Genomic DNA, 72,089 nt, shown 5'->3' with positions numbered 1-72,089 from the left:
ATTAAACTTTGTAAAACTTTATATAGTTCAAGTCCATCCTAGCTTAATACATAGATTAAAGTAAGTACACTTAAGATTTTCTCTGGAATCCCAGTTGTGTTGGGAAGTTTAGTTGGAACTCGGGTTAACTTAACTACGATTACTTAGTACTTAGTTATCGACTCGGTCACGAGTTGTGTTCAGTAATTGAGTAGGTTCTAGTGTCAGCTGTCAAACTTGATCATGTCAGCTTCTCTGTCGATTACATCTGAAACTAATCTTACCATCGTACATCACTTGTTAAAGTAGTAAGTTACATTTACAGGAAAACCACATACTATGCAATAGACTGATGGTAGTATGGTAGGCAACCCATACACTTTCCCATATACTGTTGTATTAAACCATATTAAAAGTTAATTAAAATTAAAAGAGAATTAAAAGTTTTAATTCTCCTTAGTCAAAGATTAAACAATCTAAATGAATATTTTAGGGCAAAGTAATGGGTATAGGTTGTGAATGTGTGGTAAGAAATAAAACTTTGTAATGCTATATTTAGAGTTACACCTCAAAAAATGTTGATCCTTTGCGGTTTGTTACCTTTAGTGGGCAGTACAATATATTATAACAGTAATTAAGACTTGGTTTGAAAAAAATGAAAATGTGAAATTTTTTATGATCAAAACTTTACAATCTCGAAAATGTTTTGGTATTTTTTAAATACAAGGAATGTTATGTTTTACAAATATTATGTTAACAATTAATTCATACTACAATTTTACTACAAGAGTGTGCTGTATTGAATATTATTACAATATTATTTGAAGTATTATATTTTGTTTTTCAGGAGTTAAATCTTCGTGGGAATTCAAGGCAATCAATTTTATTGAACTATTACAAAAACTTAAGAGAGTCATGTTCTTAAGTGGTGTAACTAACGAATAATAAAACTATTCGTTATCAAATTTTGGGTAATATATGAAATCATTCAATAGCCTGGTATGACGATTCGTTTCCATTTAAATATTTATAATGAAACTTAGACTTTTCGGACCATTCTCTTACAAAAAAAAAAAAAAATACCACCGCCGCAGCAAACCTGCCGACTAAGCGAATTTCCATTTGTCTGAATTGATTTTCAGTTAAATATATTTTGATAACATTAGGTTTAACGAGTACCTAGGTTTGCTGCTACAAGGAAACTAATAAAATGTGTTTTTGAGTAAAATATTGATAGCTTAGTACAAAATAAATAAATTTGCCAAGTTTTATCAAAATATATCCATAAACAAGCAAACTACAACATTTGACAATATTCTCCCTAAGAAAAACATGGGAATTTTAAATTTAATTTTTTTTTAATTTTCTCCGTTACTAATAACCGAACAAAAATACTTTTATATACTAAATTATTTGTTTTTTTAAGCTCTTTAAAATTGTCTAAAGAGAAATTGGGAAATTTTGTGTTTTGATGGTCAAAAGTGAGAAAAACCAATTTTTACCCCATAAAACCCCCCGTAAAGCCCCGTTCCCATGGTCCGATCATGCTGATTCGCGAACTCAGTCAAGTTTATCCCGCTTTACACCTTTAAACCAAATTTCATCAAAATCGGACAAAAAGTACTCAAGTTATCGCGTTCACGGACGTATATATATATATATATATATATATAAGTCTATATATATATATATACATATATAAAAATTTGAACGAATGGTGTTTTTGGCCTCTGGGGACATCAAAATGAAAAAGTAAATCGGTCCCGGGTCTAGGTCTTACCGTGCCACCTACGGTAATAGCTACTTCCCTATAGGGAAATTCGCTAAAAAACTTAAGGCGTTGAAAAACATTAACAAGTAAAAGGTAGCAAACTATTATCTTCTCTTAAATACCATCCCAAATCAAAATGTTAAAGATATTAAAAGAAAAGAAAATTGTCAAATATAACATTACCAATTCGCAATGTGAATGTAAAGTTTAGGTATTTTAATGGTGTACAAAATGTTTTTAGTGTCACGTGATTTTTTTCCAAGTAAACAGCGTGGTTGTGTAAATGCAAATCACAAAATGTCACATCCAACATTGCTGTACGCCTAGGGAGCCTTGTATAGCATTGATTGTTCACTTCTGCACCTGTATTTCCAACAATGTAACATCATGGTACACTCATCAACGGTGGCCATGTTTACCCAATAAGCAAATAGCATAACCACAGACAATATAATACTTTAATGGCATAACCATCACTATAAATAACAAATTCTGTAATTTCTTTTACTTACTGAAATCCAAAATCACTACGTACATTTTACTTTGGTTAATCGTAAAGATCACTGTGTAGAGTTTAATAATCATTTTATGGTAGGATTCAAATTAACACACAAATTCGAATCATTGATGTTTTTACTGTACACCAAAGCTATGATCCTCTTAAACTAAACTAAAACCACATTGTATTCAGAATACACGTTTTTCGATCCTACGGTTTTAAAGAACAACGCCATTATCACCTAATATGACCGTTACACATCACATGCTATTATTTCGTTATATTCAACAACATGTGTTGCATGTACGTAATTGTTCATTTACTCCTTTTATAGCTAAGCACAAAGAGCCTAATGGATTTTGAATGTAGGGTCAGAAATTGCATTAACATTCACTTTTTTATGGTTGTTGCGGAAGTACAACTGACTAACGTTGAGGTTTACATTTATTTTAGTGGAATTTAATGGTCTTGTACCATATTTTAAGTAACTTACATGTAAAAAATAACAAGTTTATATTACCTTTCTTTCAAAGATTTTTGTTAAAAGGTGATCATATATTTTTTTAAGAAGGCTGAGAGAAGTAAATATGGATTACGCCTGCTACATATAATTGGATTATCAATATTCAATGTAATTGTTTAAACCCGTCTCCATAAATGGTTAACCTTAGTGCGTTCAATATCTATGTGAGATTTATTGGTATTCTTCAACGATTGAAGTTTGGATTTAAGTAGAGGCTATGTTAAAAATAAAATAAGTTTTTTTGTGCTAAATTGAGCTTAGGCTATTAATTTTAGTGTCTCCCGACTACAAGGTAATACAAGGTAACTACAACATCGCCTAGCATGTATATCAGCTGCACATGTTCCGTATTGCAGTATAACTCTACTAATTACAGTTACTCACTGTGCAATATATGTAGGATCTATATACAACAATACATTACTACAATGTCTCTAGCCATGACTACTGTGAACTAGATTGTTACTGTTGTAAACTCAGCACACATCTGTGACATTGTCTGGTAGAATACCGTTTTGGTTTCATAAACCCATTTTTAATTTTTAATGCGAACAAACTAATGGTCATACAAGATTGTACAGTATTGCGCTGCACTACCAATAAATGTAAAGGATGATAATGATTGATGATTATTGCAACAAAAAGCTATCAACATTGGTATTGTGTAATTAATTAATAAATTATAAATAATAAAAAATAAATAGAAAATTAATTTCTTTTGAAATGTTGTTAGTCTATTGCTTCAATGGTACTTTGAGATAAAAAAAATTTAATACCTAGGCTTTAAACTGAAATACAGTCTTATAAGGAAATTTATATACTTCTTGTTTTCATGGAAAACAGTTAGCTTACGAATATGTGGTTGGTATTATAATCGACGAAGTTTTCAATAGGTTACATAACAAATGCTGAACTAGTGCATGATTTTTGTTCAATCTTGAGGAAAACGAGAAAGAGTATTCAATATATCAGGGACTGACAGTTTGACAAGTCGGTTTTTTCTCCTAAACTTGATACAAACACATATTTTAGCTTCTACCACACATATCAAGAAAGGACGTAAGCCACGTAGGTATTCCCCTCTCGTATCTGGTACAGAACTTTTTTAACGAATACTTCGGTCTTTATTTTCATGATTTAGGCCTACTAAAATATATATACAAAAATATGTTTTATCAGTGAAACCCTTTTATACTCATAATTAACATTGTCTACCAACATCAGACTAAATCACCTTAGCTTTTCCACCAATGAAACAATAGTTTCTATTTTATAAAGCTTACATCTGCTTTCTACGTCAACAACCCATGTTAGTTTTCTCTCTAGACACGGATAAATTTAAATACCGTATTATTTAGGTATTATGCTGCAATGGTGGATGTGTCTGAGTTAGACCGTGTAACATGTAATGGTTCCACTAAACTCTGCTATTACCACTATACCCGAGGGTATAACATCCCTTGAGTAATCTAAGTTTCACCATTACATTAACAGGGTGGCCTATAGTATTGGACACTATACCAACCCGAACCTTAGTTAACTTTCCATTTAACCATGTTGGGTTGACACTGTTTGTGTTACTCAGTGTTAACGCATTAGTATTACTGTTTCATATTTTTAGATCATACTACCCAGAAACCGGTACTTTTCCATCCGCATTGTTAAGCTGGAAAGTTGCCCTTTGCCGTGCCTACACAGGGGAAAGAAACGTATTGTAATTTTATAGTTCACTGCACGGCAAAAGCTTTTCATACCGTGCACTTAGTCAGCTGATGAAATAAACATCTAATTGCAACTGCCTATTTTATTATTATATCTGAAACATAAAAATATTATAATTTAAGTTACGTCATTGTGAGTTTAAAATGTACTTATGTTTCTGTGTAGTATGATGTAAAGTATCGTACGTTACTCGCACGGTAAAACATCACTTATCGGGCTAGTAACGTAATATACTATTTCTCAATATTCTATGCTCCTTGAATATAGAATTATGACGTTTGTTAGATGAACCCTTAGTTGTTGTACACTGGTCAAAGTCATTGAGCTTTTACGTAGATGAGATGTGAAAGAAGTTTGAAGGGGTTGCTGTCAAACCAGCTTTTTTCAATAATAACTTAATGACCTATACATAATGTATATGTTAGTAATTTGATGTATAGAGGAAGCAAAAGAAGGTGTTTTCTGCCACCCATAGCCTTATTAATTAGACAAATTCGTTGCTACCAAGAAAAAATGTGGTTCGGATCCCACTATAAAACTGTAGGTCCCTTAGTTGCCATTAGCTGTGTGGGCTATTAAACAGCTGTGTCTAAGGAACATGTTGGCCTTAGTCACTAACAAGACTACAAGATCGCACCACTCATTCTACACTCATCTCCATTCACATTTGGCTTAGAATACCTACTTTGTATGGTCACAATTTCAATGAAAAGTATTAAAAGTAAAGTATAGTAGTATTTATTTTTGTTATTGTATATTTATTAATATTTGATTATGTTTAGTCGAAATACGTACTGGATGAGAAATATTATGACAGGTGTAACCTAAATCCTTGCAAGCTTTCTCAACCTTATCAATTACTTTAACAAGCGGTTTAAGATTTACCTTCGGTATAGGCTTGAAAAATGCTCAAAAATGTTTATTTATACCTTTTAATGTTGTGAGCTGGAATCCGGAATTGTGCACAGCAATTTATGTTGCTTGAACTTCTGTTTGCCTCCAATATCATTTCAAATACCTGAAAATGCTTTAGATAAACTACCAATTATTGATACCTCCGATCTTATTCCTAATTAATAAAATGATAAAAAACTTGTAGGCCTATCTAAAAAATGGCAATGGTGTCTTATACCAAAGTTTTAAAACCCAAAACTAGTTTGGTAAACAAACTTAAATAAGTCAAATAAATGAAGCAATTTACATAATTGGAAGCTAGAAAGTTTATCTATGATAAAAAAATATCACGATATTTATAATTCTAGTAAAACCCTGCTATAGCATTTTGATAAAATATACTTCATTAAATGAAGAAAGAACCCGGTTTACCACGGTCTCACCTTTTACTTAGCGTATGCCATATAGAGTGGCGTACATATTGCATTAGAAACTGAAAGCTTCTCAATTCAGGTTAATATTTATATAATATAATTTATATATATCAGTTTAAATAAATACAATATGCTTACATTATAAATCAAAAGTAATCTTGTAAACATTCTAATGAAACATTGACTCATCTCGTTGTATTTTATTAAAGAATATAGATTAGAGTGTAGGCATATTTATTTTCTATCAAAAATAGGTTCACAAAAAATGGAGATTTATACTTAAACCACCCCTCTGCTTTGCATAATTTCCTGTCAATATAAAAATTCTTGCGTTTTACCATATTGTGCTGAATTTTAAAAACTGCTTTTTTACCGAGTAAAACTTTGTTTGGAAAACAAATCAAATTGAATGTAGATTGACTGATTGGAAAACAAATCAAATTGAATGTAGATTGACTGATATTTTGTGTGACCGTGCAAGGAATTTTGAATCTTTGCCAAACTTGGTTATGGTCATGTAATACATTAACTGAATAGCCTAATTGAGTTTGACGATCCATCTTAACTTGAATAGTTAAAGAACTGCTTAATAACTTCATCCCTTTAGTAGTGAATGGTTCAAGTTGCAGTTTATTCGTATTCCACTTACATAGTTTTGTTACATACATAACTAAATGTATTACTTAAAAAATCATCTACTTTATTTTTTTTTAGACGGCTTAAATGAATTTCTCATAAACGTATTTTATTGTGTAATAAATAATTTTCCTATATACAGGTGTCACCAATGATTAGTATTTTGTTTCGAACCAACGAACGAATGAACAGTTAACAATAATGTTACACAACAATATACAAGGCTTCCCAGGTGTACAGTCATGTTCTACATTGATTGTTGCTGTAACATTTTATATTCTATATAGGGTGTCCCGGAACTCTCTACCAATATTTTAGGGCACTGTTCCTGGGTAGTTAACACACCTAAATATCATATTTAAATTGTCCGGAAGTCTTTAGTTACTCACACAGCCGCCATTTTGTTTTTTTAAGTTATTAATTTTTTTCTAAGGGATGGTTAAACATACGAAATTGAAACTTTGAACAAACATTTATGACAACTAGACAAAGCTACCAAAAAATTATGACGATTTTTAAAATTCAAAAAAACAAAATGGCGGCCATTTTAAATTTTGTTTCTTAAATAACTTGAAAACCGTTAATTTTACAAGAATAACTTTTTTAAGGCAATTTTATTACAAATCGATTGACACCTTAATGTTGAAGGTTAACTAAAGTATTAACTGAGATATGGTAGTTTTAGTGATACGTGGTACGCTTTCAGCATGCGCTGCAATTAACCTCCAGCGGTTACGTATCACTAAAACTACCATATCTCAGTTAATACTTGTCCAATCTTCAACATTAAGGTGTCAATCGATGTGTAATAAAATTGTAGGAACAATGCCCTAAAATATTGGTAGAGGGTTCCGGGACACCCTGTATACATGAACACCCTTGCCATTGTGTAATTAGCTATATTTGTGTGTAAAATCTCTAGGATTAAGATGTTTATTATTAAAATAATTTGAGTCCTAAAACGTTGTTATTTTCCAGCACAAATTGTTATTCTACTTAGTATTCGAATGCAAAACACATAATTTAATTGATATAAAGTATTAGGACTTACTAATTTCCATCAACAGTAGAGTTATTTTATCGTATGAATCAAAGTCACGTTTTTTCAACATCCATGAATTATTTAATTTTGAAGTCAATTCAAAAATTAGTAATATTTTAGAAAAAAAATCGTTTTCGTAATTTCACAACCTGATCACAGGTTTGTCAGTGTTGTTTTCAAACTGAATTGAACTGGATTACTGTGAGAGTAAGCAAATCAACACCTAATGCATCTGAATAGTTTGTAAAAATTTTCGTCTTTAATCATTTTATAAACACAATTTTATTTGCTATTAAATCTATTCATCGATAATTTTCGTCTTAAATTTTTCGTAAATGTTGAGGAGTAGGTCAAATTGATCAGCCACGAGGGAGTGGTGTTTAACCAATTGGATTACTTGGGCAGTTTATCCCAGAGACAGTGTTGATTGAATCTTTCTGCAGATTAAACCTTACTGTAGAAATTCAAATAAAAAAATTTGACCCCTAAAAGTAAAGCTAATTTTTAGTTTGGTTTATTAATAATGTATTGGTCAATAATAAAATCACATTAATCTTGAACGTTTAGGAGAATGAATACTTTCAGCTTGGAGGTATACTGATGAGTCAGATTAATTAATCCTTCCATTGTTAAGACAGCTAGGTAACTGAGTGGACATTGTGCTCCTACAACAGTCAAAAGATCACTAGTCCAATCCTGGTAGAATACGTTTTAATAATGCAAAAGTTTACCCAGCTGTGTCCTGAATCAGTGCCATTTTAGGGCCCTGAAAGGATAAATAACTGATCTTAGTAGCAAAGGTACAAAAGGCATTTTAACTATCCTACACTATTTTAACACACTTTTGTTTTTGGTAAAACTTATTTAGTTGAATCTCCATCCCAAATAAGTAATATGAGAGAAGATTTAAAAAAACTTGTAAAATCCTTAATACAAATGTTGTGTGTTGCATTAGAAGAATCAAGTATGGTGAAGTGAACACACAAAATTCAAGATTTCGTTCATGGTTACATATTTGCAATTCAGTACCCTAGAAAACATAAGTGATTACAAGTGCTTCTACAAGTAATTGATCAAGATCAGATCAGCTATTGACATGTTTAGTCAATAGTTGATGTACCTGTTGAGTAGCATTGGCTCCTGTCAGGATGTCTCTTTGATTTTGTGACAAGGTCTAAATGACAAACTTTTAAATCCTTGTAAAATCAGAATAAATTATCAAACAGTATAAACTCTCTTTAAATTAACTTTTTTTTAACTGTTACACTTTTCGATAAGATTACAAAAATACATAAAGAAGACTTTTTTTATTTAAAATATAAAACATGTCTGTGTCTGACATGCAATTTTTCTGCTAGTTTCCATTTGTGTGATGTAATCTATTTTGCATAAACGACTGACTATATATATATATATTTATATATATATAAATATATATATATGTATATATATATATACTGTATATCAAAAATATATTTTAAAAATATAAAAATATATTATATAATTATAGTTGACAAAAATTATCTTACCAGTTTGGCTTGGTTAAAGCTGTCGAATTTTTACATAAACCAGCAGTTGACAGCTGAACTCTGTTAATGGATTTAGTTAAACTACTTTTGTTTGTTCTTTTCTGATACTGGCTAATCTTAAAAAAAAGGAATAGAATGACATAGTCTTATTTTTCTAAATTTCAATGCAAAGTTTATAGCCAGTGATTTATATAAAAAAGGTTAATTACAATAATCATAGCCATAGTGGTATCTTTGATCAATTAAAATATCAGGATAGTCTAAACAAATTATGTCAAACATTTATACTAATAAAATTTCCAGTTTCAGTTTTGTTACTCGCAAAACACGAGCTCAAATTTATTCCGTAAGCTCCCGGATAACAATAGATAGGGAGTTATCCTGTGGATTTGTATCTTCTGACGCATCGTTTGTTTGATGTTTGGAAAATCAATTGTTCAGAGCCAATGTTCCTCTACACTGGTGTCTAGTAAACCGAACATTTTATTAAAAGATCATACAGCCAGCCAACTGTTTTCTTTCTAAACCACCTTATTTTTTTCCATTTATATCCATATATTTGGCTTAAATAAGTATATATTGTCGTTAGCAATGCAGGAGACACTCATTGTAAACAAACTAATGTATCGTCTTAGGACATCTGTCTAGGATTATTCTCCATCATGCTATGAAAAACTGGACCAAGAGAAAATTTGTATTTGCGTTTAAGAACAAATATGCGTCGCTATAATTTTCTTTTGGTGTCATTCTATTTAGAATATAAATAATTAAACAGTTTTAATTCAATCATAAACTAAAACTAGGTTTTCCTTTGCCCACAGCTCATTCAGTTGAAGCTGGACGTTTCGGCATTACAATGCCATCATCAGACACAGAAGATAACTGAGGCACACGTTATTGTACAGAAAGCCTTACTTTGGCGCACACCAGTATTCCAACCAAACAACACAAAACAGCGTGCTTTTATTATGCACGTAATCCGCGTACGCTTGAAAATAAATAGGTTGGCAACACTTAAAGATATTACGACAACGATCAGCTGATGCAGCGTTTCCCATTTCGTTATTTCGTTCAATGTTTGAAATTTAACCTAACCTAAAAACGTGTTGTACAGTGTTTGAAAGACTAATTAATTATTTATATGATTTATAGTAACTGTAGGAAAAATATAATGTGTAACACGAGTGCAAACTGCCTTTTTCCCCACTAGTTACACAAATAACTATTTCGTGATTGCCAAATTTTACCACCCTTTTTTCTCCACGCTTTTTACCTCATTCCCTTTTTTCTCCTCTCTCTCCATCTCTTCAAAACGTAACCAAATACCCATTATATCAGAACTGCCCTTACAATTGATAAATCTAATGGTTCAAGTTCTGCCAGTGATGGCACTCTGAATCACCGCTGTTAACGGCTTGTGATGGTCATTAGGGTTAAACACCTCTTTTACTGATGTCGTTATTTTAGTAGGATACTCTACTCATCAACTAATGAACTAATGTCATCAATTTAATCAAGTTAATATCTTCGATAAGTAAGATGTAAATGTCTTTCCTTTCATTTATTTTACTCAGTTTCCTATAAAAATGTCAGGATTCATCACTATATTCTATACTGTACAGTAACATGTCTGTGCTGTGTGTGGAGTAACATGTGAAAATATTAATTTTGCTAATTGCCCGTTTTTTTTTTTTTTTTTACTTGGAAAACATCTCAATTTTATATTGTTTGGCTTAAGGAATGAAGGATAATAAATTTAATTAAACAGTTTTTTATTATTGCTTGACAACACCGTTAGTAGACATTTTACAATTTTATGAGATGATTTATTGTTCAGCTCTTTGGGGGTTTTAAGCATATTTTCTCTGATTCAAAAGTTGAAAAAATTTTAGTTTTTTATTAAATATTTCGAAAGCCATAGTTTAGCAATGCTACAAATCCGAACTCAAATAAGCACTCGAGTAAAAAATGGCAGCCGTTGAAAGCTCCCATTTTTACTCAGTTGTCCATTTGAGTTCGCAGACAATTTTTTGTTATGTGTTTGCCTATCGATCATCAAACCACCAACCTATGCTTGTCAAAAATATTTATACTGACACCTATCTGGCCGTTCCCCTCAGAAGGTAGTGTATCACTGAATAATGTTTTAAAATTATTTTTATGTTAAGTGACTTTGTTCTAAGTTTTGTAGTTTTGTGTCTTTATTATTATTTGAATATTTATCTTTCCAGGATTTTTTTTACAGTAAAATGTTCGAAAAATGTCTTTTGGAAAATTTCCCATATAGGGAATAAGCTATTACCATAGTACTTATAGTAAGACCTGGATCCGGGACCGATTTACTTTATATATATATATATGTTTATTTACCGTTTATTGTTTATTTATTTTATTCGTTAATGTTATATTCATTATGTTTATCTATTTACCGATGCATATATGTGTGTCCGTTAGCGCGATAACTCGAGCAAAAATGATCCGATTTTAATGAAATTTTGTATAAACGTGTAAACCTACATTTATTCCAACGAGTTCGCGAACCAGCATGATCGGACTATGGGAACGGGGTTTTATGGGGTAAAAATAGGGTTTTCCCATTTTTGAGCATAAAACACAAAATTTTACAATTTCTTTCCAAACCATTTTGTAGAGCTTAAAAAAATAAATAATTTTGTATATTGAAGCGTTGTTGTGCCTAACGGTTACGGAGAAAATTAAAAAAAAAATTAATTTAAAATTCCCATGTTATACTAATGGAGAAACTGTTGTAGTTTGCTTGTTTATGAACATATTTTGATCGAATTTGGAAAATACTTTCATTTCTTACTAAAACTATTAACATTTTACCCTAAAAATACACTTTTACCCTCCCTGTTGCAGAAATCCTAAGTACTCGTTAAACTAATTCTATTTAAATAGGAAATAAATGTGATATTTTTATGGAGGCATTTTAGTGTAAATCTAATCAGGTTAATGGAAATTCTCTTAGTCAACCCCAAACACAGAAGATCACAGTAACAATCAAGTAACCTGTGTCATTTGTACAGGTTTGCTGCGGTGGGGGTATTTTAAACATTTTGTAACTCTGTAGTAAGTTACTTTTGCTCATGAGTTGTAATAACATGATAGGGGTGATTCACTGCTACCTTTAACTCCAGGCCGCGTACTGGTAGAATTAATTGGTAACGTTGCAATGGTTGCAAGTAGTGTTGTCTAGCGCCAGACGTTAATAGGATAACATGGCAGACAGGTGACACCAGAGACCACAGAATAGAAATTTCTATTCTGTGCTCTCTGGGTGACACCAGCTCATTAATTCGCGTATTATTCAATTAAATTTAAATTTATGAACATAAATTTATTAAAAGATTGAAAATAAAACCTATATAATTGAAAACCAAAACAATATAACTGAAAATCTATTTTGCACATTTAAAGCGGAGTCAAATACTTTAATAGACCATTAACAGTAACTAAGCTTTCGTATTCTTAAAACATACACATACACAAGTACCATACTTGACCTTACAGACAGAGACTGATCCTCTGGTTTAGTCACCATAGGAATTGGACCTGTTGTCTGTCTAGTTCTATAGTCTGCCGCCTGGCCGCCACTGCCTGGTAGAATTGGCAACGTCGCAAGTGGTGTTGTTCAGTGACAGACGTCCCATAAGATAACATGGCAGAAAGGTGACATCAGCTCATTAATTCGCACTTTATGGATTTAAATTTAAATTTATGAACATAAATTTATTAAAATATTGAAAATTAAACATACATAATTGAAAACCGAAACAATATGAATTAAAAATCTATATCTGTACATTTTTAAGCGGAGTCAATATTGTCATAGTCCAGTAACCAATCTTTCGTAAATACACAAATACCATTAGCTGCTTCCAAACAAAACAGCTGTTACAACACCACTTGCGACGTTGCCAGTTCGAAGGCCACGGCCTGGAGTTAAAGGCGGCCGTGCTGGCCGCACTGCATGCAACTCATGTTAAAGGTTCCAAACAGAGCAGACAGCCAGGAGCCAACCAGCCACAGCCAGACACTGAGGAGCGCGCCAAGCGGCAGACAATTGTACTAACTAAACTTGTCTGCCGCCCAGTGAGAAAAAAGTGAGGATCAGTCTCTGCCTATAATGTCAAGTCAAATACCATTAGCTAGCTACCTCCAAACAAAACAACTGTTACAACCTTACTTGTGATGTTGCCACTTCTTCGAAGGCCGCGGCCTGGAGTTAAAGGTGGTCGTGAGTGGTTACAATAGGCATAATCAATGGAAATAGTGCATACCAGACAAGTTTTGGTTTTTAGCGACTAGCGAGTATACTCTATGGTCTATTAAAAATCCCGCCGGAAGAATGAGCCGCAAACATCTGTGTTGTGTTGTGTTGTCGACGTTGTCGTTTTTGTTTACCTACAGCTACAGTCTTCGAGTCTTCACGTCTCACGCTCACGGGCGCTGTTTTGTTTTGTTTTCTCAAAATAAAATCTTGTCTGTCAGTGTCAGTCACCCTTAAGCTTAATTGCACCATCCGTAACTTGCTTTTCCAGCTAGTTATCGGCTTTTCAATTTGTTGTACTTAATTAATTGTTAAATACACAAGTTATTCCTAGGTTGATATATGGAAGTTATCCGTCTCAAAGGTAAGTTGCCTGCTTAGCCCCGTCTTAGGCCTATTATATTTTAGTGTTTGTAGTTTTGGGGCCTTAACGCTAGGCCTAGGTTGATCCATCTTAAACAAAAACATTTCAATTGGAACTTCTAGGCTATATTCAATTTTGTTTAACTTGTGTTTTGATTTGACCTCTTCTTGGCAGCAAAAAGTAACCTAACTTACAGCACAACTTATTTCCACAATTTTAGTCTACAAACACTTCTCTCAGTTTCACTTTAACTTAGTTTACATCCTACATTTACTATATTATATACATTAACTACCAGCTGGTTATAAAATGAAACTGATCTAAAAGAAACCTATCCTTAACCAAACTGCAGTAATTGTTGATAAAAAGTTAGTGCCGCTGGCGGGATTTGAACCCGGATCATTCGGATTATCAGCTCGCAACGATATCCATTGCGCCATCGAGGCCGATGGCTGAGACCGTATCGTTGCGGTATTGGTGTTCCCTCAAAGTAAGGTCAGCAGTTAGTGTCGTCAAACGGCACCTGAGAAATCTTCCGTGTGCCGTTTCGCAGTAAACTATATCAATTAGGCTATAAAAATTGAAACTTAAGTAACCTAACCTAATAATAATGTTAACATAACATTACGAGAACTTTCAGTCTTGTTATAAACATTTTGATAGGCCTATATTACAAACATTTTGTTTAGGCCTATAAATTATCTCGTCAACAGTTTTTATTAGAAAGGTACATAAACCTACTATGGCGGCTATGAGACTCAGGGCTAGATATACATGTGTATATCTGTAGCCCTGTATGAGACTATACGATCACTAACTTATTCCGTGAAGGAAGTAAGAGCCATAACTTACTTAACTTAAACCTTCCTTGTTTTTTAAGGAGGAAAGTAGTTCTCATTAGAGGAGAATCCCCAGAATAAGTTACTTATAAGTACCTAATACAATATAAATTAGATGCTAATGCCGTGCTAAACGAAACAATTGTCATGAACATATTTCGTTAAGTCTTTCGTTTTTGTTCTCTTTGAGGGAATAAGATAGGAATTATGCACATTATTGCACATGCAGCTCTGCTGAAACAAAATAATCGTCATGAACATCTCGGTACAGTAAGAACTTCTCGGTTCTCATTCTTGTTAAGAATAAGTTATCTCATTAAAAACCTTTCGCTAAGAACCTCTTGCTAAGCGAAATACAAAAACATTTCGATTGTAATATCTCGCAGTCACGCATCACTAGGCCTACTTCTCTGTGGTTTGTGTTGAGAATTGAAATAAATTATGGTTCTAGAACTATCTAACAGGTTAGTTGGACATTTGTGTTTAGATTTGGTCAGTATTTAATCTCAAGTAGGCCTAGCCTAAATTATAATTGTTGTTAAATTAATTATATAAAACAGATTTTAACCACAATTATTGTGGATTATTTACTGGGTACTCAATACTGTGGCAACGTAGTTCCAAGGCAATGTTTTAATTTTCGGCTTAGCTCTAGACTATGACTACACAAAAAAACCTCAGGCAACTTTCGAGTCAAAACTTATTCGCGCAAAACTCCCGCCGATTGGTGCGATCGCCTTAAATGCTAATTTACTTTCGTCAACTACACGTGATTGTCTCTCGCGGTAAAATAACTCCGGCCGACTAGGCCTAAATGCGTTGTTTGTTTCGGCAAAAATGCTACCGGCGTGGCGATTTCGCATGATCGTCTTTAACGTTTAACCGCAATATTAGTCCTACTCCGCCAATAAATTCAGTGATGATATTTTTAAAAACTCGAAAAAGAGGTCCCGGAACGCCATTCCGCCCCAAATCGAGCATTTTCTGCAGTTATAAACCTACAGTACACACATTGTATTCTAATAACTGAGCCATAAATTAGGCCTAAGCATGATATTAAAAGTGAGGACAAGCCCAACTAAGCAATGTCTAATCAACCAAAACACACGTGCTTATTATTGTAGTTAAAGTAAGAACTTATGTACGGTAGCATTCATTTTTTAATTAGGTAGGCCTACTAAATACTCTTAAAAACCACACAAACTAAAATGCTCAATTAGGTATGCAATGATTTACAACTATTAGCTACATTTCATTTCCTGATAGTTAGATTATACCTTTTACAAATGAACTCCATCAATACTGTACACAAAAATCTTAAACAAAAAAGTAAATGTTTTAGGCCTACCTAAACTTTTGCTTATTTTAACAACTTTTATGTTAACTAACGTCTGTTGTCGATTTAACACAGGGCATGTGAGTACGGTAGGCTTAAGTTATATTTACTTTACTAAATTCGTAGTAATTAAAAGTAGGCTACAGTAGAACCTCTATAATTAATCCGAACTAAATGGGACCGGGGGTAGTTCGGACTATTGAAATAGTTTGGATTACAGAACATATTGTTGTTTTTACATAACAATAGCTAGAGAAAAGTGAAAATGCTTTGTAAAGTAAAATACAGTGTTTATTTAATCCAGTAGTAAACATAGGGAAGAAACAGTACTGTACATTACAATTGAAATAATTACGGTGCGTATATCAATAAATTAATAAACAATAAAGAACTACTGCACTGTGTATAGAGCACAGCAATGAGGCGTTCGGATTACAGGGGTTCGGATTAAAGAGTTTCTACTGTAAAAAAATGTCGGAACAGAATGCTTTTGGAATTTGACATAAATTTGGCATAAATTCTGATACATTTAAAATGTGAATCATTAAAAAAATATGCCAACTTCATAACATATTTCCGAAATTTACCCCCCCTTGTATTAGGGTCATAGCCTTTGGTCATCTGGCGATGAATTTGTACATTAGATGTTATGTTTCTTGAGGTCAAAAACGTATCACTGACCTTTTTCATTCTTGGCAGGAGATTTTTAAAAGATTTAATAATTTAAAACATTTTTTAAACAGCAAAGCATGCACGTCAGCCACAGAGCTGCAAATTTATCATTCTGACTCGCAATAGTAAGTGGCGAAAAACTTCTTTGCGGCAGACAAGCAAACTACACTACAGATTAACTTACACCCAAAACGGCCCTTACTTAAAAACTGCCCTCGTACTTCAGAACGAAAGTAACTGAGCCACGGTTCTTAATATAACAAGTTCTTAATTTAAGCAGACGGAGTCATTCTATATCAACTCAACCAAGCTGAAACACCCATGATCTCACATTTGTTTAGTGTGAGGGTAAAGATATTAAAAACTAGAATGTAATAATGTACATTAAATGTTTCAGGGGATCAGTATAAGAAACAAGTCTGAAGGTCTGTGTTTACCACTGATTTTGGCCAATGGTGAAAGTCAACTCTTCACGGAATTCTTTTAACAAGGAGAATGAACATTATTCGAAAAGCTCGGCAGCTTCTGTCAAACGGCCAAAAAAGTATTTGACCAAGAGTTTGAAGGTAAAAGTAACGGATAAAACAGAAGTTAAATTAAAACTAAAAAAAACAAGAAGTATTAGTGTCGGGGTCACAAATCAACAAGAACAGCAAAAATGTGTAAATTCCAAACAGCCTTTAGTCGAAATAAAACAAGTTAATTTAGATAACACATTACAGAACCTACCTGAATCGTTGGGTCAAGATGAAATTAGAAATAAATTAATCAGGAAAAAGAAAGTATTACTCAATGAAAGTATCGCAAACGCTTGCCCCGACTCCGTTGAAAATACAAACAGCAAAGTTATCACAAATTCTGGTCTTTTCAAAAGACATACTCCAGAAGGACCATTGAAGATTCCAAAACAGATAAAGCTAAACAAATGTGATTTGAAATTAAAGTCTCCATTTTCAAAAGAATCCTTAGATTGTAATAGATGGAAGGGTTGTTCTAAAAGCAATATTAATCATGTAAATGCTTTATACAGCAATAACAAAAACTTTGCTCTTTTTGAAGGAAAGCTAAGAACATTTCAAAGTTCAAAAATTATTAGTAATAATGGCATTGATCGAGAAGCTTATGATATCTTTAGTTTTTCTCCCAAACATACAAATTTAAAAAAGTCTAATCAAATAGACATGGGACCTTCGTTTAATTTTTCTAATTTGCAAGAAGACTTTGCCTCTAATCCTTTGCCTTTGAAAGTCAACCTGCCCCATGGTTTTGTAGACAGGCCTGAATTGTTCATCAAGGAAGCTTGTTCGGATGTAAACAAGTCAACTAAAGAACAAGATAAAACTTTGGCACAGGAAATACACTCACTTAAAATAAAGAGCTTAAGTAAAGCCAGTGAATCACAAATGGGTTGTAATGAGGAATTTCCATTTGTTTCCCCTATTTTAGGAAATAATAGGATTCCTGCAAAGCAGACAAATACCGACACTTCTCCAGTGTTAAAGTCAACTACAAAGATGTCATACAAAAATCAAAAAGAATGCTCTCAGATATTAAATTCCACAGATTATCATCCTGACTACCATAATCACAAAGAAGTGATTTCTAAAAGAAAATGTGTCCAGTTCAATGATGTGGTTGAAGAAAAGTCAACGGTTTCCATAGATGAAAATGAGAAGGATAATTCCTGTGATTACCTTATAAATAGTGGAACTGGTTCACCCGTTTTAAAATCAAGTCAACGAAGAAAAGACGTCATCAAGCATAGATTTAATAAAATTCCACCTAAAGCACTTCAGGATCTTGATTCAGCTTCGGTTGATTTTTCTCCCTCTCCGGTTTTAGATGCAAAACTGTTTATAGAATCTTCCAATCTGTTGAAATGTGCATCAAAAGAAGACATCGGAAAAGCTTCTACTTTTGTTACAAGTACACTCAATCCAACTGTAAACCTAATAAAAAATGAGTCAAAAGTTAACCTTAAACTCAATCAAACAAAGCCGCTAAACAAATTTAAGTTGTCTCTTGGTCAAAATAAAGCAGGCAAAACCGATTGCAGTACATCCAAGGATATAGAAAAAGGAGGAAGCCTCTTATCACTTTTAAATTTAGATAATAAAATATTCAACTCTAATGTTGAACGGATCAGTCAACCACTTTCGCAAGTTTTATCAAGTAATCGTGCATTTGCCTTCCCTGATAAATTTATAATTACTTGTTCTCCTGTTTTAAAATCAGAATTAACTAAATCAAAACTTCAAGAGAAAAAGACTGAAGAAATCCAAATTAGTGTCCATCACAGTCACAGACATGAAGATTTAGAAATGCATTGTCAGGGAAAAAATGATTTATTAAATAATATGTGCTCCCTTACTGAATCTCCTAATATCTTGGCTGTGAGTAATGTTAAAACTTCACCTAATGAGTCTAAAAAAGGTAAATATAACTCAACATTAGATGGTGTAAGTTCAACCGAAAATTTCATTTTGACAAATTTTAAAAGATATCTCTCTCCCAAGGTAGAATCTTCATTAAAACGTAAACGGCGAAAATCAGCCGCTAATGAGGGGGGATTAGAAGACCAAGGTCCAATGCTTGGTTTAGTTGTGAGTTCTCCTGGTTCTGACAATGTATTATGTAACAATTTATCAACTTTAGATCAAGATGAAACTCTGGTTTGTTCTCCCTCCTTCAACTCAGCTTTAGATATAAGAAAGTTTCCTTTAATGCTCTCTGATATAACGGAAAGCAATTCCCCCAAAGAAAAGTTTGAGAAATGTTTACAAGACAACAAATGTGACACTAACGATAAACTGGAAAACTGCTCAAGGATTCCTAATGTTAAGCCAAATCCAGAGGAAATTCTTCCAAAAGAATTACATCAGGAAAAGAACAAGGTTGTTAATAAAGTAAAGACATTACTTTCCAGCCTGACTGAAAACCCCTTGACAAATGCTGGACTTGTTAATGCCCAAGACCCAGGATCCCCCATTTTGGAAGGCCAAACATTTAGAAAACCAAAGTTGCCAATTGTATCCTGTGAACCACCTATTTTGAAAGAAAGTATCAATGTGCCTAAAAATGAAACAACAAAATGTATAACGAACCCAAGTGACCATTCTGGTCGTATAAGTGGCAAAAGACGTATAAGGAAAAATTTATCACTATACTTTGAAGAGGTTAAACCTGGAACTTACAAAATAAATGACAAGACCTCCAAATCTTATTGTGATGATGAGAATCGGAGACCTCTTAAGGGTAGAACGACGAAAAGCAAGCGGATGAAAAAATCAAAACTCAATTGGACATTAGATGATGATGAACTAGTATGTTTAAGCCAGATTTCAGGAGTAGGAAATCTTCAACCAAATCCTATCAAAGATGTCAATTGTGAAAAGGTTTGTAGACTTGATATTTTTTTACATAAATGTTATGGTAGAATAACATATTTATATGTATTTTGTTAAAAGTTCTCAATTTAGCTGGTCTGTCAGGTTATGGAAGTTTTTTTATCATAAATTATAGCCTACTAGTATAAGGCCGACTCTTAACACGTTAAGTGCGGGCCAGTCACCTGTGCCCGGCCAGGTCCTGCTGAAATAATCAGTCAGTGTGGTGCAACCTTGTGGAAAGGACCGGAGTTATTGCGTGAGCGTTGTTAGCGTTACATACATAACCTATACTGTGTGTTTTGCACACTGTTCCCGGTGCCAGCTCCGCAAGACCGGTTAGTTCCCACTTGCACAATTATTTACTTTGGACATTTTTATTGACGTATTTCTTTTTTGTATTTTTGCTTTTCATAGGACTCATTATATTTTATTGTTAATTATTTTAGTTTTTAAAATGTGCCTTTTTATAAAGATGGACTCCTGAATACCCCATTTTTATCAGCAGTTCCATGATTCACTGTGATTGAAATAAACAATGGTTTGGAGGGAGAAAGGGGCTGTATATAATTAGATAATATTAATTATAGTGCTATTTAAAAATTTTTGTGTGAAAAACAGTGTTTTGGGACAAAAAAATTTAGTTTTTTCGTCATGGTGCCCATACACGTCATTGTGTCAGTCACCAACCACCAGCGATTTTGAACACCATTTTTATTGGAAAAAACTGCTCAAAACGCCAATTTAGACCTGGATCCTCACTAAATAGGAACAAAAGATTTAAAATTTTATGTGAAAAAATTTCAGGCCCTGTGGAAGCACCCACAGATATTTTTACCCCACTCAATGTGTTAACAATGGTGCATGTGATTAAATTTACAAGCAAGCTATAGTTTACAGTTAATGACTCTGTGCAGTTTTCAAGGTTACAGTACTCATGTTAATTCATATATTGGTTAGGCGTTTTAGGATAGTATAGTATTTTTTATAGAATTTGTGAAGGAGCTGAAATGATACACTCTTTAGTCTTTTTACAAACAAATTTAACCTTCATTTGTTATTTCAGGTGTCTAATGTATTTGATGGAAATCAAAGTCATGTCCCAGAGGCCAAATTTGGTACTCCAAGACACAGGGAGGACAAATCATCCAAAGTCAATGTTCAAAATCACAAATTACAAGAGAGAACTGCCAGTCTACACCTGGCAAATTGGAAAAACCAGGTGCAACTGTTTTGTGATAGTGATGTCTGTATTGAAGATTTTGATGAAGAAAGTCCGATTGAGAGGGCAGATATTATCAATAGAGTTGAAGCCAAGAAAGTAGACTCAGTAAAAAGAAACTTAAACAACTTTGAAAGTGATGTGTCTACAAAACAACTTTACCCAGAACCCAAGAGTATGTTTCTCAACTTTGAGCCAGACAACCAAAACAACACTTGTGAATACCCATCTTCCGAGGACTCATGCTGTGATGTCGAGATCCAGGAAGATTTTTCTCAAAGAACATTTGCAAGGTCTCCTGCTTTCAAGATAGAATATTCTACCACACCAAACACTAAGTCGTCCGAGGTAAGTTAAACTGTATCCTTCATATTAGATTATTTTGTTTATTATTGATTTGATTTAACTATGCAAATGAGGAGTTTGAAAATGTCAGGTTATGGTGTGTGTAACAAGCCCTCAAAGTGGTTTATACCAATGCAACGACAGGTTTACTCACTTTCACTGGGTTCATTATTTGCAAACATTTTACTTATAAATAATTAGTCTTTCAAACACTAAACAACAAGTTTTACGTTAGGCTAAATACAAGCATTGAATGGCTATCTTCAACACGCAAAAACAGGTGTTTTTTAGGTTAAGTAAGTTAAGTCAAAGGTCAAATGTAATGACGAATAAACAGCTGATCGTAGTCATAGTATATTCAAGTGTTGCCAGGTTGTTATCAGTAACACGTATTATGTGCCTTATACAATCACGCTTTTAAGTTGATGCAGGAATTCAGAATTAGCTGCTTTGCATCCTATAATCAGTGCAAGAAAGCCCACTTTGTCAGGTAACTGTAGGAAAAAATTATTTACTGTAAAATGTGTTAGCCTAATAAGACTTTTTTGCAGGAAACTCAGAATGAAACTGACTTACAACCACCGTCTTTTCCACCAGCTTTAGAAATAGATGTTAACACGGCTTCATCAGCAGTAATAATTGATTCAGCCTGCAAAAACAAAAGAACCAGGGTGAAAAAGTAAGGAATATCTCTATTTAATACTGAATTCTAGTACGATTTGACCTTCAATGCCCTTAGAATTTTACAATAAATTTACTGCAAGGAGTACTTATGTCTCAATAGTGTGTTTGGTAGTCAATGGGTCTATCCATATCAAGTGATCCAACAGGGGTAGCTTGACCATTTTTAAAATAAATAATATTTTTATCCTAGATACCTTTATCAATTCTGGGTTCAAAAGTGATTTTACAATTTTTTTATCTATTTTGTTACTCCTACGGCGGCCATTTTTGTTTTGCGGAACACGCAAATTTTTGCTCATGTAAGGGTTTGCGTAAACTTGCACAACTCGGTAACCATGAACACTAGAGTGATGAAACAAAAAGTATTTTAATCTGGAAGAAACAGCCTAAATATTATGTTCTGTACATATTTATTGAAATGTGTATCAAAAACAGTTTTAAACCCATCTCAACATTTCATAAGAAAACGGAAAAATTTCAACTTTTGAAGGCGTATTACCATTGGAACGAATAAAATCTCAGACTTGATTTTTTTTTGTGTGTGTAGCAACTCAGTAGAACTGTTTGTATTTCAAATATCAACCATAAGACTTAATTCCTTAAAAAGTTATCATTTTTCAAAAACTGAAATTTTTTGAAAAATTCAAATTTTGAGTCTCAATATCTTTGTTGGGACAAAGTTTAAAAATCTGAAATTTTTACCAAAAACCCCTCTTATGGTTGTTATACTGCTGTATGAATTTCATCTTTGAGATTTACTTTTAAGCTAAGTTACAGTATCATGAAAGTCGCAAAAACCCCATAAGCTCGGCCAACGCGGCTAGTACTGTAGGTAGCTTAAAAATTAATTTATAGGTGTAGGTAATTATTTTATTTAATGTTAACTTACCTAACTTACTTTAAAGTAATGTATAGCCTTTTCTTGCAAATTTCTTGTCTTATGTGAAATTAAAAAAAACTTTTTATCAGATTATTTTCATTCAGGTTTACACCTTTTTTTTAATCGGCCTAAATATTTTGAACTCGTTTATTAATTTATTGAACCACTTTCATTTTAATAAAGAATATTAGAAATTTCACATACAAAAGCTGTTTGAAAGACAAGTTCTTAAAGTATACAACTTTTTTACTTGTTAGTGTTTTTTGTTCCACTTTGATCATGCTTAGGAAGTTTGGATGTTTCTTCATTCAGTTTGGGTTTGTCCTTCCAGTGGTTTTTGTCAGTAAAAAGAGATTTAATTTTCTCAAAACTTTGTTTATAGGCACCCAAGCTTGGTCTTTCTAATTTGTTTTAAAGGCGGTTGGTTGTTGGTCCTGCTGGATCTTTATTTTGATAACTAATGTCAATCACCTCTGCCACCCACCACTGTCATACACAAATGCAATAGTCTTCGGTATGAAGTGTAATTTTTACAGCTTTCAGTTGCTAGTGAGGTTACGAAGCACCTAACATTACTACTGTCCGGTACAGGAATCAAATGGAAGCTTCTTGTTCCAGTAATCTTTAAACAGTTCTCAAATCGGTCCAGGAGTTTGTTGTTGTAGTGTTGAGTGATTTCTTCATCTGTTATAAAAATGAATTATTTTGTTAAGAAAAACTGTGTTTTGTGACTCATTTACGACTTCCTGTAGGTTCTGGAGACTGTATCAGTTCCCACAGAATATGAGTTATTTTTTTTTTTTTAATACCACAATAAACACTTTATTGATTTGTGTTATACAGGTTACGGTACATTAAATCTAAATGGAAAATAAATTTTAAGACCTCAATATAAATAGAATTAACTAAGTTTTATTTAAGTTAAATGATGAATAAAACTTAAAATTTAGCAGGATTTTATTTATTTTTAGTATTGTAGCGGTACATATAGAACAGGCCTAATTTGTACTTTGGGTACAAAGTTTAAGTTAAAAATCTGTTTTGGATTTTTGAAATGTACATTAAGATAAGTTTACATTAAATAAAATAATTACCTACACCTATAAACTAGGGTTGCTTTCAGAGAGGTGAAAGCCAGTTGAGCGGAACAAACGTGATTTGATATTTGTATTAGTAACTAAATGTAAAAAAGTCAATAGATGTACTAATGCTGGTTTTATTGTTTGAAATTATAATAATTCAGATTTGTTTTTACTACATCTTGTTATTCAAATACCTCTTCCAAAAGTACATTATGGTAGTTTTGACCAGGAAAATATGATCAGTTAATTTGGTGCAACACAAATAAACAACTCGATCAATTATCTATAACCTACACTTTACCTTCCTAATCTAACCTTACTTCAAAACACTTAATGTAGTCACGAATACTCATAAACTCCGACCTACCTTGTAAACAAAAAACTGTCATATGGCTACTTTAGTCCCATAAGCCTAATGTTAAAATTTGAAAATTTTAAGTTCGTTTTAAATTGCATTAGCATTATCTAATTGAAATTTGTTTGTTTATTAACCATCTCACTATTAGTCTAAGTAATCTTGTTAAGTTTAGCTGAAATGTGTTCTGCCGTTATTGAGTGATGTTGCTTTATTTGTTGCATTGAAGTTGATCCCAAAGAGCTACGCTCGCTTCGCTCGCTCCGCTCAATTAATCTTTAAGCTACCTACAGTACTAGCCACGTTGGCCGAGCTTATGGGTTTTTTGTGATTTTCATGATACTGTAATTTAGCTTAAAAGTAAATCTCAAAGATGAAATTCATACAGCAGTATAACAACCATAAGAGGGTTTTTTGGTAAAAATTTCAGATTTTTAAACTTTGTCCCAACAAAGATATTGAGACTCAAAATTTGAATTTTTCAAAAAATTTAAGTTTTTGAAAAATGATAACTTTTAAAGGAATTAAGTCTCATGGTTGATATTTGAAATACAAACAGTTCTACTGAGTTGCTACACACAAAAAAAAAATCAAGTCTGAGATTTTATTCGTTCCAATGGTAATACGCTTTCAAAAGTTGAAATTTTTCAATTTTCTTATGAAATGTTGAGATGGGTTTAAAACTGTTTTTGATACACATTTCAATAAATATGTACAGAACATAATATTTAGGCTGTTTCTTCCAGATTAAAATGCTTTTTGTTTCATCACTCTAGTGTTCATGGTTACCGAGTTGTGCAAGTTAACGCAAACCCTTACATGAGCAAAAATTTGCGTGTTCCGCAAAACAAAAATGGCCGCCGTAGGAGTAACAAAATAGATAAAAAAAAATTAAAATCACTTTTGAACCCAGAATTGATAGAGGTATCTAGGATAAAATTATTATTTATTTAAAACATGGTCAAGCAACCAATTATTTTATTTCTGGATCACTTGATATGGATTGACCCCAATGTCAAAGATTTTATGGCATTATTGTGCGGTCAAATTATCAGAGAGTTATATCTCACTCCTCTTTCTATAAGCGGTCAATTTTAGATTTTTAGAACATTTTTAATGGCTTTTATAGAATCTGCATTAAATATTCTACTAGAAAAAGAATTTGTTAAAAATTTCAAAATCATGTAAACATTGAAGTTGTTCTACTCTTTCCATAAAAATAGACCAATAAGACTACACTTAAAAAACTCACAGAGAAAGCCTAGGTTGATGCAGCAATGGTTATTGAATCTTAATTAATTCCATAATCAATGGCTTAATCTAGAACAAATAATCCAAACCTTATTATTTAAGCAATCAAATGTCTATGGTTTGTAATAAAAAATTTTTTCTTTAATTATGAAATGTGTCTGTTTATGATATTGTTTTAACTATTAAACTCAATTAACAACCAAGCACTGGCTCGATCCCCGGTACTTAACATTAAAATGTTGATGCAAAGGTAAACATTGTGAGTTTTCTCATCATGCCATGGAGACCAATCAATATTTACTTTTGAAATCCTCACCTCCTAACTTTGGACATCCCCGGGGCGCAGCCCGAGGGGAACTCAGGGAAGTGAATAGGTCTAAGACATTCCTAGATTTTTGGACCATCTTTGTGCTTAATTTTGGCTTTAGGCCTATCGGCTTAGTATTTTAGTCATGACAGGGGGACAGACAAAAATACAGACAGAAACTACCTTATTTTTATTATAGTATACATAGAGAATGTAGATTATCTGGCCTCCTGCTTTCAGCATCTCAGCTGTTACTCTATCTTCTCCTGGTACCTTTTATTGCAGTCTTTATTTCTTCCATGGATGGATTGGCTGCAAAAGGTTGCACATCCTGATATCCATATATATATCCTCCTCATGATTTAATAAGTAGCATAAATAGACTCTCCTTACTTATAGACCCTCAGATTTCCGCATAATTACTTTTCTTGTTTTGTTTTTAATGTCATATGGATGTGTAAGGCTTGAATTCTTTTTTGAACTCACCTAAAGTTTTGATAAAATTCTCTTGAATTGCTAGCTTTTTGGTCCTTTTCTGTTTTATCCTGCAGACTATTGATCCATTATCTTTTCTTCCTTTTGAGAACTTTAACTGTTTGCTTTTACTTTGGTATCACAGTTCCTCCTGTCAATCTCTCTTCCATGTTTCAGCCAGATGTCTTTAGCTTGTTTCCTTTTAATTACCATTAATTTACAATCTTCAACAAATCAAGGTTTCTGTTTCCTGCGCTTATTCTTCACAAACCTCTTCAGCACATTTTTGCATTGTGTATCTTAGCGGTTTTCATCCGTCCTCAATAGGATTATAACTGGTAGTAGTATTTATTACTCAATTATTACTAGAATTACGATTTTTTAAATGTTACGTTAACAGCATCAACCCCTTCTGTTACAGAGGCAGCCTGGTTGAGAGGCTGAGGAGGCTTGTCCGAGGACAGCGTGCCGAGGTCAACATGTTCCATCACGAGATCTCAGCACCAAGGACCAACACTAAGACGTGTTCACTATCTGTGGTCTCAACCACGCAGGCCTGCTCCTTGCTGATGCTCAACTGTAGATACACAGACGCCAGCAGAACATGTATGTACTAGTAAACACGTTGCTCGAAATCGAGCAATTGCAAAGAAGTAAAGTAGTTATTTAAAAACAAATAAAAGTCATCATAATTTCCGATGAGTTTTAATAGACTCAACTCATAGATTACGTACCTAACAGTTTCATGTAATCAACATTTCTTGTTCAAATATTTTATCATTTTTCAAAAGCTGATCTGGTTTTTTAAATGTTTTATTTATTTTTTTATTTTATTTTCAAAAAATCTGTAAATCAGTGAAGTGAATAAAAATAGTAAATTCTTATTAGTATTTTCTAACTAGTTTTAGCTAATTCTCAAAACGAGGTGAATAAGAATTTGCTAAGACTAGTTAGAATATACTTGGATCATTTTGGCAATTCCTAGTATATTCTAACAGGTTAGAACAAACTAGGCCTAGAAAATACTAAGATGACGCAAACTTTCAAGTGTAAGATGATGAAAACAAAAGAAACTATAAACAAAAATGAAACAGAAGAAACCAAAGATCTCTCACTTCCGGAACTTCAACGTTTGGTACTGCTACAGCAGATCAAACTGATCAAAATTCAAATTAAAAAGGAAGCGTTACAGTTGGAACTTGGAACTACTTAAACACCCTAAGAACTCTAGTGGAAGTGACATGATTATGGGCGACAACATTGATGGCACTGACGGCTTCTTTGGAAATAAATACATTGTTTTATAAACATTGTTAAAGTCAAAGTCTCCCAACTTCTATTTCCTACCCCATATCTAGGATTTGTAATAAATAAAAAAATATTTAAAAAAAACATAAAAAAAACTTAAATTTTTGTTCATAGAAGCAAGCACTGTATGGGGGACTTTACAAGTGCACATGCTTCTACTCCAGTAAATGTACTGGTCAATGTACTGCTTGCACTTATCTACATCTAACTCACGCCTGACAGAGTACGTTTTTCTGTTCCGTACATGCATAAACATAGCCAGGATGACTGATAACCCTTTTTTGGCCTCCGTCACCAGAATGCTAGCCTGCCTACCCCTAGCTTAAAAATCTTTAAGAATATACTAGCCCTGGCCAGTAAAAACTAACGTTTATTCACCTAAAAAGGTTAGAATATTCTAGTCATTTGATGATCTTAGAATTTACTAGGGGTAGTATATTCTGACTACTTTTATTCACCTAAAACTTAGAATATACTTGAAATCAGCTTAGTTTAAGCAAATACTAGTTTTTATTCACACCACCCAATGTACCCAATGCGTTTCATTGAATAGAAAAATAAATAACAGCAATTAAATTATACAGCTGATCAAAATGTAAACAATTATGTTCTTCATAAGGATAACATGGGAACTTTAACTGCCACTGGAGCAGAGCCAAAGGGACTTATAAAAAAATTAAGGCCAGTTTGCAAATCTACGCAACACGCTCTTTCCAATGAGACGTCAATGGATAAAATCGGTTAAGAAATGGCGGAGGAGTTCAACCGACAAAGTTTCATGTAGGGTATTAATTATATAGATTCGGCGGTTGTCCTTTCTTTTGGATACAAATTTTTTTTAGGATGGAAGAATCCCAAATTTTTGGGAAATTTTTAGAAAAATATATTTTTGATCTTCTGGCCACTTAAGCAATTTCACTGTGTTTACAAGTTACGAAGATGATGTCTCTGTAATCACACAAGATAATCACAATTTTGCTGCTTTTGTGGGAGACAATGATGTCTCAATCATGGGAAAGGTCATTGATTTGGTCGCTAAGGTGGGAGAAAAAGATAACTTAATGAGGATTTGGCCACTTGGTGGTTAACTTACAATGATGATGTATTTGTATTTGCGAGAGATGTTGATATTTAACTGTGAACACAGATTTTAGTCATGATGATGTAAAAAAAGTCGTGGTGTAATAAGACCTGATACTGATTGAATCAATATTTCCATTTGAACACTTTTTTAAACGAACTAAAGTTTTTCTATTTGCACACACAAATAAATGAAAGACATCTTTTGTAATTTCCATCAATCTTAATTATGTTCTTACTTCACTATAATATCTTGTGTGTGAAACATAGTGGTGTATAGTATTAACACTTAGAATCCCTTGGTATTATTAATTAAATTATCTCTTCATTTTTTATCCTGACAAAAATTATATTGCTTATCGCTTATTGCTTATCTCAGACAAAATTCTTGGTTGTTATATACAAACTAGAAGGTAGGGTTGGTTCCACAGTCATTGTAAACCGTTGAATGTTGGGCTTTGAGAGAACTCCCTATGGGTAAACCATTGACTTAAAAATACTGTTGTAGACATCCCATCAATATGGACCAGCTTTCGCCATTTTTTTTTTTCAAAAAGAATATAGGCCTATTTGTAAACCAGTCACAGATTGCACTGACAACTTAAAGTCTATTTTCTACCTTACGATGCTAAGATAGTTGACATAACATAAAACATTCTTTAGGTTGTATAATAAGTCATCCTATCGGCTTGACTAAAAAAAGTCTGAATATAACACAGAAATCGGTAAACTTAGTTTACATCAGGTTAACCTGTCAATGGCTCACTTCAACTATGTCCATTTTATTTTGGGAATAGAACATATTGTTCTATTAGTAGTCAAAGCAAAGGTTAAACTGTCAAAAATACAGACTCACAATGTGGATGCATTGCAGCAATCTATTTCTGTTGCAAGCTACACTACAATTCAAACAAGTTCATATTTTTATACAAGTTTTCGGTGCTCACACTAAACTTACAATAATAAGCTAAAAGTAGTAAACTTCCTGATCAGAGGTGAACCTGAGTTGGTTTGTTTAAAAGGGTCTCTCCCCAAGTGTGGGGCATTGAGCTGTAAGGGAGTTTTCCTTAGTCGCACACTGTACAGACTACTGAGACAGGATTTGAACTCTCAATACCTTCTGTCCCAGTGTAGGAGTTCAAGGCTTTGTACTCCAGATTTTTGTACATACAGACTTAATTTTTTCCAGCTACTAAAACATAGTTTCTGTACCAATTTGTAATTGTGTTTATAGCTTCCCAAGATTATGGGTCGGGAGAGGAGATAGTTGATCCTGAAGTACATGTATATGTTGATCCTTCATACACAAAGAACATCAGAGAAGGCTGTAACATTACTGTTTTCCCACCTTGGTATGCATATTTATTATTTATGTTTGTTGTGCTTTATTGTAGTCTACTTTGCTCACAGTATTGAAATCACATCACTAACCCTAATTCACTAATCATGGTTAAATAAACACACTACAGTCGGGACCACGAGAGTCTACAGTTGGCGGCAGGCAATCACAAGACAAGGCTAGTGTGACGTTGCCATATCGCCTGTTGACGACACTAATTAAAATACTAAACAATATTTTCAAATCAGCTGGTATTATTAGATTTGGCAACACCGCACTGTCCTCATTGGCTACTTCGAAGTCACGTCGTAAATAGGCTCATCCCTCAACTGCAGACTCTCTTGGTCCCAACTTTGGAGTGTTGTTTTTATTTTTTTGGTGTTTCTACACCATTGGCGTTTTATTACTAAATTAAACAAGTGTATATGTGACAGTTACCTACTGTATTTAAGCTATTGGAGGAATATAAACTTATAGGTTTTTAAGAGGTGTGACAATTCTTCTCCAGAGAAAACAGCATTCTTCTTCTACTATATAAATCTTTAGGGCCTAATGCATTTATGTTTATATCATTTACTTTGTTGTTTTATTTATTTTTTATTGATGGATAGTTTGGCTTTTTGGAGTGGCTAAGTTCCTAAGACTTATCGCAGAGGATTTTTCCTTTTCATTATCAACATTTCTTAAATTCCTCTATAACTTTTTTTTAATCTCAGGCTTTACTTAATGATAAACCTAAGATTGTGAAGCTATAAGATATACAAGGTTCGTTGTTTACAACAAAGATTAGGTATTACAGATACAGACTACAGATATTACAGACTGAGCCCCAAGCTGGCTCCATTTATTTGTTCATTCCAGTGCTTCAATCATTTCCTTAGTATAAACTCAAGGTTTAAATTTTTTGACATTTGACACTCAACTTATCAATCTAATTTCTGCCTTGCACTAGTGTTGAAACTTGAAAGATATTTTGGTTTCAGTTTCAATCAGTGTGAGAATTTGTGAGTTATGTTTGATTGTTTTGGCAGGCGCAGTTTGTGGTACGAGAGCAGAGGTGTCGTAGTCATGTATCAGGTGACTAAGATCCGTCTAGAGACTACAGATCACCAGATTAGTCTTCCTGTGGTCGAGGGTAGACAGCCCAGTCATACTTCTGTGGCGCAGTTCGCCTGTCAAACTCAGGGTATGAAACTTTACAAGAAAAAGGTTACTAGGTATTACCTAATTTTAAAGTGTGTTTTTTCTCACAGTCTTTCCTTCCTTTTCACTACAAATCCTTTACACTAGCTCTTATTGTTTTTCTATAAGTTTTAATTTTAAGGTTCATAGACCCTCAAATGAGATAAAACCCTAGGTGGTCAAAAGTTCCTGGGTATCCTTGATCTTCCAGAAAAGTCTGTGTAGTCACTTTTATCGTAGATGACCCAAATAGTTGTTTTTTTATCAAAATTATTTCGTTATTGAGATTGTACATGTTGTACAGATGAGCTGTGTGGTTGCCGTAATCAGCTGGTATCTCAGCTGTTCACAGCCCCGCTGTTGTCAGTACAGCCCCACAATGCAGCAGATGGGGCTCTCACAGCTGCACTGGCAGGGGGCTGGTACCCTCATAGGGTCAAGGTCAAACTTACCCTGCTGCACAGGTATCAGGCGAGGTAAGAGTTGAGAATACTTGTTATGGAACTTATATTAGTTTAAAATTTGTTGAATTAAATTGATTGGAGTTGGCTCCATGGCCAACTAAAGCCCAAGATTTGACAATGAGTAGTATATATTATTATTTTGTAAAATCTCGATCTTTGTCGTGGTTGAATTTTAGAGATAACCATCTAGAACCTTTTTGAGTGAACTTTAAATCAGACACTCTTTTTGTAGGTACGTTTTAGGTTATTCTTACTTTGTGTGTCCATCATGCACCGAAAACCTATTTTCAAATAGGAATGAACAAATCACTGAAAAATCTATTGAATAACTACTAGTCAAAGCACGTATTTTTAAGAGTTGTCATAATTAACATGGCTGCATGTTTGTAGGTGTCATCAAAACAAAGTGCAGACAAGAATTCTGTGTGTTGACAGCGGTGGGTTAATGTGTCAGCTGAATCTTCGTTCTGAAGAAGGTAAGTAACTCAACATGTGGTGTCCATGGGAATCTTTATAGTTGATGCACACAAAGCTGTTTGGAAACAGCCTTAGCCCTAGGTTTGTTTTCTTTTATGCTGAGAGATCCTAGGTTACACTGCAGATACTATAAAGAACTTGGTAATGTTATGAAAACCAAACTTATGTTGTTCCATGCAAATAGTTTAAGGTGGTATTTTAGGACTGAACTCATTTTGTCTTTTTATTTTTGTTTGTTTCGAATTGCTTTATGCATTTTCCTTACTGGGATTCAAAGATGTTGAAAAAACAACACTAGTGATAAAATACTACTAAACTACTTATCAAACTATTGTTAAATTAATTCAAGTCATGTTACTAAATCCATTCCTACAATTATTTTTTCATTCTAGTTCTTTTTTCACAGTGTATGGAATCCAAGAACTACTTTTGACTTCCTGACTTTCATGTATACAAACAACAATTGTACTGTCTACTTTTAAATGCTTGTGTAGTATAAAAAACTAATTTCTCTGTATTTTTTGTAGATATCTTGAAATTAGGATTATGGAAAGAATCAGAAGGAAAAACTTTTGTAATGAGGAAGCTTACAGTGAGCAGACGTGTCTTTATTGATAGGTGGGTGATAAAAATAGACTAGCAATTAGCAATACTTTTCAGTAAAGAAATATTTCGGATTTTTAGTTTTTGTGTACTTAAGTTAACTATGCTGAGGTATTTTGTATTACTCACAGGAGATTGTATAATTATATGTTTTTGATTCAATGTTACTGAATTGTATCCCTGACATCTGAGAGATAAAATAAAAAAAAAACACTGTTTTTAACATGTGTTTTTAACCTTGTTGATTTTCAGGAGTAGAGGTTTGAGATCATTCCTGAGCTACCTACACCCAGAGTCCAGCAGTCAGCAGATAATGTATGTAGCTACTCCAGCTGATGACTGGACAGCTCAGCTGATTGAGACAACAGCTGATAAACAACCTAGGATCACCATACATCAACAGAAACTCCTCACTTTGCCCATAGAGGAGGTAAAACCATTGTCTTGTTATTATTGAAGCAGATTTCTTGATAGTCTAGTGTCCAAATTAAGTTTCACTTAATGTTTTGTTAATTTTTTTTGTATTAAGAACTCTTTGGCTTAAATCTTTGACAAAAAACAATTGGGTATAGTAGTTTTAATTACTTAGATTGTTTACAAGTCTAAATTGTACTTAGAAAAGCTAGTACACTAGGATCAAAACCAAAAGTAAAACATAAGAAATGTAAAAATGTTCTGCATTTACAGTATTAGGTAGGGACATATAAAGATCTTCATCTGATCCATGAGAATGACAAAGTATATTTCCGTCACTAGGGCTTAAAGTGACTCTTTTTCACCTGAGGTCAAGTTTTACAATGAAGGTGAAGCCGAGGTCGGAAAATGAGTGAAGATTAAAAAGACACTTTTTGACCGTGAACTATATTGGTGAACTATATTTTTCGCTATATTCCATAATTAATTAACAAGCTAAGCTAGAAAACAAAATAATTTTTATGTAAAGATAACCCCTCAAAACGACTTCCAGCTTGTTTTTAATTCTGCTAATGCAAAAGAGCAGCTGATTAGTAAGTGATTCATTCATTTTGTCTATTACATTATACCATCGATATGTCGAGCGATCGACAACAATAGGCTAACACCTTACCTAATAAATCAATAGATAAAAAAATTTTATCGATCAGTTTGCCACAATTGAAATTTGGATATTTACTACTGTTTACAACAGCTGATTTTTACTCCCTAGAGAGTAAAAATGCTACTTAAGACCCGCAACCCATGCATTAAATACCCCAGCTGCAGCTATATATTAATTTGAACGGATGGTGTTTTCGGCCTCTAGAGACCTCAAAACGAAAAAGTAAATCGGTTCCGGGTCCAGGTCTTACCATGAGTACTACAGTACCGTAATAGCTTATTCCCTGTATGGCAAATTCGTTAAAACGGATGTTTTTGCTACAGTATGACGAAAATGTATTTAAAATAAGAGAATGTGTTTACTATTTGGTTTACCTCAACCTTTTAGACTAAGGTGTCATAAAATTCATTATTTATTTTTCTTTGAGGTTTGATGGAAAGTTCTGGATTTATTGTTCTAATAAATCAACGAAATGGTGTACTTAAATAAATATGTTTACCCCAAAATACATATAAATATTAGTCATCAGCAGACTGGACTGACAGAAACCACAAAAACTGCTATCAAATGCAGTTAAAAATTTGCCCGTGGTACACTGTGCCTATGTAAATGTTAATAGTTATCATATTTTTATTACTACATTCTGGCCATTTTCCCTTACTATGCAGGAGGTGGAAGGAAGAGCGAAACTACAAGTCAGGGTGATGGCTGTGCGTAGAGACGAACTGTTTGCTTGGGAGCCGAGACTCGATCTGTACGTCAAGTTGAACATAACCTCAACTGCAGCTGTGCCAAACTTTCCTGCTCGTGCGTGTCTAGACATGAGTTACATTTGGGCTCACCAAGGTAATTATTCGCAGCAATATCAAACTTAGCATATGATATTTTGACCTATAGAACAGAGTAAGATGTTTGAAATATTGTCTTGTTACTAGAATCAAGAATCAAGAATAAAGATCTTTATTGTCATTGACCTTTTACAAGGAATAGACATAGTCAACAATAGAAATAAAAACTAAAGCTATTTAATACAGTGGGTTCTAAATTAAAAATTAATATTAACATCAGAAACTAAGTACTCTGTTATACAGTAATATGGATTTTGGATGAGCCACTCAAACATTTTTTAGACTTAAACCTATTAAAAGAAACCTGTTTTGCTGCCAGACCTAATTGATTAAAAAACTGTATGCAATTTATTTTATGGCACTTATCTGTTTTGGCCTATCTATGAGTAGGGATATCTAGATTGGATTTGCCTCTTGTATTGTAAGAGTGTATACTCTCTCTACAAGTGAATCGATGAAGATTGGCTTTAGTGTAGAGGAGTATGTGAAAAATATACAAATTTACAACGGTCATAATTTTAAGGTTTAAAAAAGTCGACAGCTATCCACAGGGCCAGCCCCACAGATTGTTCGTATGACTTTTTTTGTAATAAAAGAATTTCATGGGTGTGGGGTGAGTGTCCCCATAGTATAATCTCGTAAGAAATATGAGATTGAAAAAAAACCAAAATAAGTAATCCAAAGGTATTCATTACTAACAAAATCTCTGAGTTTCCAAATTAGATAATTTACTCTAGAAATTTTTATACAAGTGATTTCTATGTGCTCTTGCCAATTTAATTTTGAATCAATTTGGAATCCTACTAATTTTACAGATTTTAATTCATTGTCAAGTGAGGACAGACTCAAAAGAATTTTCTGTGTTTTTTCTTGATTACACGTCAATTTATTTGAAGAAAACCAATTTAGTGCTGATGTTATTGATTCATTAGTAATTAAATCATGGATATCTATTTGTTGCAATCAAAGTTGTGTCATCAGCATATACAACAGTGTCTACATCAACATTCCTCGGCAGGTCATTTATCGAGATTAAAAACAAGAAGGGTCCCAAAACCGAGCCCTGTGGAACACCTACTTTAACAATAAGTTAGACTGACTGCCTCCAACAGATACATACTGCTTTCTATTAGTTAAATTAGGATTTCTATCCTAGTTTTAGTACTAAAGTATATCAAAAACACAAAAGATGCGATTTTCGACCAAAGATGATTAAGTTTGAGGGGTGTGCCTTCTATCCTAAAAAATCCTCAAAATCCAGGCTTTTTGCCCTAGAATACATCAACCTCAATAAAAAAAATAGGCCCCTATCCCTTGTCTTAAAAATAAAATATCATAGGCTAACTTAATTAACTTAAAAATTATATTTAGCTTGAATAACACTATCTGCCCAAATTTACTCCATAGTTCACATATTAACATAATCGACAATTATTTGTTGTTTCCAGGAGAATTGACAATAGACAAGTTCACTGAAGTGTCAATAGTGGAGCTGAAAGATGAAGACTCTCCTAACATTCCTCCTCTTGCAGTTGACTCTGCTGAGGGAAATCTGGTGCTTCTTGACAGTAAGTTCTAAGTTGTATAGTTTTAAACTTGACAGGGGAGATTTTTTTTATTTATATGTTTTTGATTGACTTACCTGAAAATAGAGTGCAGCAGCTATGACAGCTTGCAGGTACATACAGAAACTGTTAATTTAAAGTGGATTTTTTTTCACATGAGATTGGATTTGTTGAGAAACGTGTGTAAAAAATGTTTTAAAAATTTTAAACTAATCTTTAACTCATATCTTGTCAAGATCGACCAAGATATCTTGTCAACCTACTCTCAGAACAATTCATAGTAGTACAAAATATCCCTATTAGTTAACTAGCCTTGTTTGTATTTATTAGTCTTTAGACGCAAGATTTGCTTAGGAAAACTAGCTGATTTCTATCTCTTTCCAAAAACTAAATCATTATTTAATTGAAATTCTCATTGACCTGGACATCTTGGATCCGTCCAGATTAATAAGGGTTTACTGTCGAAAGTCAGAAATATCTTTATTTTATACAACTATTCAAGAATTACAATTTTAGTGTCAAGTAAGTTTTTTTTATTATTAATTTCTGGTATACGGTAGAGCTTCTCCCATCTCAAGAAATTCATCAAGGGTTTAGAAACGTATCTGTGCAAATAATGATATAAAACGCTGATTGTAAAAGAGTGTAGGTACCTGTGCTTTGAAAAGTAAATTAATGAAGTCAGTAGGAGTACAAGGCATAACTTATGTTAAATGTTTCACCCAAAATTATTGCTTGTAGAACACTATATAAGCTATTCTCGTACCTTGACCAAACCTCACTTTAACTTTGTAGCGCTTCAGTCCTTTCTTTGTATATCTTAATTCTTAATATTCTTAATTTATTTGTGTAATTTTACACTGTGCACTAAAAGTGCCTATCTAATTGTAATTTAAAAACAATGTACAGTCTTTAGCGGAAAGCCGTACGGCTGTTTGAACATAACAAATTAATTCTGGTGCTACCGTTACCTTGTCGGAAGTCCGATGAATGATGGTGAAGATTGTCCGTCTCGTCCAAGGTAGTAGGTAGTCCAGGGGATGGAAGCGGTGTAGACAGCAATGGTTTATACCAATGGTGCAGGGGCAACAAAAAGGCAAATTACTAGCTCTAGTGAAGTTAAAGTAACTGGTGTGTATTAATTGAAAACTTAAGATTGACATGAATGAAGTTAAAATGTAAAAACAATGAGATTGAAAGTCCAAATAATATGATGTAGGTACGTATAGGTAGGGACGTCTACCCGTGAAGCCGTCATTAATGCCAGTCAGCAGCGTCTCCAGCGGTCGGAGTGGGACGGCTTGTAGCAGATAACGTTGGGTAGGGTAGCACCAGTCTAGGGACTTTGAGTAACGAACGAACAATATTGCATCATTAAATAATGAAAGAGATATAAAAAGTGTATTTATGTTAGGAAAAATTTTAATTTAAAATTTATTATATTATAATACTGATACTAGAGAACCAAGTGTTGCTCAAAAACGTTTTAACATTACAGCCCTTATCAATATAATTATTACACGTTTTTAAGCTGAGATTTTCTAGTTGGGAGACTAGCCAAATTTATCTTCAATGTAATTCAATCTGTGTAAAACATTATGAAAGTATTTCACAACAATTATTTAGGATTGAATCGGACTGCATAAAAATTAATGTTGTTTACTTTCCAGAAGTTAAACCATTCAAAAACAATTTTTCTATCAAGAAGGGAAAGTAAAATTTCAAAAGAGGTAATGTAAATATTGTGTTGTATATGTTGGTTTGGTGAATGTCTTCAATTTTTAACAACAAATCCTCCCTGTTATCATAGTTTGGTGTAGAGATATCATACTACTGGTTATTAGTTCGTACAAACTCCAATGTTCACCTTGGCGTCCTTTGCCTAATTCATTACTTCATTGTCATATATAACAACCTTTGATATTATTCCTTTTAGGAGTATTTCACACTTGTGAAAATTTGTTGTATCTAGATTGTATTTGCAATCACTCTTCTTTAATTAGCATCCCTTAGTAATTGCTGTATTTTACTTTAATCTCTTGAGGTTTACAGGTTTTACCTTACAGTCTTCAATGGGTTTCAAAAGTATGTTATAAATATGTTCTTTTCTTTTAATAAATACTAATAATTTTGTTTTATTTGCAAATGTTGTTTTGACATCTTCTCTATGTTACTTCTGTCTACTTTCTATAAAATTTTGTATCAGGTCTTATTTTTTTCATTTCTGAGACATGTTTGTATTTTATTTTAATAACTGTTTTAAAGTTCCAATTAATTATAAATTTAGTTCACTGTTGAAAACAACTGTTAGGAATCTTAATACCTAGGAGGAGATTGCTGTTAAACAATTCTGTTTTTCATTTTTTATGATAGCTTTAGTCATCATTTTCAAGAAAACATAGTCATATCTCATTAAACTGACTTTTTTATTTTATATTTTATAACGGTTGCTGAACAGTAGGCCTATAAATTCTGACTATTCCAGTAACCTACAGTAAATCTAACATGGTTTATAAAATAAATTATTACCTTTATTTATTTTATATTTTACAGATTGTTACATAGATTTCAAACCCAGGTACAGCCAATGTTCCAATAATGAATATGTCTTAGACAAACTAATCTATAGCTCACCAACCAGCTAAATACTGAATTTGTCCAGGTATTGTGACAAAGGTGAGCTCAGATGCTTACCTGCGCTGGGAAGGAAGCTGCGGACACAAGGTGATGCGAGTACAGAAGACTGGTCAGTTCTACTGTCTAACCTGCAGACAGACTTCTGCATCCAGCACGCAGAAAGTTGTGTTGGAAGTCTGTGTTGTTGCAGTGGACATTCCACACCTTATCAGGGTCAAGGTAAAGCAATAGCTTTGACAAATGATAGAAGTAGATTTTCCATTTCCATGCTCAAGCTGTTGTCAGTTTTATGATAATAGTGAAAGTATAGTAATTATTGAATTACCACCAACAGAGTGTAATGTAAATACTAATTTATTTGGAATATTCCTAATTTTAGACCTAATCAAAATTTAAAAACAACTGTCAATTAAATGTCTTGAATCTTGAACTTCCCAAATTTTCATTCACAACTAGAACAAACAGACATACACTGGATTTTATATAGATTTTCGGTAGGGATAGACGGGATTGAATTGTTAGTTCGAGACGGGTCAGGATTTTTATTTCCTTCCCTATTTTCGGGACAGGATTTTTTTCCTTTGCAAAAAAGGGTTTGTTTTAAAAGTATCGAGTATTGCAGTTACAAAAAAAATCAATTTTTACTGTTTGTGGCACTCATCTATAAAAACTAATAATGGGTAAAAATTTACAGCTGTAGAAAAAACGTTGTGAGTAAATAATGTCATATCTGGTGTAGTTTAACTGTAAAACATCAGTCTCATAATATAACGATCACTAACTACTTAAAATCAAATATAACTTTACAATCACTTTCATGCTAAGGAAGGAGCTTATGGTTGGTTTATTTCAAATGCTCTGACACCTTTTGTCTGTGTTACATTAAATATCTTTAGAATATTTTTGTTATTTTATATTTTATATGATTTTACATAGTTTTTTAAAAGAATTTTAAAAAGTTGCCCTATTTTAAGTTCTTGACATTATGAACTTAAAATCCCCTTTAGTTAAGAAGACAAATTATTGTAATTGTTCAAATGAATGCCCGATCTATTGGAGTGTTCAGAATATTTTACAAATTACCAGAGAGATATATTTTAAAATTGAGAAATAATAATAGTCAAGATTTTTTATTTCTGTACTTTAGGAATATTTGGGGAAATAGCTGTCCAACAATTGTAACAACCTTAGAAGTTCTGGATTCACTGTAATCCAAAATAATGCATACTGATAAGAAACTATAGTTCAATGTGAAATTTAATTCACTGATATTTTCTATATAGCATTAATCAGTCTTCTCACTTTGTACTTATTATACTAATAAGTCATGTTGTTGGTCACTTTCAAGGTCAAAAGTGAAACGGCTAGAGTATTATTGGCAGAAACAAGTGGTCAAATATCTTCTGAAAAGGTTTGTAGTTTTTCTTTGTTTAATATTGTCAATTGAGAAGCTTAGTGTACGGTAATTAACTTTGTCTTGTAACTGCAGTTGTTGGAAATGAATGTAAAATATAGCATATGTTCATTTTTAACTGTTTTTAAGTTAGTAAGTTAACTGACTGACTTTTGAACAAAGTAGCTCAATAGTGGAACCTTCTGAAGATAATCAAACATGGTTGGTTCAATTTCAATACTGACTTTATGTAATGTTTTATTGCTTCAGTGTCAAGGATAACCCTTGACTTTCTCACCGTCTTTGGATAAACACTGACCAGAAGGTCACCAATCATCAATTATCAATTATTTAAGATGGGGACGCCACTACATAGTGAACGTCCTATAACGTTTATTGATATTGGACTCAATATCAATACGCACATGCGTATTTTAACCCAAATATGAATGAAGGATGATAGTAGGATGAGTGGCGCGATCTTGTAGTCTTGTTAGTGACTAAGGCTGACATGTTCCTTAGACACAGCTGTTAATTAATAGCCCATACCGCTAAAGGCAACTAAGGGACCTACAGTTTATAGTGGAATCCGAACCACATTTTTTCCTTGTAATTTACGACTTGGTCTTATTATCAGGATAGTACTGTGGATAGTCATAGTACTCACTAGTGCGGACGTTAATCCACACCAGGGAGCATCGCATCCACAGTGCATCCCTATAAATATCTACAATTCGTGACCTCCTAGTAGCTGGATTACAGGACGACGCCAACCGTCCTAGTCATGACAGGCAGTTAAAGTTTAATGATGTATGTTTTTTGTTTGAATCACGCCCTGGGGTTAGTTTTACTCAACTAGACGTAAGACTTCCATATATAAGATGTTTAACTGTCTGGGATTTGCCTGTTGGGTTGGGTATGATGATAATAAGGCCTAGAGTGTCCAATCATTAATTGGTCACCTCTTAGCGTCTTTTATTTATATTTACCATCTTGTTAGTAAACATTTTATTTTAAGTGTTAAAAAACCTCAACCAAGATTAGTCATACACTGTATTATAAAAAGACTTAAGTCTATGTCCAAAGTAATTAACTACATCTGCCTTTTAAAAGTTTTAGTTTATTATCTCTCACTTTTGGGTGAGTCGGTAGTTGCCATACACTTCAGGCCCAAGGCAGCAATGTTGTGTGTTCAGATCCTGGTACAAGCCCCAAAAAAATAATAAAAATAATTCTAATATGTTTTCTAAAAATATTGTTTGAGTTAACAAAGCGCTATTTCTGTCACAGAGCTACAATATGATCGGAGTTATTGGATCTACACTGAAGTGCCTTGCAGTTGTGTCGGAAGTTTTGAGGAACTCATTTGGGGACATTATTGAGTTTGTTCTTGAAGAGCTTTAACTTTTATTTTGTGTTTGACTGATTCACAAGTTTAAATCAAGTGATATTTTTCATATTAAGCTTCAACTGTCTCAAAAATTAGTAACTGAGTTATTGGAAAATTAATGTTTTAATAATCGTCCTTTATTTTGTTTTGTCACTGTCTTACATTAGTCTGCAACATAAAAACTAGTCTGTAAATAAAAGTTAGGTTAAATGACAGTATTTATAATACCTGTATGATATTTCTATGTTGGTGCAATATGATCAAAGTTATTGTAATCATTTCTTAGAAGTAGGGATGGTCAAGTCTCGAAATTTCGGGAAATTTTCGGGAAATTTTAAATCTCGTTACACGAGACGAGATTTTTTTTTGGCCGAGATTTTTATCAAGACGAGAATTAAAAAAAAAAAAAAAAAAAAAAAAAATTAAAAACGCCTGCAGAAAGTCAATGCAATACCCGCAATACAGGAGCGTGTTGTAGTTGCGTTTCCTTTGCGAAGGCGTTCTTATTTAATTAATTCTTCAAATGTAAATATTACTTTAATTATTTTAATAACATTTGAGAAGTTTTGTTAAGTGTTAGCAGTGTGAGGAATGTTTTATTACTATAAAAAAAGTCAAAACAAGTAACTATTTTATAAAAATTAATTTTTTATTTTATGATTTATTTTATTTTAGGATAAGTTGAACTCTATCCTAACTGATATCACTATGTTTCCTAATCGTAGGCATTTTTAATAAGTTAGGCGTGATTAATGAAAAATGTTATGCTGATGTTTTTTAATAAAAGATTGTAAATATTCTTGCCTATTATCATTATTTTTGTATTTAAACAGTCATCTAACAATGTTACAAAATCGGGTAACAATTCCGAACGTGCATTTCTCGTTGTGTATGAGAAGGGAAATCCCGTCTCGATCTCGTCTCGAAATTTTATGAGAAATAAAAAATCTCGTCTCGTCTCGTCTCGAAACTAAAAATCCAATCTCGTCCATCCCTACTTAGAAGATTCGTAACTGATAATTATTATAAACATCAAAGACTAAAATGTATAGCTTCCTTTGTGATATTGAATATTAAGTAAATACTGATGTAATGTTTTTATTTCTTTATATGGACTTTATTTAGTGATAAAATAAGAGATATTCAATGTGTAGTATAAAAGATGCGATTTAATGTCATTTTAGAATTAGTTAAGTAAAATAAACAGTTTTTTCTAATTATTTTAAAATGCAAACCTGTTTTATTTGCCAGGAGTAACTTAGTTACTACTCTGTTATTGTTTATCCCTGTCATCTGAACTTTAAATCAAAAATAGAAACATTCATTATTGTCTATTTCATTGCCAAGTAGTTTTACACTTTTAAATAATTTTGAATTAAATTTATTTGAAAACTTCAGCTGTAGCTTTAATGTTTTTATTTATTGCTCATAAACAAACAAAATTAGTACGGCAACGTTTTCTTGTCTATGGTAAAAGGTACTGTAAATATTATTTAGATTTTTGTGACAATATAAATATACAGTAGTACAGGTATAAGTTTTGATTTTTTTGTGAGTGTAGAAAAAGATCTCTCACATCTGTTACAGTAGTCTAAACTGCTAGTCAATTTGACGCCCTTATGTGCTTAAAAAATTATATTAAATTTAAGTAGAGTTTCAGGTTGATTGCAACATTAAAAGATTGCTGATAGGTTAACCAATATGACTTTATTTTATTAAGTAACTCCCAAAATTATCTTTTTTAGTACATCCTGTAAAAAAAATTATTGACTAGCAAGATAAGTTGCTCATTATCAATCTCTCTTGACTTTTGACTGCAGATAAAATAAGTACCCTACCACTAATTCAGCTCATTCATTTTATTGAAGCCAGTTTCTAAGAATGCTGTTATTATACGTTGTTGTGTTTGTTTTATCTACTTTTGATGTCAAAGCATTGGAATATCCGGTAGTGCAAGTGGACCAAGGTGCTTTACAAGGAGTGGAGGACCAAACAACATTGGGGAAGAAGATTTACAAGTTTGTTGGAGTGCCTTATGCCAAACCACCTGTGGGCAAGAACAGGTTCGAGGAGCCCAAGCCAGCTGAGAAATGGCAAGGTATTTACCCAGCCACTCAACACAGTTCTGTTTGTTTGCAGCATATGTTGAACTATGACAGCCCAGATTTGATAACGGGAGAAGAAGACTGCCTGTATTTGAACATTTACACCCCGGCACTATCCAACTCGTCAAATCTTCCAGTTGTGGTTTATTTCCACGGGGGAGCGTTTATGTTCGGAACTGGGCACATTTTCACTCCTCATTTTATCCTGGACAGATTCGACTTTGTGTACGTATCAGTCAACTATCGACTCGGCCCTTTTGGGTTTTTGAGCACCGAAGATGAAATTGTACCTGGGAATAATGGACTCAAAGATCAAGTGTTGGCTTTGAAATGGCTGAATCAAAATATTGCTGCGTTCGGAGGTAACAAAGACGATGTTACTCTCTCAGGGTTGTCTGCTGGCGGAGCCAGTGTGCATCTGCATTACCTCTCCCCTCAGACTGCAGGATTGTTCCAGAGAGGAATCTCCATGAGCGGATGTGCCTTGAATCCTTGGGTGTTGGCTGAAAAGTCGGCAGAGAAGGCAAAACAACTTGCGTCTTCTGTTGGGTGTCCAATTGACACTTCTGAACAAATGATCAATTGTTTGAAGAGAAAACCTGGACGGAATATACTTGAACAGTTAAAGTCCTTGTTCTGGCCTTGGGAAACACTCCCTTTCTCTCCTTTTGGAGTTGTAGTAGAGACTTCTGGGAAGAATCCATACTTGTCCGAACACCCTTTGAAACTTATCTCAGAAGGAAAGGTGGCAGATCTTCCTTGGCTGACCAGTGTTACAAAGGATGAAGGCCTTTATCCTGCTGCTATGTTTATCGATCGGGAAGAACTTCTCAGTGAATTAAATGATAACTGGAACCAGATAGTACCCCACATCTTGGACTATAACTTCACTATTCCATCGGATGATATGAACAGTGTAAGTGAGAAAATTAGACAGTTTTATTTTAAAGGGGATCATGTTTCGATTCAAAATCGAAACAAACTTATCACCCTGATAGGTGATAGGTTGTTTAAGGTAGATATGGAAAGAGCATCACGGTTACAAGCAAAAGAAAATCAGTCACCTGTGTACTTTTATGAATTCGCATATCAGGGTAAATACAGTTTCTCCATGTATTTCACCAAGTTTAATGAAACCTATGGAGTAAGCCATTGTGATGATTTGCTATACATTCTTAATTTTCCAATGTTGACACCTTTGGAGGTGCTGGAAGATAAGGAGGTAATGCTGAAAATGACAGAAATCTGGGCCACCTTTATTCAATCCGGAAAACCTTCTGTAGGAAAAGATGTTGTATGGGAACCAGTTTTAGGAAATTCTGAGAACTTCAAATATTTGTTGATTAACTCTAGTAAGGACATAAGAAGACAGTCTGCTTCAGAGTTCGGCAACAGAGGATTTTGGGATATGATAAAATTTGATGAACTTGAACATTCAGCTGAAATAATGAGGTTGAAGGTTAATTGTAGTGTAAGTAATTATTTATAAGTACAATATTATACATCTTCACTTCATAAACATGACTACCCACAATGCAGAGCATATTTTAAGGGATTTCCACTGGGCAACAGCGGTGCCCGACTAAGCAATGTCTAATCAACCAAAATATGTGCCTATTTGAAGTAAAAGTAAGAACTTAGCATTCAATTTTTAATTACTCCTAAACACCCCCTGAACAAGAAATGCTCAATTATGCACTGATTTACAACTATTAGCTACATTTCATTCCCAGGTATTTAGATTATACCTTTTACAAATGAATTTCATCAATACTGTACACTAAATATTAAAAAAAGTTGTAAATGTTTTAACTAAATTTTTCCTTATTCTAACAACGTTTTATGTTAACTAAAGTCTGTCGTCGTTAATTAACACAGGTCATGTGTGTAGGCTTAAGTTATATTACTTTACTAAAAATTAAAAATGGTAAAATGTAGGAACAGAATTCTTTTGGCATTTGGCATAAATTCTGATACATTTAAAATGTGAATCATGAAAAAAATATGCCGGCACCATCCAGCCACTGGGCGACAAAATCTTAGCACTTTGTTGCCCAGTTAACATGTTATTTTATGCCCTGCCATAATGTTCTTACAATTATGCAACACTAGTTTAATCACAGTTTTTTCTAACTCTTATTGTATATTGTTTTTGTTATTAGTACTTGTGATTCTTAAAAAGGCTGACAGATTTAAGTCCCTGTGCTTCATGCCTCTAAAGTTTGTAACCAGCAAGTTGGAAGGTAGAAGATGGTGAGTAGCTATTTATTTTACTAAACATTTTGTACATTTGTTATGTTAAACTTGTTGAAGAAAGCTTAGCTAGTCAGTTTTTAATGTCAGCTCATACCATCTTATTTATAGGGTATTATCTAGGAATAATTAACTAACTATAGTTTGTTATGAAAACAAGTCTCTTTATCGCATTTTAAAATATTATGTAATTGTCGTTGTCAATTGTTCTTATTTACCTATTATATTAAATTACAATATTTTAATAAAAAAGAGTTTTACCAAAATGTTGTTCTAATTCTTCTGTTTACCTAATCTATATATTTAATACGCTAGGCATATTTTTGTCATAATTGTTTTGGAGTGGTAGTGCTACCGATCACCATGTTCACGGTGTCGTTAGACATGTTCAAGGTCTTAGCATGTAGTTTTGCCATCAAACAAAAAAAAACTTTGGAATTCCATCAGGGCTTTGCCCCAGTGGCCTTCAAAGTTCCCATGTTATTCTTAGGGAGAAAATGTTTGTTTATTTTTGAACAGATGAATACTTTGAAATTGACACTAATATTTGAAACAGATGGTTAAACTAAAATTTTTCACAAAATCAAAACATAACCAAAAAAACGTTAGACATAATGGAGACTATAAGACTTTGACCAGGACGGCAAATAGGAAGAGGCCGAAGAACTTTAACTGGTAGACGCGAACAAAATACAAATATGAATAATTTTCCCCAAAATTTCATGCCCAGACCTTTAAAATGAGACCTCCCCCAGCTTTCTACGACCTCCCGTTCGCTCACAATTTCATTGTACAATTTTGGGCTTACGGAATTAGATATATAGATACTATTGTGTGGGTTTAAGTGTGCTCTCCAACAGTCGCCTGAAGATTTCACATTCAATTTATGACTGTTTGATAATCGCTGCATATGCTGTTGATTTTGAAAGACAAGGAGGAGGGTAGGACTAATTTGGAAACAGAAGAGAGGAGATATTTGATGAGTGGCAAATGCGTTGGGAGCACAGTGTTTTATGTTAACGTTTTAAGGGAAAACGTTTGTATACCTAACATCAGAAAGAGACTGGAACAAGATTGGGAGATGAGCCATTATAACGCAGTATGTCACAGGACATTGAAAATTTCAAGGCCATTTTGTGAAGATTTCACATGGTGGAAGAGGAAGTATGTAGATATGGAGAAATAAAAAACACAGTCACGTATTTATAAATTGCTCACTTCAGGAGACAAATAGGAGAGAACAGGAATAAGTCACGGATTAGATAGGCCTAGAGATGAGAAAATAAAACATGATGAGTGACAAGGAAGCAATTGAGACGTTTAGAAAAGTAGCTAGGAAAATAGGAAAAGACAAGGGAAAAAGGGATGAAAACTTGCCCATGAAGGGGAGAGGAAAGGTTAGAGCGAATCTCAATGATCCATATCGCTCAGGGCGGTATGGGGAAGGGAGTCGTGCTGGCTTTTGGACACATATTGTGTCTGGAAACCCAATGCAGCTATGAGTAAGGCTATTTGCAGAAAACGCTAATTACAATAAATGTTTATTATATCGATATATTATGTACATCTTAAGTATTTCCATAATCTTTGAGTCGAATATTGTACGCACCGCGATGTACGCAGACGCACTGAATTTAATGAAATGTGTAATGTAATGAAATTGGTTTTATGGAGCTGAAATATAAGACTGCACATGGAGTAAAACACTGTTTATTGAAAATATGATGAAATTGCTAAAACTGTATAAATGATAATGAATAAATGAAAATATGTAACATGAAACTTGAAATGTAAACTTGATAGTGATGTGTAAAATGAATGCAATTGCAATGCTTGAGAAATTACTACCGACGCGACCGAACGTTGGTGCCTTACTGACGACCTGTGCCACTCACACCCCCGAAGCCCAGGGGTGGGGACGACACTTGCCGTTTTGGCGCGAACATTCCGCCCGCCTTGAAAGGATCCCTTTCAAAAACGTTACATGAAATGAACTAACAAATTGTTATAATACTAAACTACGAAAAACAAACATATTTATACAAGTACATGTTAACAATAATGAGAATGTAAATTACCCTATATAATAAATATGATATGAATGATATAAATCTTGTTTCAATGGAACTTGTAAAATGCATTATGAAACAAATTGAACACGCTAATTTAAGACAATAATGAAAATGAAATGATCAAACGTAAAAATAATAAAATTGCAATCAACCCTTGAATGTTAAATCTAATATATACACGCATTATATGAAATATGAAGAAAAAATATAAAAGATTAAATATACAATGACATATAAATGATAATATAAATTTGACTAGTACGTTAAAATAAAAATATTAATGAATCAAATGAATAATAGATATATAATGAGTTAAATGAGTTTTTACATGACATTTACTAACACAATGAAATATGCAATTTGCAAATTGAAACATAATTGCATGAAATTTATTATTTACATCTTACTTTAAATTGATAAAAAGTAACGAGTTTATGCAAGTAATAAGATGAATTATGATTAAAATAACGAATAATCTTGAAATATATACAGAATTAATTATTTGAATTTACGTACAGACACTGAGCACTCACTGCACATAGAGCACTGATCACTCACTGATTGGTAGCACTCAGAGACGTTTGACTTCAGCAGCCAGGAGTTGCTGCTCTTCTCGGTAGCCACTCGTATGCGACCATCGGCGTCTAGGTGTGACTCGGACTGATGTGATGTGTGGGTCTGGACGTGAATCCCCTGTAATGAAATGACCGGGTGTCAGGGGTGGAAGGTGGTTTGGAACAAATTTCAAAGGATACAGAGGACGGGGGTTATGGCATGCCTCTAATGAATTTGATTTGTCGGATTGCATACGATTGTGATTAGGTCTGATTTTGAGATGTTCCACTTGTGTTTGGCTTGACATCACGCCTTTAGCTGAGTTTTGCCATTGTCTTGAAAATATCTGTGGTCGATGAGACTGCTGATATTGGTATTGCTGCTGCTGAGACGGTTGTGAATGTTGCCTTGTCCGTTGATAGTGTGGAGTCTGCTGACGATGTTGCTTCTGATGAAGTACAGGTGATTGCTGTTGGTCGTGTGCGTTCTTGTTGACGGTAGCATGACATGAAACTGCGACCTTGCTTGTAGGAGTCTTGCCTCCGAATACCCATCCTAATTTAGTATTCTGTAGCGTGGGCATATTGTCTAGTTCAATTCTTCCATTTTCTAGAAGGTTGAAGAAATGTTCCTGACCTAACAAAACATCAATTTTGCCAGGTGTTTGGAATGTTGGATCAGCCAAGGTGATGTTTGTTGGCAGCGGCCATGATGAAGTTTCGATAGGAGATGACGGAATAAGACCCGTTATCTTAGGCAAAACTAAAAATTGAGAGTTAATGGCATGATTATTTGCGAATGAACTTACAGTTGCGTTAACCGTCGATGATACATGAGTATGACCTGTGTGTATGCCCGTGACAATAAGCGAGGATTTCTCCTTCTTTAACTGTAAAGTCTGACAAAGTTCTTCGTTGATAAAGTTTGACTGGCTGCCACTGTCAAGAAGTGCTCTACATGTCAACTGGGTGCCATGAGGGCTGATGATTTTGATCAGGGCTGTCGACAGCAAAACCTCCGAGTTGTTATCTGTGGATGGTGTTGTACAGGTGCCTAGAGACTTGGTGAAGTGTGTCTTAAGTTCTACCGTAGGACATGTGCTGTTAGATTGTAGGTCTTCTACATGTAGCAAAGTATTATGCTTGTAACCACACTTCTTACACCCTGAAGATCTGCATTGTTCAACACGGTGGCCCTGATTCAAACAATTGTGACAGATTCTTGAATTCGACAATAACTTGAGTTTGTCATCATGTGAAGAGTTTATTAGATCATTACAATGGTATATTGCATGATTACCGTTGCAAAGTTTGCAATTTTGCGTCTGAAATTCTTGATACTTGGGTTTGAAAGATTGGTTTTGCCAGTTGGAGTGATTCGAATGTTTCTGTGGTATGGGTGATTTATTAAAAGAGATGTTCTCGAGGATTTTACACCTTTTCTCTAGAAAGTCGGTCAACTGCTTCAGTGTTGGATGCTCTCTAGGCTCAGTTGATAGCTCCCATTCACGTTGTATTGAAGTGTCGAGTTTGGGGATGATTATGTGTATGAGCAAAGTGTCCCAATGCTCTGTTGGTTGATTTAGACATTGCAGTGCCCGAAGATGTGTGTGGAGACTATTGAGAAGTTGCTTGAGTTGTTGAGATGCGTCCTTGTGAATTTGAGGAAGGTTTAAGATCGATTTTACGTGATTTTGCACGATAATTCTCTCGTTTTGGTATTGATGCTTGAGTAACGATAATGCTATTGCATAATTGTGTGCAGTCAGATCTAAATTGTCTAATGTTTTGGCTGCATCGCCTGTCAGGGAAGCCTTGAGGTAGTGCAACCGTTGAACATCGGTTAGGGCGTCATTGCTGTCAATTAAAGCTGAAAAAGTGTCATAGAAGGACATCCATTCTTCATACTTTCCGGAAAATGTCGGGAGGTTTATTGTTGGGAGCTTGACTGGAATTTGATTGTTGATAGATGTTGGTGAAATTGATTGTTGTGGAGCGGTGTTACTATTGTTCTGTTGTAGGTGTTGTTTTACTTTGGATATGACGTCAAAATACTGAGTTTCAAACTCATCTCTTTCGACTGAGTGATCTGACGTGTCGTCTATAATTTCTATTTGTTCCTGCACTGTTTCGAATTCACTAAGCAGGTTGTTTAATTTTTCATATCTCACTTCAATTTCTGCTAAGTTTTGTTTATTTGCTGGGTTTTGGAAGAATGTGATAAACCGTGTTAATTTCCCCTTAATCTGACCTCTCTTGTTGGTTAATACCTTTAGTTCTGCTTCCATATTCTGAATATGAAAAATACTGTATGGTTGAATGCGTGAGAGGCTTAAAGGTTAGGTTAAGATAAGGATTGTTTTGGAAGTACATAAACGGTAGGAGTTTGACAGGTAATACATGGAGGAAGACTTTGAGATGGAGGTTATGTTTTGACACCTCGGTCACTCACCCTCGTCAGCTGTCGTGGCTCGGGTCCTGTCGGCTGCGCTCGAGACGGCAGGGGTTGGTGAATGACGAGATCGCTCGGGTAGTGTCGGCTGCAATCGGTCTCGCTCGGCTCCGTCCAGGGTTGATGCAGGGCGAAGGCGTTGTCCTGTTGTCCTTGAGGGGGTTGATTGACAGGCAGTAAACTGGCAGCTTTCTCCTCGTCTCTCCTCGTCGATGTGCAGGTCGATGTGTCCAATTTCAGCTCGAAAACTTGTAACTGACGAATCTTCGCTATAGATGAACTGTACACTGTAATCCAATTTTCGCGTAATCCAATGCCGAAGGACCAAAATATGTACGCACCGCGATGTACGCAGACGCACTGAATTTAATGAAATGTGTAATGTAATGAAATTGGTTTTATGGAGCTGAAATATAAGACTGCACATGGAGTAAAACACTGTTTATTGAAAATATGATGAAATTGCTAAAACTGTATAAATGATAATGAATAAATGAAAATATGTAACATGAAACTTGAAATGTAAACCTTGATAGTGATGTGTAAAATGAATGCAATTGCAATGCTTGAGAAATTACTACCGACGCGACCGAACGTTGGTGCCTTACTGACGACCTGTGCCACTCACACCCCCGAAGCCCAGGGGTGGGGACGACACTTGCCGTTTTGGCGCGAACAAATATTTTAAAGTCATCATACATTATGACTGTTATTCGTTTTAAAATAACGCCTGTAATACTTAACATTGCTCGAATTCGATCAACAGGTACACTAGTTCTTACTAATTCCTTTAAAAAATGAGCTAACTGGCTTGTAAAACGTTTGACTCTTTATGGCAACTATTTGAATACTTGTTGTTCTTGTTAATCCCTTTTGAGCAAATCATTTCCTGTAAATATTTTAGTGTAATTTTTTACAGTAATATTGAGCGGTCTCAAGTCTCATTATATACAGGTGTCCATAAAAACACGTTTCAGGACTTTGGGATATGAATCCTCATCTTAAATGGAAAGAAGAAGTGTATGTGAAGGTATGTCCGAAAATGCATATTTACCTAGATATCCGACATTTTGTTTTTTTACATAACTATTTTTATCTTTGAAGTTTTTCTACCGATGATTATGAAACTTGGTAAGACTGTTAAAGTAGTTTTAACATACCTTCACATACGGTACACTTTTTGTTCTTCCTTTTAGTATAAGGATTTATATCCCAAAGTCCTGAAACGTTTTTAAGGACACCCTTTACATGTTTTTGCACATGTACATTTGCTATTGAGTATCCAACAAATTTATTACTTCATGAAGTTTCCTTACTCAGTGTAAGGCAATTATTGTTCATCAATTTCAATCAGTTGTTTCAATCAGTTTTCTATCTATTTATGTTTTTAGGAACTTCAATTCTATTTTTTTAGTCATACATTACTTGCTTATAACATTCTCTAATCACATAATGTTGAAATAACTGCCTCTTGAATCTTTGAGATATTTAAAATTAGTTTCTAACAAGTGTTTAAACAACTCTAAGATGTAACTGGAATTACTTGAATTTAAGCATAACGTTTTTCCTCGGCGTTATGTTTTGTACTATGCGACTCATTGAGCCGCACGGGTTCTCTAGTATTAAATAATCTCTCTTTGTTATTTTTATTAATCTCTTATAACCCATCATTACTGTACTGTTTTAAAGAAATCCATAACTGGCCGATGGAAAATGTGTGGTGTAGACGAGTCAGAGGTGGACTTGACCTTGTATTGCTATCATTTCAATGCTCTCTGCTCTGTGTCATCAACATCCGAATGCGAGATTTACAATTATATCACAGACGATGTTAGTTCAAAATCTAATATTTATTTCAATACAAGAAACAAGTTTGTGCTCTTAGGGAAAAAACCCAACAACAAACTAAACTGTATTACATTTAAAACAATTCAAACCATGAATATAAATTGATATAAACTGTTATCAGCAATCTCACACATACTTTCTTCCATTAGCATGTCAACAACCATTATCATGGGTAAGCGGTGAGAGTAACTATGATATTTTGTTTTGGGAAAATCGCAAAAGTTGAAATCACTTTTGAACCGTAATTTTTATAGCAATGGGGGGGTCACACTATTTTGTGTAGAATTATAAGGACCATAACATAATAATTTGAAATAATACCAGCTTTTTTTGAAAGTCCTATTTTTTATGATTTTTGTTGTGGGGGAATAACTTATGAACCGTAATTTTTACAGCAATGGAAGTTATATAATTTTGTTCAGAAATTTAAAGGCTATAACATACTAGATTTTTATCAAAATCATTCAGGCCGTTTTAGAGATAATTAGATATTTCCGTTTTTTTTTTATGGGAAAATCACCGTTAAAATCAAACATTAAAAAAATTAAAGAGATGCCATTGATTAGTACCTACATACCAAATTTCATCAAAATCAGACTATAGGTGTGGTCTGTAGCTCTGTACCTACAAATCCACACATTCAGACATACACACACACACACACAGACATCACTTCGAAAAACACTTTTGAGTCCAGTTGGACCCAAAAGAGATAAATCCACTAAAAACTCAATCTCAAAAATTTTGACGAAAATAATACTTTCTTCATATAATTTACTATAGGGGGTGTGGGGAGTAAAAAGTGCTGAAAAATCCAAAAATAAATAAAAACTAGTCTCTCAGCAAATGTTATTTTAAAAAGGATATTGAGGTTTTAAAATTAATAACCGATTGTGCATATCAAAACATCTAACCCTTTTATCTTGCTTAGTGTTCCTTCAAAATTGCTTCAGTTCATTCATCGAGTCTCAGAATGATTACATAAAAATTAATTACCACATTGGTCTTGACTTGACCGAGTCATTGACCTGTTATCACCACCCTGGGTCTGGCATACCCCACGAGCATGCTTGTGTTACCACTACCAGTACTGTGTTCATTGGGGGGTCTAGTCTACCCCCGTGCGCATAGTAGTTTCTCAGTTTTATTATCATATTTATTTAGTTTTTATAACTTTATTATTTATAATTTTGATAGTATTGAAAGTTTGCCAAAAAAACATGGTAGTATCTGTAAACCAATTGGATGGAAATGTCCAACCATAGAGTCTACTGATCTAGCCTCCCAGTAATAACGGTGCACCGTCTGCCTTGGTTAAAAAGGAGCCAAGACCAAATTTATGTATAAAAACCTTTAAAAAAAACTAATGAGCCGGGGAAAAATGTAAAATATTCGTGAAGTGTGTTTAAAAGGACTTCTAAACCAACCACTGGTCGAGGACTTTTAATTAAAAACACACATTATCAAATGAAGTTTTTAAATTCTTTTATTTTCTACAAACCGGGAAATGTATTAATTCATGAAATATTTACTGCTTTTTGACAAGTATTATACTTTTGTAAAATTAAGAATAATATTTGATTGCAATAAAAACTTGTTTAACACGTTCGCTGCAGCATGTCAAATGGCGGGCGTATCCCCAGTGCGGCGCAGCCCTCAGCGTCGAATAAACCCGATTGCCGCGTGTGATTGGCTTTCCAATTTGGGTCTGACGAATTGTATTGCCAAATGGAGGGAAAAAGACGGGACAAAAAGTAGACTTTTGAGATTGCCAGACGGGGATTTTATGGGGAAATTTACTACCAACCTACACCACAACAAAATACAAGTCACATACTACACGCTAACATAGTATAGGTCCGCTTTCGGCCGACACTAGAGCATAAACGAAGTTATACAAAAGGCATTGCGGAGCGTTCCCGATGGGGTACGGGGGCCAAGCACCGTACCCGATCGGGAACAGCCGCACTCTACGTGTTAACTACGATTTTACCCTCTTCAACACCATTATTACATTTCATTATGAAAAAATTAAGGGTTCAAACTATTATTTTCAAAATAGTTAAAGGATATGGAAGGATCATAAAATGTACGTAACGAAATGAGAAAATGAATATAGATATTATGTCTAAAGTTTAAAGAGCTAAATATAAAAAAAAAAATGTTATATACCCATTTTTATTTGAGGGTCCAGTAAACCCCTGTGCGCGCTTCAGCGTAAAGAAAAAGAGCGCCCACGCTTAAGGGTTAAAGTCATGGCAAAGGTAACTTTTCTGAAAAATTTCTTCTTTACAGCTAATCGGATATTAATTATTTGAAACATGTATGTCTGTTTACTGTATCTTAATAATAAATTAATTTAATTTGTTTTTCTAAGTACAAATAATTACAATACATAATGATTAAGATTAATCATAGAAAGATGGACAACATTGTGAAAAACTTTTATTTTATAACTATAAAAAAATCCTGAAAGTCAAACATAATAGTTTATTCATATTGAGAATATGTACATAAATTAAATAGTAACTTACTCTACAATTCATCTTTGGTGTAAGTATTTTGAAGAAAAGATTCAAGTTCGTCAAAATTTATTGAATCCCAAAATTCTCTGTTGCCCAACTGTGAGGCAGACTGACTTCTTATGTCCTTACTAGAGTTGATCAACAAGTATTTGAAGTTCCCTGAATTTCTTAAAACTGGTTCCCATACAACATCTTTTCCTATAGAAGGTTTTTCGGATTGAATAAAACTGGCCCAGATTTCTGTCATTTTCAGCATTACCTCTTTATCCTCCTGGATTTCTAATGGTGTCAAGATCGGCCGATTAAGGATATATATCAAATCGTCACCATGGCTTACTCCATAGGTCACATTTAACTTGGAGATAAAAATAGAAATACTGTATTTTCCTTGATATGCAAATTCATAAAAATACACGGGAGACTGATTTACTTCTGCTTGTAACCGTGATGCTTTTTCCATATCCACATTGAACAACCTATCTCCTATTAGCTCGACAAGTTTGTTTCGATTTTGAATTGATACTTGATCACCCTTAAAATAAAACTGTCTAATTTTGTCACTTACACTGTTAATATCAGCCGATGGAATAGTGAAGTTATAGTCCAAGATGTGAGGTACTATCTGGTTCCAGTTATCATTTAATTCATTGAGAAGTTCTTCCCGATCGATAAACCTAGCAGCAGGGTAAAGTCCTTCGTCCTTTGTAATACTGGTCAGCCAAGGAAGATCTGCCACTTTTCCTTCTGAGATAAGTTTCAAAGGGTGTTCGGACAAGTATGGATTCTTTCCAGAAGTCTCTACTACAACTCCAAAAGGAGAGAAAGGAAGGGTTCCCCAAGGCCAGAACAAGGACTTTAACTGTGCAAGTATTTTCCGACCTGGTCTCCTCTTCAAACAATTGATCATTTGTTTAGAAGTGTCAATTGGACACCCAACAGAAGACGCAAGTTGTTTTGCCTTCTCTGCCGACTTTTCAGCCAACACCCAAGGATTCAAGGCACATCCGCTCATGGAAATTCCTTTCTGGAACAATCCTGTAGTCTGAGGGGAGAGGTAATGCAGATGCACACTGGCTCCACCAGCTGACAACCCTGAGAGAGTGATATCGTCTTTGTTACCTCCGAACGCAGCAATATTTTGATTCACCCACTTCAAAGCCAATGCTTGATCCTTGAGCCCATTGTTCCCAGGGACGATTTCATCTTCGGTGCTCAAAAACCCAAAAGGGCCGAGTCGATAGTTGACTGACACGTACACAAAGTCAAATCTGTCTAGGATAAAATGAGGAGTGAAAATGTGCCCGGTTCCATACATAAACGCTCCTCCATGGAAATAAACCACAACTGGAAGATTTGATGAGTTGGATAGTGTCGGGGTGTAAATGTTCAAATACAGGCAGTCTTCTTCTCCCATTATCAAATCTGGGCTGTCATAGTTCAACATATGCTGCAAACAAACGGAACTGTGTTGAGTGGCTGGGTAAATACCTTGCCATTTCTCAGCTGGCTTGGGCTCCTCGAACCTGTTCTTGCCCACAGGTGGTTTGGCATAAGGCACTCCAACAAACTTGTAAATCTTCTTCCCCAATGTTGTTTGGTCCTCCACTCCTTGTAAAGCACCTTGGTCCACTTGCACTACCGGATATTCCAATGCTTTGATATGGAAAGTAGATAAAACAAACACAACAATGAATGCTAACAGCATTCTTAGACACTGGCTTCAAACAGAATGAGCTGAATTAGTGGTGCTTATTTTATCTGTAGTCAAAAGTCAAGAGAGATTGATAATGAGTGACTTATCTCACTAATTAATACAATCAGTTTCAGGATTTAGATAAAAAAACACAGCTTTGAGAATTACTAAATGAAATAACAAATACATTGGGTTTTTAAGCAGCAATCTCTTAATGTTGTAAATTTTGAAATCCCATTTAAAGTAAATTTAACTTTTCTAGCACATAAGTACTAGTACTAGTAGGCTTGTAGCATTAAGTAGTCCCTTATAGCATTAATGACAGCATTTGAGAGCACAGGCGTTTGATTGTGTTGATTTTAAAATTCTTATAAACAAATTACGAAGTTATGGGTTTCGAGGGCCGCCTCTACAATTCTTCTTTTAATCTTACCTAAACGATCGTAAACAAATAGTAAGTATTAACGGCAATACGTTACAAGAAAAGAATGTAAAATGGGGCGTTCCCCAAGGCTTAGTCCTTGGTCCACTTTTATTTTTAATTTATTTTAATGACCTTCCATTGTCAGTAAAGAGTCAAACTATTCTTTATGCTGACGATACAACATTTTTTCATGTAAACCCCAACCTAACAGAACTAAAAATTCTTGTCCATGAAACAAAGCTAAAAGCATCAAATTGGTTTAATGCAAATGGATTTTTGCTTAATGACGAAAAAACCCAAAACATGATTTTTACACTAAAACAAATCCCCACTCTCTTAAGTGATCTAAATAATAGCACAGCTGTAAAATTTTTGGGCCTTCAAATTGATGATCAACTCACATGGAATGCTCACATAGATTATTTATCTTCAAGATTGTCTCGTGTGGTGCATCTTTTAGATCGTCTTGTAAATCAGGTTCCTAAGAAATATGTAAGGACGGCCTATTTTGCGTACTTCCAGTCAATCATGAGATACGGATTGGTGCTTTGGGGTGGTAGTGGTAGAATAAAAGAAATTTTGATTCTCCAAAAAAGGGCTTTAAGAGCTATGACAGGGACGCACCCTGATCATTGCAAACCTCTTTTTATAGATATGCAAATTCAAACTGCAGTAAATTTGTTCATTTATGATCTGATTGTTTATACAGGGTGATTCAAAATGAATGACCCAGTTTTAACGCTTTATAACTTTTATACTATTAAACTTACCGCCATAAAATGCACATCAAACAAAAAAGCAACTCAAAGAGTTTATGCCTTCCAAAGACACATCATTTAACAAAATCGATCCAGCAGAACTGTAGATTTTATTGTACAAAATTAAAAAGTAATCTCCAACTTTTTTTACCACTAGAAATTTGGGGGTTACTTGACGTTTTTGCAAATAACTTTTAAATGGTGAGGAAATCGACCAAAATGGAAGGTAATATCATAGACTAATCAACACAAGTAGACTCCTCATCCCATTGTACATTTTGAAGCTTCTTTTTTGTGTCTAGTTCATGTACGTCCACACAGATCGCTAGTGTAGAAAAAATTTTGTTTCTATTATTTAAGGGTTATTTTCATGATTTGTGCTTTACTATTTGGTTATATGACTAGAAGACCAGTTATTGTTTATGATTATGCAGTTTTATTTGGTTAAATGATGTTTTAAATGACTGAAATATCAAGAAACAAATTGTAAACAAAACATAACCTCTACAGTTGGACGTACAGAACTAACAATAAAATTGGCTTCAGCTGTTCCATAAGGATGACAAATCTACTAAGGGAGTATGTTTTATCTATGGTAATATTCCGAAAGAGAATAAAATTTCCTACAATCTACTATTATGCATTTTTTGAAAATACTCAAGAAAGGTACCAAAAATTGCCTCAAAATGAAAGAAAAATTGAAAATCCCCGTCTTTAATGTAGACAATAAACATAGCAAACATTAAATTTCACAATTTTTTATTTTAAGCCAAATTTAAGCTACATTTATTGAGTATTTTCAAGAAATGCTTATTAGTAGATTGTAGGAAATTTTATTCTCTTTCGGAATATTACCTTCCACTTTGGTCGATTTCCTCACCATTTAAAAGTTATTTGCAAAAACGTCAAGTAACCTAAAATTTCTAGTGGTAAAAAAATTTGGAGATTACTTTTTAACTTTGTACAATTAAATCTACAGTTCTGCTGGATCGATTTTGTTAAATGATGTGTCTTTGGAAGACATAAACTCTTTGAGTTGCTTTTTCGTTTGATGTGTATTTTATAGCGGTAAGTTTAATAGTATAAAAGTTATAAAGCGTTAAAACTGGGTCATTCATTTTGAATCACCCTGTATAATTAAAAAACCCTGAATATCTTCAATTTAATAATCACAGTCACAACACTCGTTTTAAAAATACTGCGCTGTTAGAATCCCATCGTCTTAGTAAAACTAGTATTTGCCACATAATTTTATCAATTATTAAAGTGTATAATTCAGTAAAAAATAATATAAATTTTCATTCAATTAACAAATTTAAGGCTATGTTTTATAATTATCTACTTCAGAATCCTTTTTATAGTCTGGATGATTATTTTAAACTGGGAGAAATTGTCCTTTAGTTTGGTTTTAATTTCAGTTAAGAATGTGAATGGAGTTGAATGTTAATTGTAATATTTAGCCTGTAAGAGTATTATGTTGTTTATGTTAAAACTTGGTTTGAAATCTGCAAATAGACTTTGTCAATGATATGTAAATGTATCCTTATGGCAAATAAAGATTGATTGATTGATTGACAAGACAATGTTAACCAGTGTGACAGAAAGATAAACAGGGTGATACTAGATTCCACAATAATCCCTTGGTATATGATTCTACAGCTAAATATAAGAAAAAAATGATTATATACTTGAGTTACAGCTGGTTAAATATGTCACTATGATTCATGGGCAAACTTTATTAAGTTATAGGTACTAAAATGCCAAAATGAAGAATTGAGGATAACTTTTAATGTTTCAAATGTAAAAAATGGATCCCAGAGTATTGCTTTTAGTTTTAAAGAAAATTACATCAAAACATAAAAAATGGCTGCCAAAACTTTGTTCAAGTTAAGCTGTAGTAGCTCTATGTTTCAATTGCTTGAATTTGAGCAACAGGTGCGCTAGTGTTATTAAATAGCCCTCAACGATTTTATTCATTATAATACACTATCAACTGACATCCTCACTATTGCAATAAAGTAAAATAGATAAGTATGTAATTTTTCATAGAAAAAGAAAAAACTAAAAAGATTTTTTAGATTTCCTTATTATTACCAACAATAAAAATTATACAAGGAAAAAATTCAAACACATAAATTTAACCCTAAATCACACAACAAAGTGTGTGTATTGCAGACTTGGTAATCAATTGTTGATATGAAACAACTGTCACATCAGATTCATCTTGACTTATCAGTTTTACTGTCTAACATTATGCGACTTGTCACTCTCTTAAGCTGTGTGATCACTGTGGCTTGGTGTTTTGTGCCGACCTCAATCTACCTCCAAGCCATAGACAGAATAATTCAGAAGTTATCTGACGAGTTGGAACTCGATGATTACCAAGTGCTCTGTGAGAATGTGGAATGTTACAACGAGCATGCTGCCAATTTCTTAAAGAGACTTAGAGCAAAAGACCCAACGTTTAGAAGCATCGCGATAGAGCATTGCCGCAAAGGAGAACCAGCGTTTCCAAACTTTATAAACATTCACGCTTACCAACTGAATGTAGGGTGGAACGATACAATGGCTGCTCACATGTTTAAACTATGCAGCGAAACTCGTGACTTGTGGTTTGCCTTTGAAGAAATTTGTGAAAAAGAGGAATATAAAAAATATCTGGACAAATTTAGTCCGGACTTTTAAGTAGGAGATAGAAAAGTGAGTTAAGTGTTACCTGAAAATAAATGATTGTGTAGTAGTTATTAGTTAATCTTAACATTTTGTTTGGCATCAGTAGGCCTATACTTGTTTAAAGATTCTTACTATTCTTAGTAACTAGAGGAGAAGTGTAAATAATGTTACTGTAGAAACATTTAATAAATAAAATTTTAATTTATTGACGCTAATAGTAACAATACAGGATACAATATATTAAATGATACGAAATAAGTTATCATTATGATAACAATTGACGATAAAAGCTATATTTACTCGGCTATAAGCATAACAATAGACTAAAACTGAAAACACAACTATTCTATCCGTATAGAACAATCTGTTTCATTAACAATAACTTTGGCAACGGGCACTGCGAAGGCTTTGTACATAGTATTACTGTTTCCAAAAAGCAAAGGCCTTTTGGAAGTTTTCACTTTTGCCGAATAGTTTAGCGTCCTTTTGTAAAGTGGGAGAAGGCGCTTTGGCGGGCTCACTGTCGAGTCTTAAGCTATTTGTCGTTCGTTTCTTGGCAGCGACTGAAACATTAGAGGCTTTGCCGTTAACACCGTCACACAGTTTGTTAACAGTCACACCGTGCTCAGTTAGTCTACAACTACTAAGGTCGTGCTCGGGCTCTTCGCAGATAGAGTATTTCTTGTTGAGGAGATGGCAGGGAGTGGTGGGGGTAGCCGAGGTGTTGATACTGCTACAGTCGCTGATGCCACTGTCACTGCGCTCACTGCATACTCGGCCCCGTGCTCGGTCACGGTCGCCCCTCCCCTCCTCGTCCAGGCTAGACAGACGTGAGGCAGCCAGGGAGGGGCGGGGGGAGGGGGGCGTGCTGGTGCTAGAGTTGCGTCTACTAGCCGCAGACAGTGTTGCCATACGTCCCAGCGCCCGGATAGCATTCCCTGTCTTCTGCAAATCACACACAACACAACCATGCGGATTAGTACACACAAAAGCCACACAAGCTTGGTAAAAAATTTTCATGTTCAAGAAATACAGGAAAAAATAATATGTTAACTATAGGTAGGAGGGTAAATTCAAAAAGGAAAAATCTATTTTGATTAAAATCCACACAATGGTAAAACAAACACATAGTTAGCAGTAAGCACAAATCAATGAAATCGAAAACCACACAACTATTCAAAGCACATTTTTTTACAGTGATACATCAAACTAAGGCTATTTATTAAACTTTATGGAACTCCAACATTAAAAGATTTACCAAATGTAAACATCATTGTATAACATTTCAAACTTAATCTTTTACTTATTTTTTTCAAATTTTATATCTGTGAAATTCATTTTAAAGAAAAAAATTTCTTGGGGGCTCCAAGTGAAACTCCCTCTCAGGAAGGGACCCCCTGAGACCGCCATGTCCGCCACTAACGAAATACGACCCTGAAGATTATGATAAACAATAATCTGTCTTCCTTAACAGCCTAATAATGTAATTAAGCATCGAAACGGAAATATGTATCAGAAGATAGCTGACCTGCCACTTCCTCCTGATGATGAACTTCTTGAGTTTGTCTGTACACAGCTTGACACTGTTCATAGTTGTGTCACTTTGTGTGAGCCACTTGTGCTTTAGACATTCCTCTGCTGTTAGTCTCTTCCTGCAACACCACAAACTACTTAGTAAGATTTCGGAATAACTGGCTGGACCCATCTACATGGGCCTCAAATGCCTGTATTTGGAACGTATACCAAGGAGCCAAAGGGGTGAGACAATAGACTACAAGAACGAACTATACTTTAAAATAGTTAAGTGGTAGCAACGAGACACATAAGTAACATTATCACAGTTTCACAGTCTTTTACAGACTAGCAAGGTTCTCTTACATTTCAGACATTGGTTGTAACTCTATCTGTCTTCACCATCCCTACATCAGTGAATATGCATATTCATGCAATACAATAATGCAGATTGCTTAGGTAATGAACGTCATGACTTCTTTTAGCTTATTAGATAAACCAGTCTATTTTAAATTTATGTTTTGAAACAAAACAATGCATTTTAGTGACGGTAAGACCCAAATCATCATTGCAAACAATCTGGAGTATAAATTATTTTTTTAGGTCCATAAAAAAAAATTCTATTGAACGATTTAGAAAATAAACAACAATTGAAACACATAGCGATGGGGAAATTAAAACATTTCTTTACAGAAATACAAATAATGAACTATTGTAAACTATGCATAGCTTACTCTTTTCTCTTGATAAGAAGTGAACTGATGAAGTCTTTAGCGTCTTGGGAGATGGCTTCGAATGCTTCGTCGTCAAAGTCGAAGTCGGCCCGAGTGATGTTGGCGAATGTCTCAGCGTCGTTATCCCCCATGAAGGGTGACAGCCCTGACAGTCTGAGGGTGTAAAGTGTGCTATGAGTAGTTGATATAAAAATAGCATACATTTTAAAAGGATAACAATACATGTCAATAACTAAGCATGTTAAAACTTCTCAATCCAACTTTTATTTATTTCTTATTTGTTTTTTTGAACTGTTATATATTTTTTTAACTTTCTTGAAGGTGGAAGAGGAAGGAATATCTAAGTTTCATTTTATGGGTGGCATGATGATCTACAAGAATGAACATTGTTACTCCATTGTTGTTAGTACATTGTTTTCTCATTGTTCTGTGAAGTCAAGGAAGTAGTAGGGACTTTGATATCATGGTTTGAAAGACTAAAACTAAGTCTGTCCCTAAACAAAGAAAAAAAAAACATTCTGGCCCTCCCCCCTAAAATACATATATGATACTAAGGAGTATCCTTGGATATTTAAGCATACAATTTAATGTAAATGCTTAAGAACGTGAGAGCAGATTATTCTATCCACTCACAGGACATAGCAGATGACCCCCACAGACCACATGTCGGACTCTACACCAATGGGTTCGTAGTTGATGATCTCAGGAGGAATGAACTCGGGGGTTCCAAACAACACTCGGACCGGAGTGTTGGACTGGAGCTTCTGTGCGAGACCGAAGTCGATGATCTTGACACGATGCGACGTCCTTGTGTGGCACATGATGTTCTCTGGCTGTGGGATTACAACCAATATCAGAGGAATATCTGACTAGAGAACATTTAAAAGCATACAATAACTTTTAGGATGTACAGTCTTTTTGGGGGAACTTGTAAAGGTAAACAAGATAAAAGTGCTATGAGTCAGAGTTGGCTTTACATTGTATTAATTCCTCACACAGGCTAGAAGTGGCATTTCCATCTTTGCTCATTTTCTAGACAAAAAGAAATGTTTACCCATTGATTTCAGGGACAATTAGGGATTTCACTATGCATATTTCTATCATGTTCTTTTTTCATCTTATGAACACAAAACTTAAAATAATTTTGAAACAAGTTTTTAGAAAACACAAAAAAAAGGGTGATTGCAGGCCCGCAATAGAATGCGCTATGGGCCCAAGAGATGATTTCGCTCCTCTCCACCTACCTTGTTTCTCTCATTTAGTTTTACTCGCTAAATAGCTGTAAGTAAAAGTTTGGTTGGTTCAGATACTCTTGTTTCCGACATACCAGCCTTTGTAACTGGTTGTGATAATGCTATCCAACCCTACAACGTACCTTAAGGTCTAGATGAACAACTTGGCAGGTGTGCATGTATCTGACGCCTTCACAGATCTGTCGCAGAAACAGTATACAATCTCTCTCTGTGAGTGTGAAGTCATCAGCCACAACTCTCTCAAACAACTCACCTCCGGAGATGCTGCACAGAAAGAGGAAACATTGTCATTTGTTAACATAGGGGATTATAATTATCGTAGGAATAGACTTACATGAATGGGAAAGAGTCCATCCTAGCATAATAAATCGCAACAAATTTTACTTTAAAAGGTCAATGAACGTATATGCATAAATATTTGACATGGTCAATAATTTTATTTAAGTTACCATTTAAGAATATGTTTTCTGTTTACTCGGGTATAGGTATGAACAATGAGGTGAACTTCTAATTATTAGGGTATAACTGATGGTTTGATGAAACACAAGGTCCAAAAACCATTATATTTTTAACACCTTGTTTTCGTTCAGAAGACAAACACTCACTATTCCATGACCATGACCATGTCCTTGGGATTGTCAAAGGCCGCAGCAAGTTGCAGCAGCTTGGGATGCCTCAGACAGTTCATTATGTCTATCTCCTCCTGTACTTTCTCTCTGTCTTGCTTCTTGATGCAGCGTACAAACTTGGCAGCCATCGTGTGGCCTGTCCGCAGATCCGTTACCTACGGAAAATAACAATTATTAGTATGGCTTTTAGTGTGTGAATTCCAATAGAAAAGTTATTCTTGTCTGAGGGATCTCATATTTATTATTTACTAGGTAGGTTGACCTACAGCTTAAAGGGTGTTCTGAACCACTGAAACATGGCATTATAACATAGCTAGCATTGATGATTGGCAGGGCTTGAACATAGAGCTCTAGGACCGAAGCCTACACTCTAACTACTAAACCAGCAACACCTCTACCAAATGAATTAAATTATAATTAAGCAAAAAATAATCAGTTGAACAGTTGAATAATTGTAGCTTGCCCCAAGAAGGATTGCTGCAACACATTCAAAATTTTAACTAGTATTTTGACCAGTTAAACCACGGTGTCATCTCCTAAAGACGAAGAATCTGTTGCATTGCATTGTATCTGTACATGTTCGATATTTAAATATCGATATTAGATATCGATATTACATAATACAGCAGAGGTCCAATCAATATTAATTGGGACCAACCTCTGTTTAATTAAAAATACAAAATATGCTGAGTTTTATAAAATACCTCATATATTGACTTGCTCACAAGTCTTGCGAGAGAACAAGCGGTTGAGCAATAAGACTTATTGATTTAAGATGAGTCCAAATGAGTCTCGTAAAAATAAAAATCAGCAGAATATATTCTTAAGATAAAGATTTTAAAATCAAATATTCCAATGACACTACCTTGTGGACGACCCCGTATCGGCCCTTGCCCAGCTCCTCATGTACAGAGTAGCGTTCCAGGAACTCATCACCAGGCTGAGGGACTACCAACCTCTCCTCTACAACTGTCTCTGTCTCTCCCTCTCCTTCACCTTCATCTTCCCGCAAACCTGGGAAATAGTTTACTAGAATTATTCCACACGGATACACTAAAAGTGTGTATTTTAAAGTGAAGCGTGATGGATGAATTTCAATGAATGAGAGAATAGGTTTATTACTAGCTAAGACCAGATAATTAGTTAGGTAGGATCATTAAGGACCATAAAAGCCCTATGATCTTAAAAACAACTCAGGGGTCCAGTTAGAAGCTTAAAAAAATCCACTGACTTTTGATCCTGGTAGAAATGACAACCTTTTAGTTACTAATATACCACCACTATATTTACTCAGCTACAGTTTGGAATCATAATAAGGATACAGTTTTTATTATATTGAAATTTAGAAGTTTTCAAAGGTTTCTGAAAACCGAAAAAATATTACTAAAATTAATTGATAAACAAAAACACATTTATAGCCTTAGTCTATTCCTATTGAAAGAACTAGACATTCAAATGCCATGTTAAAAGCTGAAGCAAATTTTAGAAAAGAAATTAAATAATTTAGTAGAACTGAGCCACCAAAAGAGTGTGCTGATATAAAATACTGATTAATGTTGAATTTGCCGATTTATTAATTAAGTCAAACTGATAGAACAGTACCAGTAGTTGGTTTTCTTTGTAAACAATAGCACCTTTCATGTCACATAAACTATTGTATATCGAGAGGAGCAAATTCTGTCTGTGTTTTGAGTGTCTACCTAGCTATGTCTACAAAGTACCTGTGTGGGGCAACTGCAGTGTGAAGGGGAAGGACTCAGCGCTGCTCTCACTGGCTCCGTGGATGTTCTCTGCTCTCACCCTGAACAGATAAGTCTGTCCTGGAGTCAGTCCTCGGACCACATGTGACAGTGAGTGGCATCTAGACAGAAATCACAGAGATGTTAGATCAGGCTTACGTACCCAGTTACCACCCACAGTAATAATCCAAGGCGTGTAAAGAAGATGTATTGGAGATGGTGAATAACTCAAACTAGACCTAGGCTAAGTTAATTTCAGACAGTTATTAGGAGAATAATACTATTAATTTACAATAAATTAAATTTAGTGGATGTTGGCTGTGTATTTATACAAAAAATAGTTATTTACCTACCTCAATCAGGTTACAATCATAATAACAATAGCCTCTTAGTTACAAACCTAACTGTTGTTGAGCATTAAACTGGAGGAACAGCTGTTAAATTAGAATTCACATTTAAAACCGATATAATTAAAGAAAGTTCAGAATCTCTAGATATTTGAAAGTGAACTCTAAAAACAATTGAAACGCTAGCCGGACAAAGACCTAAAGGAAATGGCCTTTTTAGTTACCACTATCCCTTCGCTAGATCACAAGCTTTACAATGACACATCAATCGTAAAATCGGTTAAGTAGGGCAGGTGAAAAAGGGAAGTTACAGAAAAACCTTTTATTGTATTAAATATATAGTTGATTACATAACACAAGAGGTTTACAGTGTGGAAATTATCGTAGTTTGAAGACTGACAAAGTTGTACTTTATTACAGAAAGAGATGATCGTTGCTCAAGACTTTTGTGATGTATGTATAACCAAAATTTCTTCTTACAAACTAGGTACTTTTTGTCAGAACAATATTTTTACAGTTTCAACACGATTGAATTGAAATTGGAATGGTTTTACTGCTTCAACAATACAACAGTACAAAAAATCACTTGAATTAAGAAAAAAATGTTTTACCATCAAGTAAAAAGATCTAAATAAAAAATTAAATATTAGTGTATTCACCTGTCAGCAACCACATTCCACTGGTGTGACAGAGCTGTCCTCATCTCCACACTGTACCCGGTGATGACACAGCCTCCGTCATAGGCGGGGCTGGACCAAGCCACGGTCACACAACCCAGCCCCGCGGAGGAGACACTGGGACGTGCAGCGGGGGCTTCTGGTGGACCTACAACACAGCGGGGCTTAGTATTACTAGCTGAGAACTGATTGATAAGTTTATATTGTGATCTTTTACTGTTCATAATTGGATTGTTGATTCAGTTGAATCCCCCAGATAGCTAAACATATGATTACCCGTAAGAATGTTTAAAAAATAAAATCTGTTGGTTTATTTATTAATATGGCTTCATAAGGTGGCATGAGTGTAAATTTCAAATCAGCTTAAAATTTAGTGAGAAAATAATGAAGGTGGATAAGTGCTCGAAGGTAAAAGTAGTTAAGGTCAGTATTATTGCCATGGTTAAAGCACAATGAGGTAAAGAAAGAATCTCTTGGTATTAAAATTTCGCTAGCTACTTCATTGAAAATGATAAAATCGCTTAAGGCAAAAATGAGTACTATTTGCTACAAACTATAACAAAGTTCAATAAAAATGTATTTTTCCAAAATTTAGTTTTTGAACCGATCAAGTTTAACAAGTTTTTTTATGTTTTTGCTAAAAAAATCAAAATAAGCTTGAGGTGGATTAAATTGTAAAAATAAAAACCCATCACATCCATTATACATTTTATCGACAGTTACAGTTAGAGTTGGTTCAACAACATTAATAAATTTGGTAAATCATAAATTAATTACATGAAAAGGTTTTGTCATTTTTGTGATGGGCTGAAGAGTTTTCACTGAGCTAAGCTCGGCCCCCAGCAGCACAGGTGTTCCTGTGAGGTCAACCAGACCTGACTGCATTATACAACAACGTACATATGGCAGTGGTTTAGACCAGGCTGGCGTCAGCTCATCTACCAGTAAGTCTACCAGTCAGTACCAGTGTCTATGGGATGAATCTATAGCCTACCTCGGACCTCCCCTACAATACTACACAGCAGTACACACTGAGGGGTCAAGGATTAGAGGTTAAAAATATGCGGGAAAATGCCATTACTTAATCCATTGAGAAACCCATCAATTAGGCCTAATATTCTTATTATTACATAAAGGGACGCAACTGGATGTATTTTAACCAAAATGTGAGCGAAGACTGAGTGTGGAGTGGAGTAGGATGCCATGACAAGCTTTGTAACAACCAATTTATCAAAGTTCATAGATGTTGATAAAATTTAATGGATTTGTCAAGAAATTCATTATTCAAGATATTTTTTAATTAATTTGACATACCGTGAATATGTTTGAAATAACAAATAATAACACTGATATGTATATTAAAAAATATTTTGATTGGAAACTACCGTAAATCCATATTATTTGAGTCTGTTAAATATCTGTTACTTTCTGTTAAAAAACAGTTACGTTACTCTATATGGGCTGCTGTTATGTATGTGTTCTGTGTAGGCATTTTAGTTTTAAATATCAAATGGAGAAAATTCAGTAAAATTTTAAATTATAAACAAAATCTTTTTAATTTTATAACAAAAATTGTTTTACGGTAAATCTGCTTAGGTCAAATAATTATACAGTGATTATAAAAAATAATAATTGCCAATGAATAAAAGAAAAACCTTCTAGGGCAAGATGGGATATTAAGCCATATATTACATAGGCTATATATATAACTAGCTGTTACCCACTGGGCTTCAGCCCGTTGACTTCATAAGTATTAATAAAACTATTGATTGGTTAAGTTAAGCTGAAATAAACAAAACAGAATACTGTAATACAACCAAATAATCACACCTTTTTTTAATAGGGTAGTAAATTGAAAGAATAACAAACAAATAAGTACAGCTAGGGTATTGTTAACATTAGGTAAATATGGAAAGTTCCCTTTAGGAATGACGACCTTAAAGGGCAATTTATGAAAAAATGGGTAGTTTTGCGCAAGGCTTCTTGTCATGACGAACATTTTAGGTAGGCCTATATGGTTTATGGAGGTGTGACTTGTAGTTTTCTCAAAAGTTCATGGGTACTTTGGGATTTATATATTATAGTCTAAGTCTATATATACAAGTGACGTGTCTAAGATCAAATAACACATTTTTTGTCCATATAAAATAGGCAAGCTACAAAAAATGACAGTTTTTTTGACAGTTTGAAAAAAAAAACTAGAATTTTATCCAGATTCAGGATTCAGTTGATTAAAACCAAGAAAATTAAGTTAATACAAGTTGTACATATTTAGTACAACTAAATATAGGGACTAATTTAGTATATAAACATTGTACTGTAACTGTGTACAATCTACAATACAATGTCTGCTATTGCGAATTGTAACACAGGTGTGCGATAATTAGCAACGTACTTCAAAAGTCGCACTTCTTTAGAACATTTCCCCTCCCTATGTTCGATGATGCAACAAACTCAACAATGAATGGAAACACGTCAGCGGTTGCTAGGTTACAACAATGACCGAAACCAGCTGTGAGACATAATGACGTCATTCTTGTCATGATCAGCTGATCGTTTATCAGTCCAATCTGAGCCGGAACCGAACTTAGTTCCTCTGTTTTGTTTCTAGTTATCTCTACGTTGTCGACGATTTCACAATAATGAATGATGAGGGTTGAGGGTAATATGTATCACAATAAATAACATTGGACTTGGGGAACTTGAAGATTTTCGTGGGCTGAGTAAGATAAATGTTAGCTTATCTTTTATCGATAGCGACGAATCAGTTTGTTTACAGATAGAGATAAACAGTAGTTAACCTTGACAACTGATTGCTTTGATGGTTTCACGAGTAATTTCCTAATAAGAAATTATTCCTAGGATATAAAAAATTATACGCTTGAAGAATATAAATTAAATTAAAGTTAAGTAGATTGTTTTTTCCAGAACTTAATATTGCGTGATGATTGTTGTATCTTTACAATTAGACCATTGCCCAATACTGATATAGTCATAGTCATACAGTAGGCCTATATTAATCCAGATTCTATGTAATCTCTAATGTTGACATGAGGACGTCATAACCGATAAGCTTGAAATAATATTAAAGTTAAATCAAATATTTGATGTCACGACAAAACAATTTTATGTTACTTGTCACCTTCACTAAGTCTAGTACAAAAGTTAAAGTTTGATAGATGCACAATAAATAACGTTGATATGGTAAACGATTCCCTTGCTTCCAAAAACAAAACAAAAGATTGTTTTTGTGTTAATTTGTTGTCAGTGAAAATGAATTCATCACAGTTATTTTACATTCTAACTAAATGTAGGGCTGTTAATAATAAATTGTTTAGTAGAGGTACAATATTAGCAACAAATAATTGGTTTATAGAAACATCTCTTACATACATAATTTCAGGAAAAATACATATTCGCCATTCTCCATTTTGTGTTGCGTAAGTTAATTATGTAGCGTATATTTTCGAACAATAACTGCGCTGTGACACAAGCAAGAGTCAAGAGATATTAATGTAACCGCAGAAACAATCGTTTATTTCTGTTGAATGTTGTAACAAGTAATTTTCAATGAAAACTGATCGTAGATATAAGGAAACCCCCAAAGCTACTAAGTGTAAATACAAATCTTGCGGGGATTACTGACAAGAGATGTGCTGTGTGATTGTTATGATTGTTTCCTGGGGCCTCATGCAAGAAGGCTAGAATTACCATGATAACGAAGCCTTCCTAGAATTAAAAGTATCAGTTTTCTCTCACCCTTTTAGACACGTACAACATTTGTACAACTTACAACTCCAGCCCAAAATTATTAGGTTTGTTGTCCCTATCACATGTATGGCATACCTAATTTATCTTAATTCATACTTTGCTTAAAATACCTCCCTTCGTATGGTCGCCATTTCAATTTTCTGTTTATGACGAAAATTTAACCTAGAAACTACATAAGGTGAGCATGAG

General features: G+C 34.0%; 4 protein-coding genes across 4 annotated transcripts; 2 read left to right on the top strand and 2 right to left on the bottom strand.

Moving 5' to 3' along the window:
- Nucleotides 1-17,712: 17,712 nt before the first annotated feature.
- LOC128982380 (uncharacterized) lies at nt 17,713-41,953 on the top strand. The gene is made up of 16 exons (XM_054401338.1): nt 17,713-17,841; nt 19,048-19,926; nt 20,984-21,487; nt 22,036-22,163; nt 26,939-27,123; nt 30,140-30,257; nt 31,276-31,430; nt 31,731-31,902; nt 32,281-32,366; nt 32,895-32,985; nt 33,223-33,400; nt 34,717-34,894; nt 36,345-36,464; nt 39,124-39,317; nt 40,447-40,509; nt 41,782-41,953. The coding sequence occupies exons 1-16, from the start codon at nt 17,713-17,715 to the stop codon at nt 41,893-41,895; spliced, it is 3,294 nt and encodes a 1,097-aa protein (XP_054257313.1). The 3' UTR covers nt 41,896-41,953.
- Nucleotides 41,954-43,762: 1,809 nt separating this feature from the next.
- LOC128982379 (venom carboxylesterase-6-like) lies at nt 43,763-45,667 on the top strand. The gene has a single exon (XM_054401337.1). It carries the CDS (start codon nt 43,763-43,765, stop codon nt 45,473-45,475), a length of 1,713 nt encoding a protein of 570 aa, XP_054257312.1. The 3' UTR covers nt 45,476-45,667.
- Nucleotides 45,668-55,674: 10,007 nt separating this feature from the next.
- LOC128982378 (venom carboxylesterase-6-like) lies at nt 55,675-57,402 on the bottom strand. The gene has a single exon (XM_054401336.1). The coding sequence runs from the start codon at nt 57,393-57,395 to the stop codon at nt 55,701-55,703; it is 1,695 nt and encodes a 564-aa protein (XP_054257311.1). The 5' UTR covers nt 57,396-57,402; the 3' UTR covers nt 55,675-55,700.
- Nucleotides 57,403-61,419: 4,017 nt separating this feature from the next.
- LOC128982377 (myosin light chain kinase, smooth muscle-like) lies at nt 61,420-68,277 on the bottom strand (the record flags this gene model as incomplete). The annotated part of the gene is made up of 9 exons (XM_054401335.1): nt 61,420-62,183; nt 62,767-62,890; nt 63,485-63,637; nt 64,118-64,317; nt 64,860-65,001; nt 65,343-65,521; nt 66,232-66,380; nt 67,088-67,227; nt 68,112-68,277. Coding segments are annotated over 9 exons (1,778 nt in total), but the record flags the coding sequence as incomplete, so codon positions are not given.
- Between the last annotated feature and the right edge of the window lie 3,812 nt (nt 68,278-72,089).

Source organism: Macrosteles quadrilineatus, unplaced genomic scaffold (genome assembly GCF_028750875.1).
Source record: "Macrosteles quadrilineatus isolate MER2022 unplaced genomic scaffold, UCM_ALF_1.0 Scaffold_230__1_contigs__length_151601, whole genome shotgun sequence".
Classification (NCBI taxonomy): Eukaryota; Metazoa; Arthropoda; class Insecta; order Hemiptera; family Cicadellidae; genus Macrosteles; species Macrosteles quadrilineatus.
Note: the sequence above shows the minus strand (reverse complement) of the source record. Positions and strands in the feature narration are given on the sequence as shown.

Coding starts and splice junctions, on each gene's coding strand:
- LOC128982380 (XM_054401338.1), top strand. CDS start 17,713: ATGGGACCTTCGTTTAATTTTTCTAATTTGCAAGAAGACTTTGCCTCT. Junction 32,986..33,222: donor AGACGTGTCTTTATTGATAG/GTGGGTGATAAA, acceptor GTTGATTTTCAG/GAGTAGAGGTTTGAGATCAT. Junction 39,318..40,446: donor CACACCTTATCAGGGTCAAG/GTAAAGCAATAG, acceptor GTCACTTTCAAG/GTCAAAAGTGAAACGGCTAG.
- LOC128982379 (XM_054401337.1), top strand. CDS start 43,763: ATGCTGTTATTATACGTTGTTGTGTTTGTTTTATCTACTTTTGATGTC.
- LOC128982378 (XM_054401336.1), bottom strand. CDS start 57,395: ATGCTGTTAGCATTCATTGTTGTGTTTGTTTTATCTACTTTCCATATC.